This window comes from Vicia villosa, linkage group LG2, assembly GCF_029867415.1.
Source record: "Vicia villosa cultivar HV-30 ecotype Madison, WI linkage group LG2, Vvil1.0, whole genome shotgun sequence".
Taxonomy (NCBI): domain Eukaryota; kingdom Viridiplantae; phylum Streptophyta; class Magnoliopsida; order Fabales; family Fabaceae; genus Vicia; species Vicia villosa.
In genome coordinates, this window is record NC_081181.1 from 120,047,840 (window position 1) to 120,119,928 (window position 72,089).

Genomic DNA, 72,089 nt, shown 5'->3' on the forward strand with positions numbered 1-72,089 from the left:
GAAAACTCCAATCTGAAAATTAAGGGTCTCATATAATCATGGATTTTTATTTCAACAAATATCCTGACATATGAAATACTTAGTTTTTAGAATTTTTCTTATACAGTAATTTGGCTTGCAGTTGAATTTATTCTTACGCAAACACCAAATACTGTTTATTACTTCACACATGCTATTTATTTATTTACAGATAAATAGTACTGACACAATTGGTACAGAGTTAAATCTTTTTGCAGGCGCAGAATCAGGAAACTCAGACTGTACTGGTAACAAGTAGATTATTATTATCTTTTGTTTCCCACTAATTTTTGTACTATATTCCATTATTTTCAAAAATCTTTTCAAATCTCTTTTTCAAAAATCAAATCTCTCTTTTTTCCAACACTATCTCCACTTTCTTTCAAATCTTACTTCCACTCAAATTTCCTTTTGTACGGAATCACATCATTCCCCAACGTCTCTATCATCTTTCCATTCTATAAATACCTCTCATTCTTCCCACAAATCTCACATCAAATTCTAAATCATCTTTCAAATTCCTACCTCATAATCCATCATTTCTTCTTCCCTAGCAAAAATGGCAAAATGGATAGAAACACTGCTTCTTACAGTCGTCACCATTGCTACGGTGATCACAACTTTCTTCTGCCTACACAGTCCTGAGAAGTGTGGACCTGCAATGGTTGCACTCCCACTCCTCTACATGTTATTAATCATAGCATGGTTCGTCAACCGTCATTTTTAAAATTTGTCGTGTTTCTTATTTTCTTAAACGTACCGTTTATTCGTCGTACTTTTCAATATAGTATGTAATATTTATACTGTCAGTATTAAATGTTGTACTAGTTGTCATAATATTGCTTAATTACTAAGATAATATTTTGTGTATTTTCTGCCAGTCAAATATTTCTATTTCTGTGCATTAAATAATTTTCAGGTTATTATCGGTAATTTTGCCCGCATACCGTAAATATCAGTTATTTATTATGTTTCTGTTTTCTAACAAGTCATGTAAATAAATTTTCATGCTTCACACCAAACAAAAACAAAAATAACAACAAAAAAAAAAGAAAATTAACTTTGACGGTTGATTTTTCACTTTAACTGCTGCTTCAGTACACGAACAGTCGGTTGACAGACAAACTGCAGACAGTACAATTCACAGTGATTTGTACAATCAATCAAATCAATCATTCATAATTCAAATTTCCAAAATTTTTGTGTTAGAAGTCTTCTGAATATCACATGATTAGCAGAAACTCAACACTGCACAAAAATCAGGTACGCTTAACTGCCTCCTATACAGACAGTCCCTAATCAGGGTTTTTCTTGTTTTAACAGGAGCAACAAGTTTTGAGAGCTCAAATGGATTTCATATACATCCATACATCTCAAAGTACCATCATACAAATTTTCAAACTTCAATTCACTCAGACGCACCGTCAGCAGCTCAAACAGTCAACAGACGACCCGTTTGACCAAAAAAGTCAACTGACAGTCAAAAATGAAATTTTTTGTCAAAGTCCATATTTTGTCAAAGGATTCAACATTTGATCATTGGATGATCACAATTCATCAAGGAAAGATCAAAAATCAACAAAACCCTAAGATTCAAAATTAGGGTTTTTGCCTGAAAAGTCAACTCAACTTTGACTGATCATAACTCTCTCATCCTTCATCCAAAAAATGTCAACCAAAGCTCATTTTGAAGGAAATTCAATTATCTTTCAAATGCAATTGATCCCATGGTCATAGCATTCACCATTTGAAAAATATGGCCAAAGACATTACAGGTCATTTTCAAAGTCAACAAAAAGACACTTTTTTCAAATGGACACACAAGGAGAACCAAAAATCATTTTGATATGAGACCAAAGACATTGGTTAGAGGACTCTTTGAGGTTTCCAAAAAGTGCAAGATCTCCTTCATATGACAAAAATTGAAGGATTTACACCTTGTTGAAGTTGGCTAAATTTTGGGAAAATGCATGAAATCAACATTGCTCAAAAATGTTTTTTTTCCAAATGAGTCCAAGTTTTTATGGTCCAAACATCTTTGCCATGTTACTATGGGCCTCCCACGACCAAGACAAAGCCCACATCTTTATTGGCCATTTTTTGCATAATTTTATCTTACTTTAAGATTAAAATTAAAAGGAAAATGCATGGATAATGGTTGCTTGGCCTCCAAGTATGACTCACTTCAAGGAATCTTCATTTTTTCTGCAAGAATTGAAGAGCAAGACAAGAGCATTGAATGGAGTCAAGCTTGGTCAACAATTCAAAGATTTTTAATATTTTAAAAATCAAACTTTCAACAAAGACAACAAAGCTTCTTAGCTTGAGTTCCAAGCAACTTTGGGCTATAAAAGAAGCATCATACTTCAGCAAAAGGAGGACACACGAAATAGGGCAAGAGTATAGCAAGAAATATCACAAAAATTCTCAAAATTTGCATATACTTTGTAATTTTCAAATTCAAATTTCCAATCAATATCAATACCAATAAACACTTCTAATCATCTCCTCAAACATTATAGAGTAAGATTGAGCTCTAAATATAGACATATGAGAGTCGTATAAAGCACTTAAAGCTCTTCATGTACATATGAGTTTTATTTTCGTTTTTGTATATGCAACTAATTTCACTGCAAACTAACCACCCTAACATCCTTATGGGGACCTATATGTGTGATCTGGGCCTTAGCATGAGTGTTCCAACGTGAGGATCAGGCTCCACCATTAAAACGAGTCCATGAGTGTTTAAGCTTCATCTTCTTCGTATCCATAGCTAGGAGCTTCAAACCTTAAAACAAATGACATATTTGGATTCAGGACACTCTAATTAGTGGATCTGGGTCACTTGTTTCTATTGCTAACTCGTATTTTTTGCAGGTTCATAGGTTGTTAAAAAACTGGAATTTTAACGTCCAAATAGGGGAGGTTAAAAACCCCCGCTATTTGAAGCTGAAAACCTCACTTCTGGAGGTTGAAGACGACCACGCGTCCAAGCGTGGTTCGTCTGACTTTTCAGCGCGCCAAGGTGGCCCTTCCCTCAAATCTTATTCGCTGGTCAATCCAGCGTGGGCCCCTGCAAAGACTTTGAATCCCCTTGGATTCAGTGTACACCATCATACCATGCACCTACAAATCTGTGCCCTTGGATCAATCTCAAAGCCAATCCAACGCCTCACACATGCAAGCTCACCATGCTCCTTCATTAATTGCCACACCAGATCAGTATCCTTATATTTTTAATTTTATTTTCTATTTTTATTTTAGTTTCTTTGATAAATTAATTAAAAATAGTTAAAAACTTCCAAAAATTCCACAAAAAATATTTTAAATTTCTAAAATAATATATTATTTTATGAAACAAAAATATTTTATTTTTCTTCAAAATTTCAATATTTTTCATAATTAATTAGTATGTATTTGTATATTTGCTTATTAATTATTTTAATTAGTCAAAAAATCATAAAAAAAAAATTGTTCTTTGTGTTAAATATTGTTTATATATCATAAACTAATTTTGTACATATTTAGGATAATTTTCTCTTTAAGTTTTAATTATTTGTGTAATTATTTGCATAATTATGTTTTGATTAACTTAAAATATCCAAAAACAAATTTCAAAAATTCCAAAAAAATTAGTTTTGTTCTAAAATCAATTAACAAACATTTTGTACATATTTTTAAACTTATTTGCTAGGTTTAATCATATTTCCATCTTTTCTTTATTTTAAATTAATTAATAATGCATTAATTATATTTAAAATAAATCACAAAAATACAAAAATATGCCTTTTATTTCTTGCAATTTAAAATTCCTAGATAAATGTATAGGATGTCAAATTCATGTAAATAGGCTAGTTTACATTTCCCGCACAATCGATGTAATAGCGTAGATTTACTTTCTGCACTTTACATTTCCGCATTTTAATTTCCAGCACCCATATAAACTGCGTGTATGTCAAAGATAAAACTGAACCGTCAGATCACTAACTTCAAAGATAAATATCTGAATTCAATCACAATCACATTTGCACCTCCTAGGGTAACCCCTTTTCACTCTTTTCAAAATCAAAGTTACATTTCTACTGTTTCGAGTACAAAATCGAACCTTTTGTTTATATCCGACGAATGGATAGATTTTTAAAGGGAACAAGGATAAAGACCTCCTAACTCAGGGTAGACCTCCTAGTTTGCTTGCTCAAAATCAAAACAAACAAAATTCTCATACACTGTTGTTTTTTTAAAAACGAATTTTCCAAAAGACAATATTTTGTATACATCCAAACACGGATCATTACAAAATTAACGATCTTTTCAAAACATCTTTCGAAAGATAAACAAGCATTTGTATATATCCGCACAAGGATCATTACAAATTCTATTTGCAAAGGTATTTCAAAAACACAGGTAAAGCATTCCGAATCAATTGAAAAGTAAAGCAAATGAGCTAAGCAAACTAAAGAGCCCATGGATAACCATGGATACAAAGGGTGCTAACACCTTCCCTTTGTATAACCTACCCCCTTACCCAGAATCTCTCAAAGGTCTTTTTTCTGTTTCTTTTATAAACCTTTCCTTCATTGGATAAAATAAAAGGTCGGTGGCGACTCTGTAAACTTTTTCAAAAGTGACGCGAAAGCGTCCGATCGACAAAAAAGAGTCAGTTCACGTATCCCACCCACGGAGGGGTATGGCCCGAAAGGACGGTCCACAGTATTCATACTTGTATAAATGCATCGGTAAACAAAATATCCACAACATCCTTCCAAAATACATCGCATGAGAAGGTATCCAAAATACATAATACGAATACATAAAAAGGATCAAATATACATCAAAAGGATCCTATAAGCATTATCTACAAAATAAGTGTTCGATCCCCCCCCCCTTAGGTGTTACGTATCACGAGCGGACGACACCAAAACGGACGACTACAAAGAGAGCACCTACACTTGCGGATCACCTGCACATTACCCACGAGTAGGTAACATTAAGGCAGAAGGGTGAGAATACAATTCATAATGAAAGCATGATCAATATAGTAATTCCAACAATATCATTAAGAGTCATATAACAAGATAATCCAATAAGTCAACCACAATCAATATATAAATAATGCGGTACATGGATGATAACATAAATTATAAAGACCGAAGATGATGAATGAGACTCGACTATGCGTATGCATGTGGTACCAAATCCGGAGTAAAACTCCTCCTTGTCATTATGACAAATACACCTGCCAAGCATTATGCTGGGACTTTATTCCACTCAGGAAGCCCGCAGGCTGTCGTCATCGAGCACGCAGCTCCCACTGATGACCTCTTGCCACTCAGGCTCATTCCATTACCGAGCATTAAGCCCCTACTGGTAACCATGCCCGCAGGCCATCTGTTAACAGCATTCCGCCATTAACGTATTGAAATGTTATGCTGTGCATACAAACGACTCAATTACATAACAACAACAACAACAATATAACTCGGTCACATATCTACATCACACCGGTTATATTATTCTATACGGATACATCATCAAAATTGCCACTCAGGCGTTCATATTCACACAGCACACGTATACCGTCAAAACATACTTGATTAGCAAATATCATTTCACAAAATACATTTATGAAAAATCATTCAACCACCAACACACTCTTCTTTATCATAAAGCATACTCAAGGGTTCTCATAATACTTCAAACGGCGCGTAGAAACGACCTACGGTTCAAAAGATACAACAAAACGAAGTTTGGAAAAATAAAATTTCACACAGTCCGCTTGAGCTCCGCTCAGCGGACCCAGACAGAGAATTCACCAAACGAAAATACAGAACCTCCGCTCAGCGGACCCAGACAGAGATTCCCTGCGAAAGAACCTCCGCTCAGCGGACCCCCCTCCGCTCAGCGGGCCTGCGTAAACCCAGAAAAACCAGTCCTGTAACAGACCGTCTCAGCTCCCTCTAAACCATTCAAAACCCATTTAAACCTTCATCCTAACATCAATACAACACAAACATGCTATATATACACCTAATCCATGATTATCATATGGTTGGATCATCACATATCATCTTTGACCTAAATTTCTTCATAAGCAAGAAAACATGGAGAAATGAAAAACAAACATGATCCATGGGAATATCTATCATCATAGTACACACACACACCACAAAATCAAGTTTATATCTTCAAAACTCACAAAACACACAATTTGCCATTGTTGAACAAGCTTGGAAAAGAGTAAGAACAAGAACAAAACACACAAAACTACAAGAATCATACAATCAAGATAAACTATATTCATCCCCCTTACCTTGGTTGGATTCTTGGCTCTAGCTTGGTTTGGATTATACAACTCTCTTCTTCTCTTTGTTTTTCTCTTCTTTCTCTTCTCTTCCCCAAGTTCTCTTTCTTTCTTACTATCTCAAAATATCTCTTTTTCTCTCTTTATCAAAATATCTCTTTCTATTTCTCTACTTCTCATTTTCCCCCTCTCAACTTTCATAATTTCTAATTTTGGCCCAAATGTCACTAAATATCAATTCTAACCAATTAACACCCAAAACATAATAATTACACACATGGAAAGTAATAAGTAAAATATTAACATAATTAATATTTACCGACTGACTCGACTCGAAAACGGTAAAATTAGGAAAATGTAGCAAACATCACAATTAATCAGAAAAACACATTTACGGGCGTTACAAGATGGGTAGTATAAATGGAAGTGAGGAGTTAGAAAATGGTTGTGAAAGTGATGGTATCGATGGGGGAACATCCAAGAAGAAGTATCCAATATTCAAGTTATTGAAATATATGTCAAACTACAAATGGGAGTTGGGAACTTTTTTTACTTCAAGTTGTGAGTTCAAGGAAGCAATGAAAACATATGTTGTCCAATCAGGTAGAAACCTAAAGTTTAGGAAAAATGACAAACAAAGGGTTAGGGTGGTGTGTAAGGAAGGCTGTCAATGGGAAGCCTATTGTAGCAAGTTTCCAAATGAAGAGACTTGGCAGCTTAGGAAACTAGTTGATATACATAGTTGCAGTAGAGAATACAACGTGAAAATGATGACTACCTGTCATACCCCAATTTTGACCCTAAGATCATACATCATTTGCATCTCAATCATCAATCAAGAGCTTCATCTTAAAGCTTTGTTCTGATGTGATGCTCACTTCATCTCTGAGGGGAACCATTAAGCACCAATGTTTGTTTAGCTTGTATATATGTCATACTAACCAAACTACCAAAATATTGCTTTGTTCCTTTTGTAGGTTTGTGTTTTTGTAGATACTGAGCCAAGGCATCCATTAAACAAGGCATTTTCAACATTTCTGTATGGTGAAATCGATTTCCCTCTTGGGTAAATCGATTTTCCTGCTGCATTTTCCACCAAGATCCCATTTTGAAAAGGGGTAAATCGATTTCCCTCCTGGGTAAATCGATTTCCATACTGCATTTTGCGCCAAATTCTCCTTTTGAACAAGAGGAAATCAATTTCCCTCCTGGGTAAATCGATTTCATGCAGCAAGTTGGCCAAAAATGAACAATGCTTAAGCTTAGTGATCTTTGGTACCATTTTTGGGAGAATAATCTTGATCTCATAGTTTCATGCCTCATCATGATTAAGTCCTATCATACACCCTCATTTGATGACATGTGCACCATTTGATTGTTAGCACCAATTTCATTTACTTGATCCTTTTTTATTTCCACCAATTTCCACCTCATTACTATAATTCCCTTCATTAACCTCACTTTAATCCCATTTTCTTACCAATTAAATTCAAATTAATTTCCAAGGGAAAATTACCAATTTACCACTACACTCACTTCCAATTCTATAAATAGAGGCCTCCTCTTCTTCATTTCACAATCTTGGAAAGCCAAAAGAACTCTTGCAATTTCTCTTCTCATCCTTTCCCAAATCACTCAAAGCTTTTCTTCCATAAAAATTTAGTGAGATTCACATTAAATCTCACTAATCTTTGAGCTAAACCTCTATCCAAACACTTTTTCTTCATCCATTCTTTGTAGATCAAGGCTTGTTGGTGTTTGTTCTTGAAGAAGTTGATTGCAAATTGGTAAATCTCTAGATCCATTTCCATTCTTCAAAATGTGATCCTTTGTTGATTATGTGTGCTACATCTATGGTGTCATTTTGGTGTTATTTGATGGTGATTTGATGGTATTTTCGTGCACAATTGTATCCAAGATCACAAGGTGTTTGGTTTTATGTTTAAACAAGTTTTTCTCCTTTAGAAGCTATTTTTGCTGAAAAATACACAAGGGAAATCGATTTCCCTCTGGCTGAAATTGATTTCCTGCTGTTCGTGCCATGTTTTTTTTAAAACTGCAGTAGTGAAATCAATTTCCCTCCTGATGAAATTGATTTCACGCTGGCAGAATGTTTTTTTTGCGTTTTTAAACTTGTTTTTGGTTCTAACTCTTCTCCTACTCCATCCTTTTGATATTTTTTTGAATTACAAGTTTAGAGGTCTAATTTCTCTTCAAAGTCAATGGACTTAGGGCGTTGATGAGATGAAAATTCTAATCCACATTATTAAGTGATTGAACTTGAAGATGGAAGGAACCTTTAATGTAATTCCATCTTTTTTCTTCTCTTTTATTTTGGTCGATGAAAATCTTCAATATCATTGGAATTCTTTGGATTCTTGATGAAGACGAGACTGGTACCTCTTTTCTTTTCGGAGAACGATCTACATATCGTTTTCTAGCATGCATTAACACTCAAATTATTGATCGACCTCGTTGTAGGGTGACTTCTATATAAGTTACTTGGTGATCTGCTTAACATAGCGCGAAATTGTCCCAAAATCAAAAAAAAGATCAAATATGGTAGAGATTGTATGCGGTTGGTTTAAGACTTATGGAAGTTTATCGTGTAGTTGCTTTGATTCTATCAAGCTTCTAATGAACTTTCATTGAATTTAAACCCAAGATCATCATTCACTCACCATCGATCTTTATTTACTAACTACTAACAATTAATAATTAACTTTAATTTTCGCTCTTTATTATATTTCTCTTTATCTTTCTACGCTTTATGCTTTTATTTTCTCATTTATCATTCATCCTCTTTATGTTTATGCCATTTTTTCCTTTGTCCATTTGGACGTATGTTTATGTTTCTGTCATTTTTCTTTTGTCCATTTGGACCATATTTTATTTTGTGTTTAAAACACCAATGACCAACTTAAAACAATAAAAAAAGACTTAAGGTTCTCTATGGACTATTGGTTACTATCCCGAGCATTTTAGAGATCTGGACCTCTTGGACTTAGCATTAGGATCCTTGTTACTTCGATACCTCTGGACCTTGTTATCTTGCCGTTATTATTTCTAGAAGTCCTTGGAGTTTACTTAAAGGCATTGGGTTGTTTTCTTTTTTGTGTATGTAGGTGTTTTCTTGAAAGTCCTTGATGGTTAATTCCAAGGCATTGTGATAAGGAATTCACTAAAATAATGAGTCAAGTCAGTCAATGATTTTGATCTTAGATTTTCCCCGCTACACTACCAAATGGCTTAGTAAGAGAATAAAAAATTCACTGAAAAATAATCCAAAGATGAAGATAAGGGATATCAAAGATAAGGCTCAAAGGAAATGGAATGTTGGAGTTAATAAGACAAAGGCAATTAGAGCAAGATCTGTAGCAAGGGACATGGTGGATGGTTGATTTTTAGGAGATTACACTAGGATTTATGATTATTGTCATGAAATTCTAAGGTCCAATCCTGGATCAACTGTAAAGTTAAATGTCACACCTGTGGAAGAGAGTGTTGATGATATTAGGCCTTATTTCAAGAGGCTGTATGTGTGTAATGTTAGCTGCAAAGAAAGTTTCAAGTTGTCTAGGCATATGATTGGTTTGGATGGGTGCTTCTTAAAGGGTATTTGTGGAGGTCTAATTCTGGCAGCAATTGGTGTAGATCCTAATGACCAGATGCTTCCAATTGCCTTTGCGGTTGTAGAGGGGGAAACAAAGGATAACTAGTCATGGTTTCTAGAGCTTCTCATTGCTGATTTGGGAGGAAGAGATGAATGCCTAGCCTATACATTCATATCAGATCAGCAGAAGGTATCAACGTACTTATGTTTTCACATTTATTACCTCATTTTGTGTTAATTCTTTGTACATATTTTGGGGTATTTTTTACAGCATCTTCTTCCTGCAATGGATGAACTACTTCTTAATGTTGAACAAAGGTTTTATGTGAGGCACTTATATAATAATTTTAGAAAATGATTTCCTGGAAAGTTATTGAAGGAGATTATCTAGAAAGCTGCTAAATCAACTTATCCACAAGCATGGGAAAGGGAGATGCTAAAAATGAAAGAGATCAATCAGGATGCTTTCAAGCACATGATGCAAACACCACCCAGATTCTGGAGTAAATCTTTCTTCAAGACACAATCCAAATGTGACTCTGTCCATTTCTGCCTTGAATAGTAGAAATATGAACATTGATGACTACATCCCGAAATTCTATAAGAAATCAAGGTACCAAGCTGTATATCAACCAATAATCTATCATGTTAATGGAACAAACTTATGGATCAAAACAGAGTATCCAGATGTGCAGCCACCAAAATTCAAAAAAATGCCAGGTAGATCCAAGAAGAGGAGGAACCTTGAGCAGGGTGAAATTGATGGGACAGATCCAAAGATGAGAAAAACTGGAATGGTACTTAGATGTAGCAGGTGCAGGAAAATTGGACACAATAAGTCAACATGTAAGAGTACACTAACTACAGACTCATCTCAGCCAACTCAGACAAGGGCTACACCACCAACTTTGCCACCAAGTCAATCCACTCAGACAAGGGCTACACCACCAACTCAGCCACCAAGTCAACCCTCTCAGTCAAGGGCTACACGGTTAACTCAGCAAGGAGGGAAGCCAAAAAAGTTACCTATTAGGAAGTCATCTATCATGCATGGTACAACAACCAAGCTAAGTGCATCACAAAATGCACTTGGCCCTACCACTAGGAGGACCACTCCAACAAAAAGACTCAATCCAAAGAAGACCAATTAGTCATGTCCATTTATGTTTTGTTCTGTTTCATGTCTGTTTTGTAACATCTTATGTGATGTCTTTTTTAAGAACATGGCACTTTATGTCTGTTTTGTAACAACTTATGTAATACATGTTTTGAGAATCTTGGGTGTGTAATGTTTGTTTTAAGAACATGGTTTTTAAGGTAACCACTGTTGTTTTGAACAAGGTTTATGAATCAAGTAATGCAAGTTGGTTATGATTCAAGTTTCTTATCACTTGTTTGATTCAAGTTATCACAAGGTTTATTTACGATTAATGCCAAAATTATATTGTAACATTACTGAACTGGTACAACAAATTCATGCCAAAATTTATACTGCATAATTGGTATATAGTGAAATAGGGATTGTCAATTGATACATCAAACTGTTACATAAACCTGGTACATAATTATAGCATCTTGAATACTACAACAAAAAACACAACATAGAACATTAACTTCCAAAACTTTTTCCACTTGATTATGTTCTTCAAAGCAACTTCTAATTCCATATTAGTGCGATGGAATTGCTCAACCTCTTTTTTTGGCTTCATCGATCTCTTTAGTTAACACATCTATCTTGCTTTGTTGCTTCAACTTGAATTCCTCCTTCTCATCTCTAGCTTCATCATAGAACCATTCAAAGAATCCACAACCAGCATTACTATATCCCTATACAAGTTAACAATAACATAGTTCAATAATATTTAAACATATAATCCAGCAACAATACTTCAACAATGTAACAACAATATTTTAACATTATTACCTTAAAATGTTGACAACCCCAAAAAAGCTTTCCATAATTGCTGGTGGTTCTTGCTCTTCGAAGAACAGCAGTGTCTCCACAACGACAAAAAGGGTTCCATGGAAGGTTCTTGCTACTATTCATCTGCGAATCACTTCTATTTTTTGCTGATGATGATGAACTGCGGTCAGAACTCATGATTACAACCACCAATATACTCGATTTAGGTTTCAATTTGTTTTTTTTTTTTCAATTTTCGAATAAGGGTTAGATTTGGGGGAAACACAGAATCTGCAAGGAAGGAAGAAGAAGGTTAACATGAAAATTCACTTCAGCTGCCACATATTATAAGTCTAACGCCATTTGCCCTTATTTGACAGAAAGGACTGGTTTAACCCTGTTTGAAATCGTAAGGGACTAAATTGGTCATTTTAAAAAGAATAGGACAAAAATGGACCCAGAGGGTGACATACGGGACTAAAAAGGGTATTTAGCCTATCAATTAATTTTGAATTAATTGATTTTAGAGAATTGATTTAGAATAAAGTGAATTGAATGTTAAGTTATTTATGTTTGAAATATTTCATGTAAAAGTGAATTAAATAGTAAATTTTATTGTTAAAATCACTCAAAAGATACAAATCGTAACTTCAAGAAAAATTAATTTTTAGGCAAAATAAATTCTACTTTTACAAAAATCAAACATTTTAAAATCAATTCTACACTCCTGGAATCAAACATACACTAAGCAAAGTTGAATGAACATGAACTTTAAACCAAATGTTTTCAAAAGTGGAATCAAAGATACATTAAGCCGAGTTGAATGAACATGAACTTTAAATCAAATGTTCATAATTCAAAACACCAAGTCAGGTAGGAGATTAGGGGCAAAATTAATCGTCGCCCATAGTGGGTCTAAAACCTGACTCCATTAGATCGGTTGATATTTGTAAATATATAATATTTGTATATAGAATAGTCCCACATCGACTATATCATGTAATTAGTTGTAATCTCTCTATATATAATAAAGTCTCCGTAGTGATTTACAAAATACACGGTTTATTTAAATGTCTCTTAGTCTCTCTTATTTCAATATGGTATCTAGAGCCTATTGAAAGACAACCATTTATCGTGCTTTGCCCGGTTGACCCATTGTCTTCCGGTGAGAAATTTTTGACAAACCGTGTCATAACTCCGGTTTGCCTTCCATACATTGCTGTGACTCATTCCGACATCCGCTTTCGAATTTCTCCGATCACCACCGGATTGCCGCCGCCATCCGTTATTGCTGTTATTGTTTCTAGCGACCTTCTGACAAACTAACCCTACCGGAAGAAACGCCTCATCCGATCCAACCGATCCCAGTGATTTTTCCATCACCCCACTCGCCACCGTGCAATTGTTTCAGATATGATACTCATGGATACTCCTTAGAACTTTACGCCAAACTGCGACGATTTTCTCAGGTGGTATCAAAATTATCAGAACTCAGATTCTACTGCTTCGGTTACACACACTGATAATTCATCCGCTTGTCTCTCTCAATTATCTTATCTTAGACCTTGTGTCCTTGATTCTGGTGCGTCTAATCATGTTACTGATAATAAAATTCTTTTCACTTTCCTCTCTACCTCAAGTTTCTTACCTACTATAACTTCTGCCAATGGTTCTCAAACGCGACATGAAGGGATTGGTACTGTTCAAATTCTACATTCTCTCTCTGTTACCCTTTTTCGTCCCTTAACTTTACCTCGGGGTCCATTTTAGTCCTTTAATTTTTAAAATGTTCAGATAGATGCCTTATCTATTAAAAAGGTTGCACGTTAGTCCTTTCCGTCAATTTGTTGGAAACAAACGTTAAACAGTGTACGCATGGCATCTGACGGGGCAATGTTTTGTACACGGGGCAGGTTATAGTGTATGCGTGGCATCTGACTGGGCAATTTTTGCAGGCGTGGCAGGTCCAAAAATTTCTAAAAATTATTCTTCCAAAATTTTGCACTCACCAAGGATTGAACTCAAGACTCATTAGTAATACTACAAATGTATGTACCATTGGGCTATGATAAGTTACTTGATATCTTTTCCTTCTGAAGCTAGTTATTAATTACTCCATTAGTTAATTTCTTTTGCTTTTACAACTACTTATTAAACACATTAATAATAATAATAATAATAATAATAATAATTGTAATAATAATACCATTATTATTATTATTAGTATTATTATTATTATTATTATTTTGCTTCATTATTTAATTTCTCCATTAGTTAAATTCTTTTGCTTCTATTAACTACTTCATTAGTTAGCTTCTTTTGCTTCTATTAGTATTATTTTTATTAGTATTATTAGTATTATAATTATTATTATTATTATTATTATTAATATTATTATTAATATTATTATTATTACTATTATAATTATTACTATTACTATTATTATTATTACTATTATTATTATAAGTATTACTATTATTTCCTATTCTATATTACTTTTAACCAAAGATTATCCTCATTTTATTAACTACAATTTTTGAATAGTGAAATGAAAAAAAGAATGCAATAAAGAAAATAATATGAAAAAGAAAAATACACTGGGTGCATTCAAATTGTTTCATAAAGAGAGATGATTCTGAAAAGAAATAAAAATTAAAATATTGCTATTTTGGATGGTGTTCATTTTGTATGGCATCCTTTTTTCTTTTTTTCATTTTAGAGAGCTTACAAATATAATGCATGTCTTTAATGTATTATATGAATCTATGAGTAGCAAGTGTGAAGTTCAATTCAACACTGAACGTGAACATGGAGAGGCAGTTTTAATTCCACATATACATATAGCAGTTACGGTATGCAGTGGTTTGCAAGTTTTTGATTGAGTTATATATGGGTGGTTTTGAAATAAAGTGAGTTACATAAGGGTAAGTTTGGAAAAAAAATAGGCCAGCCTAAAATAATCTATCCTCTTTATATATAGGTACTCTTTATATATAGGTATAAATTATTATTATTTTTATTATAATTATTATTATTATTATTATTATTATTAATGTGTTTAATAAGTAGTTTTAGAAGCAAAAGAAATTAACTAATGCATTAGTTAATAAGTAGCTACAAAAGGAAAAGACATCAACTAAAATTTCATAGCCTAAAGGCACACCCATTTGTATTAGTACTAATGTGTCTTGAGTTCAATCCTTGGTGGTTGCAAAATTTTGAAATAATTTTTAGAATTTTCTCGACCTTGGTGTATCATATGCCACGTAACCTGCCATGCGTGCAAAACATTGTCTCGTCAGATGCCACACATACAGCCTTTAACGTCTGTTTCCAACAAATTGACGGAAAGGACTAACGTGCCACTTTTTTAATAGATAAAGGATCTATCTGAACATTTTAAAAATTAAGGGACAAAAATGGACCCCGAGATAAAGTTAAGGGACGAAAAAGGGTATTTTGCCTTTAATTTACTTTCAGTCAGTTTTTTAACTCGTTCTCTTTATCGTATTGTCACCTTCACTAATAGTAATGTTACCCTATAGGATTGTATTTCAGGTGGACGATTGGGGTCGGATATGAGTCTCAAGTCCTATATTACCTCTCAGTGTCATCTCGGGCATGCTCAACCAAAGATTCTCCACTAACTATCCATGCTTAGTTAGGTCATCCCAATCTTCCTAAACTACAGAATTTGGTGTCAAGTTTATCTAAGGTGTCTAATTTACATTATGAGTCGTGTCACTTGGGGAAATACACTCGTAGTCAATTTACCAATCGAGTCAATAAACGAGCTTCATCCCTTTTTGCTTTAGTTCACTATGATGTTTAGGGCCCCTCGTGTACTGTCTCTACACTTGAGTCTAGGTATTTGTCACTTTTATTGAAGATTTTTCTAGTTTCACGTGGTTATTTTTAATGAAAAATAGATCTGAATTATTCTCTATTTTGAACAATTTTATAAAGAAATAAAAACTCAGTTTGATGTGTCTATTCGTACCTTAAGAAGTGATAATGCTCGTGAATACTTATCCCAACAATTTCAAACTTTTATGTCCAACAATGGTATTCTCCACCAAACATCTTGTCCTCATACACCTCAACAAAATAGGGTAGCCGAATGCAAAAATCGGCATCTCGTAGAAACCACTCAGATCCTACTTCTCCATGGTAATGTTCCACTTCGATTTTGGGGGGATATTGTGCTAACGGTATATTACCTTATAAATCGCATGCCCTCATCTGTCCTTAATAATATAGTTAATCATTCAATCCTTTTTCCCAATTCTCCACCTCACCCAATTCCTCCCCGAGTCTTCGGGTCCACATGTTTTGTACACAATTTCTCTCATGGTCTTGATAAACGATCAGCTCGATCACTAAAGTTTGTCTTCTTTGGTTATCATCGATCTCAAAAGGTTATCCTTGCTACTCACATACTCTATAATGATACCTCGTATCGGTCGATGTTATCTTCTTCGAGTCTGTTCCATATTTCGAGTCCAGCCAAAGAAAATGAGGAATCTTGAATAAGGAGAGATTGATGAGACTGACAAAAAAATTAGGAGAACATGGTTAATTATCAATTGTAGTAGGTGCAAGCAGTCAGGGAACAACAAATCAACTTGAAAGGTGACACCAACAACTCAAGTTTCTCAACATCCATCTCAAGCTTCTCAACAACCAATTCAAGCTTCTCAACAATCTTCTCTAAGAACTCAAGGAACACAAACACCAAGAACTAAAGGAACTTAAGGAACACAAACACCAAGAACTAGAGGAACTAACAGAACTCCAGGAACACAACAAACTCAAGGAACACAAACACCAAGAACTCAAGGAAGACAAGCTTCACATGTTAGGCAACAACCAACACTAGGAAAGTCAAAGAAGCTAGGAAATTAATGGTTTTACTTGTATTTTGAACCACTTTTGGAATGCTTTCTTTTTGTGTTAAGGTTATGCCTTTCACTTTGGAATGTTTCCAATTATGTAATATTTATTGAACATGTGTATGGAACATGTTAATGTTTTCTAGAATTTTTGTAATGTGTTGTGAACATATTTATTGAACATATTTATTTATTAATGTCAATTATGTGTTATTTTCAACTATGTATTACTGTCAATTCAAGTTATTTGGAGAACTATAAATCACTTCAGTATGAATCAACAAACTACTATAATGCCAAAATTTAAAAATTGGTATATAAACAATTCAGTAGGAATCATATTAAACTAATATATAGCAAAACATTGAGTACATCACAATGATGTCATACCGATAAATTTAACTGATACATGCCAAAACATTGAACTGATACAGACATGAAATTCAACTGATACATCTCAATACAGTACATAATCTTAATACATGAAGAAAAAAAACAGTACAGAGAAAATTATAAATATATCATATTCCAAAAAAAATTTCCACTTCAAGATCTTTTTCATCTGACTTTGAAGTTCAATAAACTCTTTCTTTAACTCTTCATTTGTCAACCTAACTTTTTCAAACTCTATTTATGCATTATCCATTTCCTTTTCTAACTTCCCAACCTAGTCATCATAAATTTCCCTTTCTCATCTTCGAAATCCTCATAGAACCATTATGAATACCCACACACAGGTTGTAAAGATCTCTGAAATTTACATAGATTGAAGTTCAAACAATAGAAGCTCAAACCGAAATTAGCGCATGATCGATTTGTACATAAAACATGCATACTTTAAAATGTGGACAACCCAAAAAATGTTTTCCTTAATTCTTGATCGTCGTTGCCATACGAAGAATACATTTTCTCCACAATGGCAAAAGAGTTTCCATGACAAAGTCGAGCTCGTGTATACATTGGAGTTCAAACTTTCATAGCTTTTCTGTTTCAAGGAGGATGAACAACAGTCAGATTTCATGACTGCTCCAACGCTAACCTTCAATTTTTGGAAATCGATGAACAATTTGAGAGAAAAACCCGAAGCCCTAATTCGATTTTGAGATGGAGACCTTGTAGAACTCAGTAAAAAACGAAGATGAAGTTCAACTGCCAAGTCATCTGCTAAGCATACACTCATAAGCAGACGTTTGCATGAAATAGACGAAAAGGAATCATCATCTACCACTATTTTAATAGTTAAGGGATCAATTTGAACATTTTAAAAATTAAGAGACTAAAATGGACCTCAAGGTAAAGTTAAAAGACGAAAAAAAATATTTTGCCATATTTGATAGAGGCAAGTTTGATGGATGCAAATTTCAACCTTGGGGACAAGGTTGTTTTTGAAGGGGTGGGTATTGGTTGAGACCCGCGTATAAGAGACATAGGAAAAGACTTATCATTGTAATAAAGAGTGTGGTGAGGTTATATGATAAATAATGAATGAGATAGGCTGTTTAGTTGGCAAATTTGTTATGCCTCTTAGTAGTAATAGAGTGAGGTGAGGGAGTTTGAGATTATTATAAAAGATTATAGTTTGTTAAGGACAAATGACTTTGTACCTCTGTAGGAGCTTTGTTACGTGGACATCAGGATATTCATTCTCTTGCATTTACTTTTTTATTTTCTGAAATAATACACTGTTTTTTCATATTAATGCATTTTAATCCATTTCTTCTATATTTTGGAAGTTGCGGAATTTCAATTTCGCAACAGTCACCGTCATGTCAAAATGTAGAAACTATCTAATCATAAATAGAGGGTTCAAGGAAGAATCCAAATCATCTCATTCTCACTCTATACTTATAATAGTCAAAAGAAATCATACACCTTATGCACTCGTCTCTTGCCCATTGCTAGCACGTTACTTGTCTCCTCTCTATTCCATCATATTCGGTCAATTCAAACATAGCCAAAACTTTGCTATATGTTTGGGTTTTCTAAATTTTCTAGCTCAAATTGGCTACTGTAAATAAAATGATCCTCGAGTTGAGGTAATGTATTCGGTCTTAAAAATAGTCATATCAACTTCTCTAATACTCAAGTCAAGTCATCAATACACTCAGATTGTACATAAGTAGATGTCACAGAAAACATAATATTACTTGAGTTAACAGCAATAACCTTAACTAATGAAGATATTGGTTAGTTTTGTACCTATAACAAATTAACAATGAGCAAAATATTCATAAATGTGATGACATTTGAATTTGTGTAGATAATTTATCTGATGACATTCTGAGTTATCATCATTTACATGCCAGTAAACATATTGATCTCACTGCCAAAACCAATTTTTACAAGGCATTTACATTTTGAGCTAGAGGGCGAGTATTTGCACAGCGATAAAGTTGGTGTCTTGTGATCTGGAAGTCACACATTCAAATCCTGAAAACAATTTCTCCTCTGAGGTAAGGCCGAGTATATTTACTCTTTCCATACTTTACTTGGTGGAAGCCTCGTGCACTAGGCCGTTCTTTATTGACATTCCATGATTTACATTTTAATCATATGATTTTGGTTTTATGATGCGCTGGAGGACGCTGAAAATATATGATCTCTTTGGTGTGCAGTTTTTTCATGAATAAGTGGTTTGGAGACCCAAGATTCATGAGAAGTAATTTCAACAATTGCCTGTTTTTCTTTATAAGATGCCCATGTAACAGTATAAAGACCAGCAATGATGAAAGACCCCCCTATGATACTGTTGTCACATGGATTACAAAAATGAGATGAATGAATCAATAAGTGGAAAGTAAAAGAAGGTATATATAGATACTATACCTTCCCAAGTAAATTGGACTTCCAAGGAATATCTGAGACAGTAGAGCAGAAAATCCAGGTTGAAGTGGATTGTATAGGGAAACCAAAGCTGGCCCTAATATCTTGTTGCACCAACTAATGACTGCATAGTTAAAGGCAGATGCAATAGTTCCCTGAACAAATAAGCAAAATCTGTCAAAATCAGACGAAAATAATCTATTATTACCTTGGTGCCTAATATAAATCGACCAAAATTACAGTGACTTACAGCATAAACAATAGCTAGTATTTCTGATTGTGTCAAAATCCAGTCACTTGATAGATCGGTCATGAATAACGAGACTATGGCCATAAGAACAACTCCAAAGAAGAATGAATACGATGTTACAGATAGATTTGCAGGATACTTTTTTAATACCGGTGCCTGAAAATCATTAATGGAAATAAATTAAACTTGATGATGATTTCACAAATAAAAAGACCAAGGAGATGACAAAGGAAGATAGATACCAGAATGGTTAGAAAAGCAGCCATGCACATGCAGTTCCCTATCAAGAATACAACTCCAAGTTCAAAATTATCTGATCCAAGATCCTTTAAACCACTTATCAACCATCCAGAGGGCTCTAGCTGACCGTTAACACTTATTTCATTCCGTGGTATAGTGACCGGTTCTGTATTTCCTATCAACGATGGACCGCGATACAAAACCATCAACACCGCGCCCGAAACACAGATAAGAGTTCCTCCAACTTTTGCCAGACCTTCAAAGCTCTTCAAATTCACTCTTTCTATACTGCCATCATAAGAACACTTCTATCAGTGTACAGATCTAAATCTCTGCACTACAATTACGAGTGAGCATTTGTATGATTGTATATGTGTTCTACCAAAGATGAACTAGTAATAATAAAAACTAAGTTTGGTACATTTATAACAAATACATAAAGAGAAATGATTTTGTAGAATCAAATTTAGACAACTTTCGCAACAACTTTTTTAGTGGTTACAGTTTAAATAAGTGGTTAATGATATTCGGTAGATAATTAATAGATATATTTAGCTGAGATGATAAGAGTCAGGACCCTCTCAAGATTTTGGAGGTCCTATGTAAATTAGTTACAGTTCAATTGTGACAAAACAACTAGGATCCCTATTTAGTCATGGTTTAACTCCGACAAATCTATTATTAAGCCTTATTTAGCCACAATTTAACCGTTACAAATTTGAGACTCTGTACTATAGTCCATCTTGCAGACTTAAAAAAAGACGGTTCTGGTAAGAGTGAAACTCACCTCATTATGACAGCAAATAGAAAGGTGAAGACAGGAATAGCTGGTTGTAAGGCAGCAGCATAAGTTGGATTAGTATAACTTAATCCAATAAGAAACAAGAGCTGGTTACCAAATATCCTGATCAGAAATCAACAACAAGAAAAAGAAAAAAAAAATCAATAAAACACTAGCAATAGCATATTTATATGAGAAAAATAGTAACAAAGATTGTACTGCAACATGCAAAGGAGCTTACCCAGTCAATCCAAGAAAGAAGAATGACATTAATAGCTTCTTAGTAATGGGTGGCCTTGTCTGTCTAAAATCAAATTGTATAATTAGAATACTTGCATCATAAATAATCTCGATAGTAATTCAGACATCAGACACAACACCGACACCACCAAACACATTAAAGATAAGGATGACTTACCTTTCTTTGAAAAAAGCAACTGGAGAAAGGATGATGAGAGCAAGGAGATCTCTATAGAAGCAGAAGACAAGTTGGTTGACTCCAACATTAAGGGCCACTTTGGTGATGACATGGTAGCCACCATATAGTAGCTGCACAAGCGCCATGCCGAAATGGGCCTTCCATGTGTCACCCCCCATTGAACAACTATCTATGTGTATTTTTCTCTGCAACTCAACCAAACAATATGGTTGGTTTGTTGAAACAGTAGTGGTTTTTTGAGGTTTGATTTAGACTCAGGTGTTTGATTTTGATCAACTTTCTGGGTTTAGAAAACAAAAACGATAACTATAAATCTTATCTGTGGCCTTTGCATAGTCACAGATGATCTGTACTACTGCATTATTTATTGCTGATATCTAAAAAATATAGTAAACTTTTTGGTATTAATTGAGGGAGAAAAACTTACATGGATACGCACATAAATCATGAGTGTTAGGAACAACCAATAAGAAAAGAGACAATTTTAAATTTATTTAAAATTTAATTTTTTTTTTAATTAGATTCATGGGGTGGTTGTGATTGAGTAGGAGAGAGAAAAAAAAATATTTTTATTTTTTAATTAATAAAAATATGTGATTGGTTGTTTGTAAAGCCACTTGTTAAGTTTGTTTTCATGCAAGTTTTTTCCTAATTGAGGAGTGGAATGGTACCTTTGATAAAAAATAATTTTAAATTATTTAAAAATAAAATAATATAAAAAAAGACTTGGATGTAACTTCTACCTACCAAATTAAATTTAAAGGTTGTTCACAAAAAAATAAAATAATAAATTAGTGTAGGTTGATAAATAAACATTAGAGCATTTGAAAATTCAAAGAATGTTTTAGATAAAAAAAGTTAATGTAAGAAATCAAACAAGGAAACACAATAATTCTTACATCATGTTTAAAATAGAAATTTTAAATTAAAAAAAAAAAAAAGAGAAATGTCAACTTTTTCTGAAATGGTCAAAATTTGTAATTAGTTGCTAATTTTGTGTCGCTGACTTTTTTTTAGATCTTTAACTACTTTAATTTTTGATACAACTAATTCAAACAAAAAGAACTACTTAGTGAGTTTGGACGGAGGAGTTAATGTAATATTTTGAGGGAATTTATAATAATTTGTACAAAATTTATTGTTTGAATATAAAAATGAAGAATTTTTAAAATGATAGTAATTTATGGAGTATTTTATCTAAGTTAAATTTAATCATTTTAAAATGACACAAAAAATCACAGATTAAAAAAAAATTACTATATGAAAATGAAAAACACATTTAAAAAAACTCAATACATAAAAGGTTAGAATGATCTTTTTCAACACGACAGCCCACACAACAATTTGCTTCTATAAGACACTAGTCATTTAAATTATTCTTTTAAGTAGATTTAATTTATATATAATTCAAATTATGAATTAGTATACATGCTTTTACACGTTAATTGATATCAATAGTTGACTTGAAGTGGCTGGACTCAAATTACAAATTCACCAAATCATTTTTAAATAATTCCAAATATTAATTTAATTACGGATGAGATTTTCAACGTACTTTTTTTTTTTTAGAAATTCTATTAAATTTCATTTTGCCTTTTTTGTTTAAGAAAAGTTTCTGGTCGCACTCTACGACTTTATCTCTGAATTTTATAATTCTAATAGTTGAAGAAAAGTAAATTCACAGTTAAGAAAGTAAAATTTCATAATAAACTCACTGATAAAATTAACTAACCCTTTAGAAATGAGCTTCGTGTTAAATTCACATGTAAAATTACAAAATCTGCATAACAATTGGCAAGTAAAAACGTAAAATTTGATATTAAAAAGGCAAAAACAGCAGAAAAACGGCATAAAGAATCACTGAAAAAGTCATAATTATTCGGAAGAGTATTTGAGTCATTGAGAACTACATGGAAGTATTAAGAATCTCAGTTAATTATTTCGTCTACAAAATCCAAACATGCTTACTTGGATATAACTATTTCGTCTAAAAAAATCCAAATCATACAATAAAAAAAAGCAAGATGAGTAAATGGGTAAGTCTGACACATGGCAAGCTCACATCAATTCTCATCAATTTACAACTTTCTAAAAATAGAAATATTTCATTTAAATTATTATTAACTTTAATTATTTTATTATTATTTAATGAATTATTTCACTAATTTCTAACCAATGATACGTTGGTTCATATTCTCTTGAAAGATGCATAGTTGCTCCGAAAATAAAAAGACAACAAATTTATTTAGTTTCTCAATGCAAACCCTTCAATTTTAATTTCTCTCCTCCCAATCTAATTTTTCTTTTCCCAATCTCTTCTCAGCAATGTTACTTCTTCTCTCAATTTAAATTAAAACAAAAACAAAAATAAATAGCAAGCAAAGCAAGGAATATAAATTAGAGAATGGAAAAAATCGATCCCCCTCCTCACTCATCTCACATTCATCTTCTCAAAATTTCTTCTTCTTCATTTTTTTTCAAACTCATCACAATATTTTGCAGCAACAAACACAGAGAGGAAAGAGATTCAATATTTTGTAGCAACTCAATATTTTGTGAGCAAAGTGAAGTTACGCAATAGAGGTTATGATGGCCAGATCTTGGTGCGATGGACGAAGTCTCCGCGTTCTCGAACATGGTGGTCGCACGAATGAGATCTGAGGCTCGCTAAAAGTGTTGGTGATTTAGTATGGTCTGATTCGTTTTTTGTTCACTTTGATTCCTCTTCTTTTGTGATATTTCAATTTTTATGTTTCTTTGGACTTTGTTGGGTTGTCAACAGAATTGTGTTGTTATATTTTTTTGTTATTGTGTTATTTTTTAGGTTGTTGTTATGTAGTGATGAAAATGATGATGACTGAAGTTAGGATGTGGATGTGGTAATGGTGTTGATGTTAGAAATGTGATGAAGACTGATATTCACGGTGATGTAGGGTGGTTGATGTTGAATTTGTTGGTTTTGTTTCTTTAAGTTTGTTGTTTTGGTGATGCATGAAGGGATTGTTAATGATGTCAATGTGAAAAAGGCTGTTATGAAGATAGATGAAGTTGGGCGGTGATTGAATGGTATTAAGGTGATTGATCATAAAAAATGAAAGGATGAAGGATATTTTGATTATTAAGGGTCTGTTTGAAATAGTTTTTGTTTTTAGTCTTTAAAAACTGAAAAGTAAAAATCAAAACACAATTTAGCCATTTCAGTTTTTTGCTTTTAAAAACTGAAAAATTGTGAAGAGTTTTTAAAAACACATTTGTAAAATATTATATTCAAACAAGTTTTTAATTTTTAAATTTTCAAAAACTAAAATAGAGTTTTAAAAAACTAAAATAGAGTTTTTAAAATAGAGTTTTTAAGTTTGTTATAATAGAATTTCAAAAATTATTAATGTTATTCAAATTGTTATGATTTTTTTAACAAAAATGTTTATCTTCTTTATGTTGTAGGTAATTGGCTTGCGAGAGAATTTGACATATTGTATAGAAAATTCAATATTTAGTGTCAATTTAATAGTAGTTGAAAATTGTAAAATAGATATATAATATATTGTATGAGTTGAGTTGTTTTATTATTTACAAGTTCGTAAATATTCTTTGGAATATAATGAATTGAAATGCACTACAATCATTTTATTAGTGGAAATATATTCAATGTATTTGTTATATTGCATATTTTTCATGATTCTTATTTTGCCTTTTAGAATATTTCATTTAAGTAAATGGATCTAAAAATTATTAATGAAAACAAAATATTCTTTTAAATTATATTTAAAAAAATTTACAAACATACAACAAAAGAACAAGTTGTTCATTATATACATTATATCCTAGGAAAAACAAAAGTTTAAAACGAGAATAAATTTATAATTTATTTAATATTTTATAAATAATACTAAAAATTTTATAAAATATTTTTTTACTTGAATAAATTTTAACCCATGTCTCGCATGGGTATAAAAATTACAATATTTTAAAATAAGCTTTTTAACAATATTTGCAAGAAGATATGACGTAATTGCAGTATGTAAGTTTCATCTTAATTTTTTAGGGTTTATTTGCTTTCTAAATGTATTTTGTTTCTAATTTTCTATTTTTACTATTGGTTACAAAATATTCACTTTACTGTAAATTTATTTTCTCAAACCAAACTAACCTTAAGTATTCGTAATGTCTTTATTTGCAGCACTACTTGCCAATATTGCCACTCTGAGATCATTTTCATTGGATTGATAGAAATAATTACGTCAAGTCTTATTAAAACTTAACACATATCACCTGATCTCACATCATAAATACTATAAATATATATATTTTTACTATAATTTATATCATGTTATAATGTAGCAATCAATTAATAAGTTTAAATAAAAAATCAAAAAAATCAATTTAAAAATAATTGTACATTAAATAAAAATACAAAATAAGTAAAAAAAAAAAAAACCTTTAAGAGAAACAGAATTATTTAGTGTCATTTAAACCATATAATCATTATTATAATATTCATAAAATATTTTATTCCTTATGACATTAATTATTTTTTTAATACCATTCATTATTTATAATATAATCACATTCATTTTATTCTCTCCAATAAATAATTAATAGTGATATTTATAAAATAATTATTGTTGTATTAAAATCTAAGATTGATGATTATAAAAAAAAATTGTTTGTCAGGAAAAATAAATGGAAAAAATATATATATTACAATAGCTTACTACTTATATTGATATTAAAACATATATAATGAAATTTTAATTTTAATTTATAATAAGTTTAAGAATTTATTTCATACTTTTTATTTTTTTTTACAGTAGTTTTAATTAATTTATCATCTCATTGATAGCTTTTAAAAAATTTAATTTGTTTACTTATGACCACTATAACAATTTATTTTTAATAAAAACAGAAACTTTATAAATTCAAACACGGGAAATAAAGTACTTTGTTTTTTTAATTACGTATGTTTTGAATAAGAAATTTTAAAATTACTACTAAATTAATAATAAATAATTATTAAATGATTTTTGATTTCAAAACTATTAAATTAGTAAATTATTTTTTATTAAAAAAATTATTTTCTATAATTAATAACATAATAAAACATAAGTTTATAATATATAGAATATATTTCATTTTTTATTTTTAAAATTATGACATGTATTACTTATATTGATTATAGAACATAATTAACCAAATTTAAATTTTTAATAAATTTTAGAATTTATTTTGTATTTTTTATTTATTTATATTAGTTTTAATTAATCTATCATTTAATTTCTCTTTTATTGCTTTTTAAAATTTTAATTTGTTTACTCATAACCATTATTACAATTTATTTTTAATAAAAATAGAAACTTTATTATAATAATTGTTATAAATATATGTTTTTAATTTGAATGTCATCTTGACTGATTCTCTTTTTATTTAACGAGTTAATTTTTTTTAAAACTTACATAGATTATAAATGTCCAAATTATTTTATAATTTACAAACAAAATTAATTAAATTAAATTTTTTATGCATATTATTAATAAGAATGACATTTTATCTATACAATAATAATCTTACTATAAGTAAAATTTCTAAATTATAAATATTTTTAAAATATTTTGTTTACTTAGAAATTATTTAACCCGTGCCTTGCACGGGTCTAAGTACTAGTATAATTTACTTGGATATAATTATTTTGTCAAAGAAATCCCGAGACATTGTCCTTTCTTCATTTATTATAAGGGGTCCCTCTACAAAATCCCAACCTAATCCTTCTACCTGTCATTGTCCTTTCTTCATTTATTTCATTTCGATCATATGTTATTATCATAACTGTGGGATCCATCTCAGTAGAAAGTTATGAAAGTTGCATAAATTCATAGTTACCCAATCTTGGTCCCAAAACTAGACTTTCTGAAACTTGCCAGAGGCAAGGAGAAATCTATTACTGAAGATTATTTAATTTTTAGGGAAAATATAAACAAAACAAAAAATACTTATGATATTTTTTAAAGCATTACCTCCAATCAAATAATGAAAATCTATTATCATTTCGTACCAATAAAAATAATAGAATCCAATAACGTAACTGAAGTATTCAAAATAGACACAAAAATTGGTATAGCAAATACAATTTAAAATGTGAGAATAAAGATTATCTACGTAATTAACAAACATAATGAACAGGATTAGAGTAAAACATATCACTACAAATAGAATTCATATCCCTAATATAGTTCTTATCTGATTAGGAGGATGCCTTGCCAACGACCTGGGATCTGGATAGCCATTTTTGGGATCCATTATAGCATTATAAATAAGCTCATAAGCTTCACCTAGTGATCTGGCCACTCTTATAGAGGCTTCAGAACGCAACTTTGGAACCTGTATCTGCTCAAACTCAGGCAGGGAGCTTTCGCTCCCAAAATAAGACCAAATAGAGCTTTCTAACACTCTGAAAGAACGGCTGGACTTGTATCTTCCCATTGAGCCAATGGGGTACCAACTTCATCGTCCCCATCCTTATGGATTGAATTATGCAAGTGAGGCATCTTTTCTGACAAATTACATCTACTTAAGATTGCATCAGCTTCTTTCTCCACAAGAACGCGCAAGTGGTTATCTATCATTGCTCCAAGTCTTTTCACATACTCAGCAACCACCTCATATCCAGATAAAGGTTGTTGAATTGCACACAAGCAGTTAATGAGAAAGATCTTTGAGGGTGTCTCACTAGTCTGCAAAAAGAAGATGTAGGTTAAGACAAATGTCCTACAGAAGCCAAAACTAGTTTATTGGATTAAAGTTATTAGAGGAACTAATCAGAAAACTCTAGGAAATTGATCAAGTTATGTTTCTATATATCATAAGTTCCACCATTAATGTTGTTCCGCGTTACTGTTTGGTCTAATTGCACATTTGATATTGATAACTTTATTTGTTAATTAACATGACTTTACATCTACAACACAACATAGTATTTCTTTAAAAAAGTTCCAGTAAAATTATAGATTATTTCAAAACCATCCTACTTTTTCTTGATGAGTTGCCAGATCCCTTTGACTTGTGTGCTTCTGCTGCTTGTTCACACATCTGCAACAAATAGGAAGCTAAATCTATGATATCCTTTGATTTCATTGAAAATACAGCCAATTAACTTCTAACAAGAATAGCCAGTATTGTAGAACTGTCTTTAAATTGGATGATTCAGAGACCCTTGAGTTCAGCACTAAAGCATCAAGTTCAAAGATTATGCAAGCACAGGTTATTAAATCAGCAGGCTAGAAAGGGGAATATTAACCAAAAATAATTTAAGGAATTAAAACAATAGCAATATGTTGTTACCAAAGGGAAGTTGTCCTTTCCTTTGCAATATATTTCGTGTCATTTGGATGGATACAAAGTTGAGTACAGAGATTTTCAAAACCACCATTATGGAAGTAACTATAAGATATTATAGGCCAATTTCAGAATAATATTCATTACTCTCACATCATTTTACTTTCATGACTACCCTGAATGGTGCATTGTGCATGATAACAGATAATAATATGCTTCAGAATATGAAATCTCTCACGACTGAAACATGGAAGCAAAACTAGAATGGGCAGTTTTTCAATAAATTGATTAAATACCTCTTCTGCACAATACTTGAAAAGAACAGATCTTTCCCTGAGGTAGCGCACAGCTGTTTTCAGAAGGTCACCAACTTCTGGATTGTCAGTGTCACCTGGTTTCCTACATTCAGCCTGAACCCACCTGGATGTAAAGACTATATGTAGTTATATATATCATCAATCTAGTTGATCCCAATCTAAATTGAATGACACAACTTGTAAGAACTTTAAGAATGCCAAATGAATATTAAACACATAAAATTCACACTTCACACAAACACACAAATTATATGTATGTGTGTGTCATATGGATGAAAAATAAAGTCTACTATACTCTAGCCATAAGATGCTCAAATAGATGATTCTTCACCTGCATAGGCGCTCATAAGCTCCTTCTTGATACACTGCCATCATATCCATTAGCTCTAAACCAGCACGCTGCAAATGAAATTCCCCAATTCAGTAAACGTTGCAATTTTATTTTAAGCTGATAAAGTAGCAGGTAAGTATGGGAAAAAACCTCTGCTTGAACAAGATCAATACTGAGCGAAAATTGTAGTGTGAATGCAACATACAAGCAGAAGAAACAGACAAGGCTGCTTCAATAATTTATACAAGAGTAGCAATAACCAAACCTTATCCCGCTAGATAAGATTGGCTATGTAGACCACAAATTAGGATAATTTGGTGTTACAGAACTACAGCAATAGCACGGTCCAAGGAATGGTCGGACCCTTGCAAATCTAATGTAATTATCCTAACCTTGTATATTTCCAAGAGGCTGATTCCATAACTTAAACCCATGATCTCGAGTCACATGGCAAAAATAATGGGCCAGTTGCAGAAACTAGATGTGGAATCAGTCTCTTGCAAATGTAGGGTAAAAATGCCATAATGCTTTAACATGTATTTAGTTCAAAGGTAAACTATTAAATGCTAAATATATCTTAATGATTTGTCTCCACGAGTTTTTCTTGATCTCCCACTACCTCTAACTATTAGACTATCTACTATCTGGTCAACTTTACGGGTCTTCTCCATGCACGCCCAAAGCATATAATAAGACAAGATTCTACCATCTTTTCTACAATGGGGCCTATGTGAATAGGAATTAGTTTAAATGTAATTATTTAGTGTAATTACCGATATAGCCCTGTAACCTTTATATATACGAGAAATAATAATGAGAAAAGTATCAAGCCAAGAATTATTGACATGGTATCAGTAGGTTTTCGATCAAACCTGTGAGTTTTAGGTTAATCTTGGCTTTATTCAGCGTCACCCCACTAGGTCGCTCTTGAAATCGTCTCGGTAGATCTCGTTTCTCGGTAATTGAAATCATTTCGGTTCTCGGTAATCTCTTCCAAGATTGCGATTCTAATCTCGAGTGCTTACAAGTCGTGTTTGCTTTGATCGTGTTATCGTATCGGTGTCGGCAAGTATTCTGAATTAGGGTTTTGACTCGGTGTCGGCAAGTATTCTGAATTAGGGTTTTGACTTGGTGTCGGCGAGTATCCTGAATTGGGGTGTTGATTTGGTGTCGGCAAGTATTTTCTCCAGTGTTCCGTTGGTGTTTCTTGTTTCACGTTAACAAAATTGTTACGTTAACAAAATTGTTCTTAAGTCATCTCTGATAATATGGCTTCCGAAGAAGAGATAGATCATATTTGTGTTCGTTTTACCGGAAAGAATTATCTTGTTTGGGAATTTCAGTTTCGGATGTATGTCAAAGGGAAAGGATTATGGAGTCACTTGGACGATGTCTCTTTGGCACCGTTAGAGACAACTGACTTAGATGCATGGGAAATAGAAGATGCTCAGATTATCACTTGGATTCTCGGTACTATTGATCCTCACATGATTAATAATTTGCGATCTTTTTCCACTGCCCAAGAAATGTGGAACTACTTGAAGCGTATCTATAACCTAGACAATGCGGTCAAACGTTTTCAGTTGGAGCTAGACATTGCCAATTACAAACAAGGCAATCTGTCTGTTCAAGAATATTATTCTGGTTTTTTGAATTTGTGGACAGAACACTCTGCGATTATACATGTTGATGTTCCCAAGAGTTCTCTCGCGGATGTCCAAGAGGTCTACAATACTAGTAGGCGAGATCAATTTCTCATGAAGCTTCGTGCAAAATTTGAGGTTGTCAGAGGTGCTTTGCTGAATAGGAATCCTGTTCCTTATTTAGATACATGTGTTGGTGAACTTCTCAGAGAGGAACAACGTCTTGCTACTCAAGGATCTATGTCTCACGATGTTGTCATTTCCGAGTCTGCTATGTTTGCATATGCTCCTCAGAGTAGAGGTAAAGGTCGTGATATTCGACATGTCCAATGTTTCTCTTGCAAACAATTTGGACATTTTGCTCAGAGTTGCAGTAAGAAGTTTTGTAATTATTGCAAGCAGCGGGGCCATATTATCTCTGATTGTCCCACCCGTCCTCCACGATCAGCACAACGTTCGGTGCAAGCATTTCCTGCTAGTACAAGCTGTGCAGTTGGTCCTTCCATCACCAATCCATCTAATGGTGGTGCTCTCCAACCTGAAATAATCCAACAGATGGTACTTTCCGCTCTTTCAACCTTGGGAATTCAGGGTAAGTCTTCGAATGTTTCCTGCCCGTGGTTTCTTGATTCTGGTGCATCCAATCACATGACAGCCTCTTCTGAATACTTGCACAATTTACATTCTTACCATGGTAATCAGAAAATTCAAACTGCGGATGGTAATGCTCTCTCTATCACGAATGTTGGTGACCTCAACTCTGATTTTCGGGATGTGTTTGTAGCACCTGGACTTGCTTCCAATTTATTATCTGTTGGTCAATTGATTGATAATAATTGTAATGTAAATTTTTCTCGTGATGGTTGCCTTGTGCAGGAACAGGTGTCGGGGAAGGTGGTTGCGAAGGGGCCTAAAGTGGGAAGACTGTTTCCACTTCAGTTTATTTCTAGTCATTTATCTCTTGTTTGTAATAATGTCTTGAATTCTTATGAGGATTGGCATAGAAAATTGGGTCATCCTAACTCTGCTGTTTTATCTCATTTATTTAAAAATGGTTTATTGGGAAATAAAAATGTTGTTTCTAATGCCTCTCTTTCATGTTCTGTTTGCAAATTAGCTAAAAGTAAAACACTTCCTTTTCCGTCTGGTGCTTATCGGGCTTCCTCTTGTTTTGAAATGATTCATAGTGATGTATGGGGTATGTCTCCTGTAGTTTCTCATGCTCGCTATAAATATTTTGTCACATTTATTGATGATTATAGTCGTTTTAATTGGATATATTTTCTTCGGTCTAAATCTGAAGTGTTTTCTATGTTTAAGAAATTTCTGACATATGTTGAAACTCAATTTCATGAAAATGTTAAAAATTTTCGCTCTGATTCTGGTGGTGAGTACATGTCTCGTGAGTTTCAAGAATTTCTTCAACAAAAAGGCATTTTGTCTCAACGATCTTGTCCCAATACCCCCCCAACAAAATGGGATGGCAGAACGCAAGAATCGTCATTTGCTTGATGTGACCCGCACTTTACTTCTTCAAGCTTCTGTACCACCCCGATTTTGGGTGGAGGCTCTTTCCACAGCTGTCTTCTTGATCAATCGTCTTCCTTCTACGGTTATTGATCTCGATTCTCCTTTTTTTCGTCTTTTTAAAATTCAGCCTAATTATAATGATTTACATACTTTTGGATGTGTTTGTTTTGTTCACTTACCTCCATTTGAAAGGCATAAGCTTGGAGCGCAGTCTGTTCAATGTGCGTTTATGGGGTATAGTCGCTCTCATAAGGGATTTGTGTGTTATGATGTCACTAACCATCGTTTTCGCATTTCTAGGAATGTGACATTTTTTGATAATCAGTTTATGTTTCCATGTGTTTCTCCTGTCATGAATGATATTGTTACTCTTCCTAAGTTTTCTATTATGCCTCAATCTATAGAACGCTATAAACCAGGTCATGTATATGTCAGAAAACACAAACAGCAGGTTCCCACACCCCTTCCCGATGCTGAACCGCCACCTGATCCTGTAACGGTTGAACCACGACGTTCTGGTCGAATATCTCGAGCACCAGATAGATATTCACCAGACAGGTATGATTCCTCACATACTTCTCTGACTGTCACACTCTCTAGCATATCTATTCCTACTTGCTATTCACAGGCTGTTAAAGATGTACGTTGGATAAAAGCAATGAATGAGGAACTTCAAGCTCTTCAAGAGAATTTCACATGGGATATTGTCTCTTGTCCTCCTGATGTTAAACCCATTGGCTGCAAATGGGTTTATTCTGTGAAATTGAATTCTGATGGGTCCCTCAACCGTTTCAAGGCTCGCTTGGTTGCCTTAGGAAACAAGCAGGAATATGGAATTGATTATGATGAGACATTTGCACCGGTTGCCAAAATGACATCTGTTCGTACGGTACTCTCTATAGCTGCTTCTAACGGGTGGGCTCTTCATCAATTAGATGTGAAAAATGCTTTTCTTCATGGTGACCTGGCGGAAGATATTTATATGACTCCTCCTCAAGGTTTATTTACGTCATCTAAGGGTGTGTGCAAGCTCAAACGCTCCTTATACGGTTTGAAACAAGCGCCTAGAGCATGGTATGAAAAATTTCGCTCCACTCTACTTGGGTTTTCCTTTACTCAGAGTCAGTACGATTCTTCTCTATTTATTCATATAACATCTACTGGAATTGTCCTACTTCTTCTGTATGTTGATGATATGATTATTACTGGTTCTGATCATGCTTCCATTCAAAACCTTAAACAGCAGTTACAAGCAGCGTTTCATATGAAAGATCTTGATAATTTGCATTATTTTCTTGGTCTTGAGGTTCATTCTACATCCAAGGGCATATTCCTCCATCAACACAAGTATGCCACAGATTTAATTTCTATGGCTGGTCTGCAATCGGCTAATCCAGTGGATACTCCTCTTGAGGTTAATGTTAAATATCATCGTGATGACGGTGATCTGTTGCATGATCCCTTATTGTATCGTCAACTCGTGGGTAGCCTTAATTACCTGACTATTACTCGCCCTGACATATCATTTGCTGTTCAACAAGTAAGTCAATTCATGCACTCTCCTCGCCACCTTCACTTGGCAGCAGTTCGTCGTATAATTCGTTACTTGAAGGGAAGCTCTCATCGTGGTTTATTCTTTCCTATTGGAGTTCCTCCTAAATTGAGTGCTTATAGTGATGCCGATTGGGCAGGGTGCCCTGATACTCGACGATCTGTCACTGGTTGGTGCATGTTTCTTGGCTCTTCATTGATCTCATGGAAAAGTAAGAAACAAGCGAGAGTCTCTAAATCTTGTACTGAATCTGAGTATCGTGCCATGTCTGCTGCTTGTTCTGAAATAATTTGGCTTCGTGGTCTTTTGGCTGAACTTGGATTTCCTCAAATAGAGCCAACTTCACTTTATGCTGACAATACAAGTGCCATCCAAATTGTTGCGAATCCTGTTTTTCATGAACGCACCAAACATATTGAAGTTGATTGTCACTCAATCCGTGACGCTTATGATGACAGAATAATATCACTTCCTCATGTCAGTACTCAGTTGCAGATTGCAGATATTCTTACCAAGGCTGTTCCGCGTCCACGTCATCAGTTTCTTGTTAGCAAATTGATGCTCATTGACAAGCAGCATCAATTTGAGGGGGGATGTGAATAGGAATTAGTTTAAATGTAATTATTTAGTGTAATTACCGATATAGCCCTGTAACCTTTATATATACGAAAAATAATAATGAGAAAAGTATCATTATTGACAGCCTATTTTAATATTCTCTCTAACAGTTGTATTCCTAATCTTTTTAGTATGACCACTCCATTTGAACTTTCTCATTTCTGCAAGACTGAATTTTCCATTTTGTTGGCTCATTACCATCTTAACATTCAATCTCATACAACATTAGAGGTCTTAAAGTCATACAGTAAAGTAGTTTTTAACCTTGAGTGGCGCGTTTTCCATCAATAATTTATGCCTATTGACTTACATAAGTTTAAATATCTGTATCACCCACCTACTCAATTTATGCATATATTCTAGAAATCAATAGCATCTGAATGAATAATATTAGTCTAATGCAATATAGTCACATTCAATCAGAACTAGCCTTGCATGAATAGCTCTAGACATCTAGCACAAATTACGGGTACAGAAATTTTTTCATCAGTGACAAACCTTGATCCGGCATGTTTGGGCCCATGAAACATAGGATTATAATAATGCCAGAAGAAGCTAAGCCATCTTATAATTAAAAAAGGGAAAACAAAAAAAAAAAGCTAATGGTCAATGGTCATCTTTGAAAAACAATACAAATTGTTAAAAATTTATTACTACTACCAATTTTTTTAATTTAGTCAACAGGGCCTTATATTTATGGATGAAGTAGTATCAAATAACAGAAGTATGTTATCCTCAAGAAAAGATAAGTTGATTTTTTTTCCAAAAAAAAAGTTTCCTGAAAACTAATCATTCAGATTCTTGTCTATTAGATTACTTGTTATAGTATATTGGTGTTGCACCCCAAAATTTGCCCATTCTAATTTACTTCTAACTGGCTTATGTCTTCGCATTCATACGCGTACATCCATTAGGTCATGCAACATATCATGCATTCATCCAACAATAAAATCTGGCATTGGATCATTGGTCATGGAAATTAGGGTTCTAGCCCTTATGATGGAGTTTAACAAGGTTTTTCAAAATAAGATCAAGAGTCGTGGTTTATTTCCGTATGATTGCATTCAACAAAGTTTCTATTGAGGTCAACTGGATTAAGTTTTATTTTACTATCCATAAGTAATAAAGAGAATCTTTCTTATGAAGTTGGGATACAATTATGTGGTGCACTGCTTGAATTATGTTATGTTGCAACATTCGGTGAATTCATTTGACTGTTGATGCACATTGGTGAGAAAAGGCCCTGGTTCGTACAGAGGATTTGATGTGATGCGTGTGGGTCGGTTCTATTATGAACCATTGATCAAAGTTTTTAGCACAAGCTTTTGGTTCATATTATTACTACAATTCTCAATTACAAAATTGGTGGGTTTGAATTCAAACAATGGAACACTTTGTCCCCAATCAGAAGGAAAAAAAAAGGAAGATATTTGAATATAGAAGACTTTGTTATTTGAATTCAAAAGGTTGCAAAAAGTTCCATCATGTGTTATTACACTCAGTAATATACATTTCACCAAAAATTACAAATCCAGTGACTGTATTCTCAGTTTAATCATCTAAGCTACTTATGTGAATTTACAATTATTGAAAAGTTACTTCTGGATCCTCTTGTTTATCCGAATACATCACTACTGCCAACTAATATCAACACTGAATTTCCTTTGCATAGTCGAATTTGGTTCAAATAAGGTGCAGCCAATACAACTTGCAAATCATTAAGTCAAAACCTGTTCACACCTATATAACAACATACAATCAGCAGCAACCATAAACCAGTTTCAACCTATGACTAATTCTCACTAACTCTAACCTATTTAACTGACTTTTTTGTAACTAACTGTCAGTTATAACCTCATAACAGAATATTAACAAACCCCAAACAGTTTGTAACTACCCTAACAACCTCCAAAAAACAGTTACACAACTCCTAACAGATTAACAGAATCAGAGAGGGAACTCACCTCTATAAATCAGAATTTGGCTTCAGTTCTTGAGATCTATCTTCTTCAACCACTCTTCACACACTTCATCTCAGAACATTCATCATCTTCACCATTACTTCTCAATCCTCATCTCTTCACTCTCAATCTCTCTGCAACCTTGAGACAACCTCCATCACCATTTTCTTCCTCTCTTCACTTCCATTCATCACACTTCCTGAGCCATTCATCACATCACCTTCAGCAACTACACAATTCACTTCACCTTCTACTCTTGCACCCGTGACCTTCACTCCACCATCTTCATCATTCATCGTCCTCTCTTCCATTTGGTATCATCACCTTCAATCAGAAACAACTCAGAAAATGTAACAGAAAGAACAACAAAAGAATGGGAATTGCAGTCAAAGATTGAAACTCACCTAAGGATCTTCATCGCTTTCTCTTTGATTCGATCTTCAATAGCAGCACACAATTTCGTCATCATCATCAAATCCACAACCGATTCATCGCCTTCAAGTTTCAATAATCTACATGGTTCAATTGCTCCTTCTCCTTCAAGCAACATCATCATCTTCGCACTCATTATCACGATACAAAAACGCAAGACAGAGAGGAAGAGATCGGGACTGAAGACGAAAGGAGGAGAAGAAGACTCCATAATAATACTTCGTACCTGGTTTTGTTCTTCTTCTTTGGATTTCACGTCGTATACGAATCGGATAAGCATCGTCCGTTTTAAATGTGATATGAAGGCGAGCTTCTCCACCGCATCGCACCACCGGTCGCTGGATTGAGAGAGGAATGGTTTGAATCGGAGAAAAGAAGAAGAACATCACGCCGCCGCCGTTCACGTGACAAGAGACGGAGAGACTCGTCGGAGAAGGAAATCTTGAGGGCGCTGTTCGCGAGTTACTGAGGGAAGAAAGGTACGAACGTGATTCGTCACAAAACGCAACCCTAATTCCCAAATTTCTGTCTTTTAATTTTTATTTGTTTTTATTTTATTTGTTATTGAAAGTCATAATAAAAATTCTGAAAATGTAACTTGGATCAAGAACAATACCCTGGGCCCGTTGTTGATTCGCACCCCTGAAAGCCCACATCTACTTTTTTGTGCTGATAATTTTGAATAAACACCCTTTGGGCTGGGCTCTGTGCCCTGTTACTGATTACACCATAACTCAGATTCACACCCCTCTGTTTCCTTTTATTTTTCATTAATAGATTTAGGTTTTAATTAGATTTTTTTCCTATTTCTTTTAGATAATGAAAGTGCTTACTTTTTAGACCATTTAATACAACTTTTGACACATAAATAATAATCATAAAAATATTAGTTTAGGCTTGTATTTTAATTCTTTTGCTTGATTGGAATTCTTGTCTTTGTCATATAAAAATCAATATAAAAAATAGTAGTATTTTAATTCATTTTGTACTATATTTTTGACTTGTTACTATATGCTTGCATGCCAATTTTTGCATCATTGTGTTACTCACTATTGACTTCTAATTGTGACTTTAATCTTCATGTTTCTTTTATTCCTAACCTTTAGGTAGAAACCATGATAACATTAGGTAGAAATCCCCTTCATTTTAGGCTAGTTCTTTTCCTTTTTCTTTTCAACTTTAAAACATTAATAAAGGACGACGCGAATCATGCTAAATGCCTTTTTTTAGTGTGAAAGAAATGATTGGGGCGTAGGCCCCGATGTATGTTCTTTCCCACTTAGCGGAAGAGAAATGATTGAGGCGTAGGCCTCGGTGTATTTCTTAACCGTTATTTAGAGAAACGATTGTGGCGTAGGCCTCGATGTGCATTCTCTAAATATTCAAAAATTATATTTCATTTAGAGAAACGATTGTGGTGTAGGCCTCGATGTGCATTCTCTAATTATTCAAAAAACTGTATTTCATTTAGAGAAACGATTGCGGCGTAGGCCTCGATGTGCATTCTCTAAATATTCAAAAAAACTCCTTTTTAAGGCATGATTCAAGTCACAAATTAATTTCCCTTAAAAGACACCCAACCAAAAACATTTCAAAATATCTAATAAAGGCTCAGACCTAAACAAAGTAAGGAAGTGATGTGAAGCCTTGTAGTGGGTTTTCGTCCATCATGGAATTACACCTAAAAGACACAAACCAATTTTCTCTCTTCTCTCTCTTGCCTCCGAGGCATCCTTTCTCTTGCCTTCAGGGCATTCTTCCTCCTAATCGGACACGTTATTTCCGCTCCATTCCCAGCTTAAGACTCCAGAGGTCGAGCAGCGGAGTGCGAATGTAACTGTTCAACTAAAAAACACAAAAACAAACAAAAACTAAGGAGCCGAACTACGGCGCTCTGATTCCTGAACAGGATACGTAGGCATTAGGTCGCGGGGCCTAAGCGAGCACAATTATTTATAAACCTTATTTTCCCCGTGTTTCTTCTTTTTTCATTTGCATGCATTCCCTTAGTGATTAAGCTTTAGATTTATACACCCTTAGATAGAAACAAACATAGGTGGATACCATCGAGTACGATGGGCGCGAGGGGTGCTAATACCTTCCCCTTGCGTAACCGACTCCCGTACCTAGATTCTCTGGTCGCAAGACCCTGCTCCTTCCTTTGTTAGGTTTTCTGATATTCCTTTCCCTCTTTGGGATAAATATATTGGTGGCGACTCTGTTCATCATTTTCGCGAGCGCACGACAGCTGGCGACTCTGCTGGGGATGTGATAGACCTTTGCTGGTCCATTCTTAGCAAGTCGATCCTAGCCTTTGTTTGTTTCTTTTATTGGGTGTTTATTTATTTGTTTATGTGTTTACATTTTGTATATATGTTTGTATATCATGTCTATTTCCTGTTTGCATATCATGTTTACTTCCCGCATGCATCTGGACTATATTATGGGTCCCCGTGGGGGCCACATATTTTCTCTCTGTTTGCAGGTTGGGTGGGATGTTCTATGAGGTAAAAGGCCCAATACCCAGGCCATGAGTGATACCTTAGGAACTAGGAATAGAGTGGCCATGACGGACAGAAGACGTATGTCTGATTGATCCGATCATGTATCCACGGGCAGAGCTTGGTTGAACGAGGCAATATCGTATGATTGCGCCTACTTTCAATCCTCTGTTGGCTTTTTGACCTACCATATACTAGATCCTACCTGTGAGAGGGGTTGGGAATTTTGTTTTGCAGGAAAACATGCCTCCATCCTACCTTAAACCATTCAGACTATCTATCATAATCGACGTCGAACCTCTGAATCTGGAGGTTTGACCTTATGTGACTTTTGCAAAGGTTATCTATCAGAATCAACGTCGAACCTCTGAATCTAGAGGGTTTGACCATCTTTGACTTATGCACAAGCTATTTATTCAGAAAGCAACGTCGAACCTCTGAATCTGGAGGATTCGACCATATCTTATTGACCATGAGAAGTTGTTATCCAAGAGGCCTTGATCCTTGATCCTGATTTATGTTGCATTTGCATCATCATTAACATTTTGCATTCATGCCTGTGCATTCATGGTTACCAATACTCTTACCTATTTCTCTCCATCAGATCAGTCAAGACGATTCCTCCACACCGATATCTGACAAGAGCTCACAGAAGAAGAATCATGGAGAATTACGAACAAGATCAAGCTGCCATTAGAGAAGAGATGGATCAAATGAAAACTAAGGTCGATGCTATCCTGGAAGCTATCCAAGCCTTGCGAACTGAAAGGGTTCCTGCTACACAAGAGATTCCCGTTGTTGGTAACCAAGCTGCTGCTAGCCAACTTGAGGTCGTTCCACCTTCTTCTACTCCATTTGAGTTCCAAGCAAGGACTAATGCTACTCTTGGGATGCCATTCAACTTCATGACTGTTGATACCCTTGGAGCTCCAAACCAAGGTGGGACTATACCCGTGACTTCTGGAGCGATGACTATGGCTGATCCCGTCTTCCCACTCCCTGTGCCACCTTCTCAAACAGAGATTCCTATTCCTGCTTTCTGTGGTACTCGTTCTGCTAACCCAGAAATGCAAACAATACCAACTGTTGAAAGAGCTCGACCCGTTGAGAAATCCGCTGAGAAGTACAAAATCCTTGAGGAAAGAATTCGAGCCATTGAAGGATTTAGTGCCTATGGGATGGATGCTGAGGATATGTGTCTAGTTCCTAATCTGGTTGTCCCTCCTAAGTTCAAGACTCCCGACTTCCAGAAGTACAAGGGTTTGAGCTGTCCGAAGAGCCATATCATCATGTATTGTCGTAAGATGGCTTCTCACATCCACAACGACTCATTGCTCATTCACTGCTTCCAAGATAGCTTATCTGGGGCATCTTTGAACTGGTATATGAATCTGGAGCGTAATAGAATCCGATCTTGGAAGGATTTGTCTGATGCTTTCCTCAAGCAATATCAGTATAACATTGACATGGCACCGACTAGGTTGCAACTTCAAAATCAAGTGCAAAGGACCAATGAGACATTCAAAGAGTATGCTCAGAGGTGGAGAGAAATGGCTGCTCAAGTGAATCCACCACTTTCTGAATCCGAACTGGTTGACATGTTCATGAACACTCTTCAAGGACATTACTATGAGAGAATGGTTGGTAGTGTTTCTTCTGGTTTCTCCGATCTAGTCAGGGTTGGTGAAAGAATTGAGAATGGTTTGAAAATTGGTAAGATCCAGAATCCCGCCAATGCTGCTGCAAACCAATATGGGTACAAGAAACCTCAGGGTAACTTTGTCAAGAAGAAAGAAGGCGAGACCAGTGCCACCTATGCTCAAGATCAAGCTCCTTGCTATCGAGTGGCCGCCACCGCCCCTCAAGCTTATGTGGCACCTGTTGGTCAACAACCTTGGGTCCCTTATCAACAATATGTCCAACAACAACAACAAGGTTTCCAACAACAAGGTTATCAGCAGAGACAAAGTCAACAGAGGCAGAATAGGCCTAAAAGGGTGTATGATCGTGTACCAATGACCTATAGCCAACTTCTCGCCGCCTTGCTTGATCAAAAATTGATTCAATTAGCTGAAGCGAGGCCTCCTCCTGATCCTCTCCCTCCAAATTACAAGATTAATGCCAAGTGTGAATTCCACTCTGGAGGATCTGGTCACACCACTGAAGAGTGCAGAGTTCTCAAAGACAAGGTTCAGGATCTGCTTGATGCAAAGGAGATTACATTCACACCTGCGGCACCTAATGTGGTCAACAATCCCATGCCACCTCACAATGGAGCTTCCACCAGTGGAACATGAAGACTTTTATGTTTGTCAGAAAACATTTCACTTGCATCAGAATAAGGCCAAGCTTGCCATTGTACAGATTTCTTTAGTATTTTCAATTGTATTACTTTCGTTGTTATCAAGTATTTCTCATTGTAAGAAATTCATTTCCGTTTGAATAAATAAAAATAATGCAATATACATGTTTTTCTCAAATCATTCCATATTTGTCATTATGTTCATTGATATTCAACTCATTTGTCTTAAGCAACTAAAAAAGGAGAATGATGAAAAATCAAAAACACATGAACTACTAACTGTATGCTTTTGGAACAAAGATCCTGCTGACGATGTACAAGCATTGTTTCAATTCCTAAACACCGGACTTATAAGGAAGTGAAACCTTCGTCAACCCCTTTGAGCCTAAGGAGTAGTAGTTTCTTTTCAAAAAATACAAAAACCCTCAATCTTAACCAGGGGCAGGGTAGTCTTCAGTTAGTGCGACCGAGCGCTCAACTTTCAGGTATTCCATCAGAGGATCAATCATATTCCATCTCTCACAACAAAAGAAGAAGGGCATAATCCCCAATGGATGTCTCTTAGTCACCAAGAAGAAGGTAGTCACAACCTTTTCATCAAGTCAATCAACAAAGTCATACAACTTGTTCCCGAACGAGACAAAAAGAAAATGAAAAGAAAGTTATGAATCATGATCAAAAAAAGAAAGAAACAATAGTCCGCTAAGTCAAAAAGAAAAGCTTTGAAGCAAATGACTTAGGCAAAAATTAGGGCATATCCCGCTGGACAACGAAAACCAAAATCAAAAGAAATTTTGTCCAGGCAAAAGTTAGGGAAAGCAAAAAGCAAAAGAAGAATCCTCCGAGGGACAAGTTGTTGTGACCATCAACAAAAGAATCAAAGGGTGGCTACCACCTCCGCCAAAGCCATAAAGGATCCTCATCCATCACAATCCTTCCTGAAAAGTGAATACTCGTGTCGAACTAGCTGAACGTAGGACTGGAGAACATCACGAAGAAGGGGTGGGTTAAGTAGAACTTGAGCCTTTATCCTTTGTTTCTCAAACCGTGAACCCGGCCACGTTACAACCCTCAAAAGTCCTAATTGAAGCAGGGTTCGTTCTGAAAGCATACAAACTGTGAAATCATGTCAAACTGACTCCTAATGTTGCTGTGTCACTTGTGTTAGTATCAGTATAACATTTTGACAAATAAAACTTTTTCTTTGAGATTAACATGTGCATTGCATTCTCATTATCTTTTTCAAAACAGAATTGTCTCTAATTTGAAAGCAAGTACTTGATACCAAGGAAAGTTCAACATTGAAATCCCATCGAGTAATCTTACAAAGGTAAAGGTTGGTCATCCACTAAGCAAATATGTGAAGAATCCATTTGGTGGAAGAGTTCCTTTCAATATGGGGCATTCATCCATGATCTACACTAGGGCAGACCATCACAAATCTCCATGATCCAAGCATATCAGAGTCCTACATCAAAAGATCATACAAGCTGGGGCAAGCTAGTAACAATTCATCTCTTCATCTTCAATCAAGCGTCAGATATCGAGATAGGTGTCGAGGAGTCAAGCCCAACACCTTCAGAAGTTCTATCCTTCAAACAATAATCTTTCCTGCAAGGAACCCTCCATCATTCCTAGTATTATGGAAACAATCATTCCATTCATAATCGTACATACATCATGCATATCATTGCATTTTCATTATCGTTTCTCCCGCATGATCCAATCATCAACAAATCTGGGGCACCCACCCCACCTCGATTCTCAAACGGAGTTTCAGAACTCCACCTAATCTATTCCACATCAAAGCAGAAACCCTAATCAATTAGTACATTGCATATAGAATCCATAGCATTGCATCTCCAGAAGTGCACAAATAAATCAAACATTGCATATGAAGCATAAGCCAAGTTACTCATCAAATGAGGTCCCTACAAAGCATTCAATTGATATTCCACTGGATCACTCAGAGTTACCATTGTGGTGTCATCTCCCAAAGTCAATCATGTTCATTTTTCTTCAACCCAGAGTTGATGTTTTGGTGTTCAACCCAGAGTTGATTTTCCTTTCATCTTTTAACCCCGAGTTAATTATCTCTTCCCACTCAACCCAGAGTTGACGATTATCCTTTATTCAATCCAGAATTGATTTCTTCTTTTCCCACTCAACCCAGAGTTGACGGTTATCCATTATTCAATCCAGAATTGATTTTATTCTTTCCCACTCAACCCAGAGTTGACGGTTGTCTTTTCTCTTTTCCCACTCAACCCAGAGTTGACGGTTATCCTTTATTCAATCCAGAATTGATTTCATCTTTTCCCTCTCAACCCAGAGTTGACGATTACCTTCTTTCTTTCCCACTCAACCCAGAGTTGACGGTCATCTTCTATTTTCCCACTCATCCCAGAGTTGACGGTTCTCTTTTGTCTTCTCCCACTCAACCCAGAGTTGACGGTTATCTTCTTTCTTTTCCACTCAACCTAGAGTTGATGGTTATCCATTGATAATTTCTCTTTCCCACTCAACCCAGAGTTGACGGTTATCCTCTCCTTTTCCCACTCAACCCAGAGTTGACGGTTATCTGTTGTCTTTTCCCACTCAACCCAGAGTTGACGGCTATCCTTTATCCTTTTCCCACTCAACCCAGAGTTGACGATTATTTCTAATAGTTCATCTTTCCTCTTTCAACCCATAATTATTATCCAATTCCTTGTTCAACCCAGAGTTGATTTCCTTGCTTTCTTTCTCAACCCAGAGTTGATGCCTATATCTTGTCCCACTAATACTGATTTCCCTTTCCGTTCTCAGCCTAGAGTTGATATTTAACTCTTATCCAACCCAGAGTTGACTTCCCTTTATTCTTCGACCTAGAGTTGATCTACTTTTCTTTTTCAACCCAGAGTTGAGGTTTATTTCATTTTTAACCCAGAGTTAATTTATTCAATCCAGAGTTGATATTCCTCAGTGGAGTCGGCATCTTTTTTCCAGTGGATCATATCTCTCATTCAGGCAAATTTTTAGGTTCTTCTGATATTTAATCTTCTTCTACCTTGAATAATCGAAAGGCTAGCGCCAATCTCACCTTCAGGTTAAAGCCGATTAAATAGGGGCAACTGTTGCACCCCAAAATTTGCCCATTCTAATTTACTTCTAACTGGCTTATGTCTTCGCATTCATACGCGTACATCCATTAGGTCATGCAACATATCATGCATTCATCCAACAATAAAATCTGGCATTGGATCATTGGTCATGGAAATTAGGGTTCTAGCCCTTATGATGGAGTTTAACAAGGTTTTTCAAAATAAGATCAAGAGTCGTGGTTTATTTCCGTATGATTGCATTCAACAAAGTTTCTATTGAGGTCAACTGGATTAAGTTTTATTTTACTATCCATAAGTAATAAAGAGAATCTTTCTTATGAAGTTGGGATACAATTATGTGGTGCACTGCTTGAATTATGTTATGTTGCAACATTCGGTGAATTCATTTGACTGTTGATGCACATTGGTGAGAAAAGGCCCTGGTTCGTACAGAGGATTTGATGTGATGCGTGTGGGTCGGTTCTATTATGAACCATTGATCAAAGTTTTTAGCACAAGCTTTTGGTTCATATTATTACTACAATTCTCAATTACAAAATTGGTGGGTTTGAATTCAAACAATGGAACACTTTGTCCCCAATCAGAAGGAAAAAAAAAGGAAGATATTTGAATATAGAAGACTTTGTTATTTGAATTCAAAAGGTTGCAAAAAGTTCCATTATGTGTTATTACACTCAGTAATATACATTTCACCAAAAATTACAAATCCAGTGACTGTATTCTCAGTTTAATCATCTAAGCTACTTATGTGAATTTACAATTATTGAAAAGTTACTTCTGGATCCTCTTGTTTATCCGAATACATCACTACTGCCAACTAATATCAACACTGAATTTCCTTTGCATAGTCGAATTTGGTTCAAATAAGGTGCAGCCAATACAACTTGCAAATCATTAAGTCAAAACCTGTTCACACCTATATAACAACATACAATCAGCAGCAACCATAAACCAGTTTCAACCTATGACTAATTCTCACTAACTCTAACCTATTTAACTGACTTTTTTGTAACTAACTAACTGTCAGTTATAACCTCATAACAGAATATTAACAAACCCCAAACAGTTTGTAACTACCCTAACAACCTCCAAAAAACAGTTACACAACTCCTAACAGATTAACAAAATCAGAGAGGGAACTCACCTCTATAAATCAGAATTTGGCTTCAGTTCTTGAGATCTATCTTCTTCAACCACTCTTCACACACTTCATCTCAGAACATTCATCATCTTCACCATTACTTCTCAATCCTCATCTCTTCACTCTCAATCTCTCTGCAACCTTGAGACAACCTCCATCACCATTTTCTTCCTCTCTTCACTTCCATTCATCACACTTCCTGAGCCATTCATCACATCACCTTCAGCAACTACACAATTCACTTCACCTTCTACTCTTGCACCCGTGACCTTCACTCCACCATCTTCATCATTCATCGTCCTCTCTTCCATTTGGTATCATCACCTTCAATCAGAAACAACTCAGAAAATGTAACAGAAAGAACAACAAAAGAATGGGAATTGCAGTCAAAGATTGAAACTCACCTAAGGATCTTCATCGCTTTCTCTTTGATTCGATCTTCAATAGCAGCACACAATTTCGTCATCATCATCAAATCCACAACCGATTCATCGCCTTCAAGTTTCAATAATCTACATGGTTCAATTGCTCCTTCTCCTTCAAGCAACATCATCATCTTCGCACTCATTATCACGATACAAAAACGCAAGACAGAGAGGAAGAGATCGGGACTGAAGACGAAAGGAGGAGAAGAAGACTCCATAATAATACTTCGTACCTGGTTTTGTTCTTCTTCTTTGGATTTCACGTCGTATACGAATCGGATAAGCATCGTCCGTTTTAAATGTGATATGAAGGCGAGCTTCTCCACCGCATCGCACCGCCGGTCGCTGGATTGAGAGAGGAATGGTTTGAATCGGAGAAAAGAAGAAGAACATCACGCCGCCGCCGTTCACGTGACAAGAGACGGAGAGACTCGTCGGAGAAGGAAAGCTTGAGGGCGCCGTTCGCGAGTTACTGAGGGAAGAAAGGTACGAACGTGATTCGTCACAAAACGCAACCCTAATTCCCAAATTTCTGTCTTTTAATTTTTATTTGTTTTTATTTTATTTGTTATTGAAAGTCATAATAAAAATTCTGAAAATGTAACTTGGATCAAGAACAATACCCTGGGCCCGTTGTTGATTCGCACCCCTGAAAGCCCACATCTACTTTTTTGTGCTGATAATTTTGAATAAACACCCTTTGGGCTGGGCTCTGTGCCCTGTTACTGATTACACCATAACTCAGATTCACACCCCTCTGTTTCCTTTTATTTTTCATTAATAGATTTAGGTTTTAATTAGATTTTTTTCCTATTTCTTTTAGATAATGAAAGTGCTTACTTTTTAGACCATTTAATACAACTTTTGACACATAAATAATAATCATAAAAATATTAGTTTAGGCTTGTATTTTAATTCTTTTTCTTGATTGGAATTCTTGTCTTTGTCATATAAAAATCAATATAAAAAATAGTAGTATTTTAATTCATTTTGTACTATATTTTTGACTTGTTACTATATGCTTGCATGCCAATTTTTGCATCATTGTGTTACTCACTATTGACTTCTAATTGTGACTTTAATCTTCATGTTTCTTTTATTCCTAACCTTTAGGTAGAAACCATGATAACATTAGGTAGAAATCCCCTTCATTTTAGGCTAGTTCTTTTCCTTTTTCTTTTCAACTTTAAAACATTAATAAAGGACGACGCGAATCATGCTAAATGCCTTTTTTTAGTGTGAAAGAAATGATTGGGGCGTAGGCCCCGATGTATGTTCTTTCCCACTTAGCGGAAGAGAAATGATTGAGGCGTAGGCCTCGGTGTATTTCTTAACCGTTATTTAGAGAAACGATTGTGGCGTAGGCCTCGATGTGCATTCTCTAAATATTCAAAAATTGTATTTCATTTAGAGAAACGATTGTGGTGTAGGCCTCGATGTGCATTCTCTAATTATTCAAAAAACTGTATTTCATTTAGAGAAACGATTGCGGCGTAGGCCTCGATGTGCATTCTCTAAATATTCAAAAAAACTCCTTTTTAAGGCATGATTCAAGTCACAAATTAATTTCCCTTAAAAGACACCCAACCAAAAACATTTCAAAATATCTAATAAAGGCTCAGACCTAAACAAAGTAAGGAAGTGATGTGAAGCCTTGTAGTGGGTTTTCGTCCATCATGGAATTACACCTAAAAGACACAAACCAATTTTCTCTCTTCTCTCTCTTGCCTCCGAGGCATCCTTTCTCTTGCCTTCAGGGCATTCTTCCTCCTAATCGGACACGTTATTTCCGCTCCATTCCCAGCTTAAGACTCCAGAGGTCGAGCAGCGGAGTGCGAATGTAACTGTTCAACTAAAAAACACAAAAACAAACAAAAACTAAGGAGCCGAACTACGGCGCTCTGATTCCTGAACAGGATACGTAGGCATTAGGTCGCGGGGCCTAAGCGAGCACAATTATTTATAAACCTTATTTTCCCCGTGTTTCTTCTTTTTTCATTTGCATGCATTCCCTTAGTGATTAAGCTTTAGATTTATACACCCTTAGATAGAAACAAACATAGGTGGATACCATCGAGTACGATGGGCGCGAGGGGTGCTAATACCTTCCCCTTGCGTAACCGACTCCCGTACCTAGATTCTCTGGTCGCAAGACCCTGCTCCTTCCTTTGTTAGGTTTTCTGATATTCCTTTCCCTCTTTGGGATAAATATATTGGTGGCGACTCTGTTCATCATTTTCGCGAGCGCGCGACAATTGGCTTACAGATACATGTATTCTAATTTGATTTGAAGATTGTAGGTTCTGATTATTTATATTTCTATTAGCCACACTAATTTAGTATAGCTCTTGCTATAGATTTAGTACACTGTCAATATAAATGTAGCACCTACCAAACCAAAAAATGGTTGGTAATACTGAAAGTGGTCTGTGACTCAAGTAAACTTGAGACTTAGACTCTCTTTGCGAGTTAGGAGGGAAGGGGGAGGGAGGGCTTCGACGTCGAGAGAAGGAGATTTGAAGAAAAATAAGAAAAATCTTTTAACAATTTTTGAAAGAACAATTTTGTATAGAATGATAAATAAATGTTTATCATTAATATATTTTTAATTTTCAAAATATTATAACAACTTAAATTATAATTGAAGAACTTACCTAAGCCCTCCAAACCCCTCCTCCAATACAACTTTTTGTATTATGAAAAAAATTAAACCCCCCAAAATCCTCTCCACCTAAATCCCTCAATTATTTTCACTCCATCCTTCCTTCATTTTCAAAATCCTCCCCTCCTTTTCCCTCCAAACACTCAAACAAAGCCTTAGGGTTTCAAGTCCTATATTTGTTGTTAGTGGAGGGTTTACCTAACCAGTACTACCATCTTAGGCATAAGGGTTAGTTTCACAATTATGCTAATTGGATTATGCGGTCAGAAAGTAAGATCCTCCAACTAGGCATCGGACTGAGTCATACATACAGGAAATCTTAGGCACTCATGCAACCGTGATAATGGTTAGTTAAGGTTTAGTTACTTGAAAGTCGTGAATACTTTATGCAGCCAGGAGACTTTTGTTTTTCTCCCAGACACCTGCACCTCCCTCTTCCTCAATTCCATAAGAATATCTATGGATAATCTTAATTTTAGATATTACACAAGTCTTTTCAACAATAAACTCTAATGATGTTTCAAATTCTGTGGAAACTTCTAGCTAGCAGAATGACCAATTATGTAAAGGATAGAAAAATTGCCCGAGAGTATAATTTTCATATGTAAGCTCATAACCATATAGGCAATTTGGGTTCAGAGTCCATACTTCAAATAACAGGTTTAGAATTGCGCATATAATACAAGGGATAGGGAAGACAAGAATACTACCTAATGATGTGTCCTAAGCAACACTTTACAATTGGCATGAATCTCTTGGACATGAGATAGTGCTTTGAAAAAAATTTCATTCAGATCTTCATCTCTAAATGCATTAATCTACAAATGACCAACAATTAATTTTAAGCAAGAACATAATACACTTATTTGATTCACAAACACATGGCTCGATAATAGGTCAAACATTAAACAATAATCCAAATCTCTTCAGGGGAGAGCTGATAATCGCGTAAGAAACATGTTACAATTTCTTGTCTTTGTGTAGTAGTTTCAAGTTCTTGTTTGAGCCTCTCTGTGGTACTTATAATGTCACCGGTGCTAGCACTACAACTGTTTAAAGCCTTTGCTATCCTGTAAAATTATAGAACCTAAAGTTTTATTTAAGGATCCGTAGGCTAGAAAAATAGAGAATCCATTCTTATTGAAAGAACAATAAGAAAATTTTAATTTTTAAAAGGAAACTTGATATGCTTATTCTATAAAGCAAAACTTAAAATTCTAACCCCAACTAAGCGCTAAACAGAACAAGATTCACAAACTAATATTTCTGGAGTCGCACTACGAAACCAAAATTGAGAAATGATATGCCAACACCTCACACTAAATACAGAAATTAAATACTTTATTGACCACAAACCAAACTCAGCTCTAACATGCTAGCTACTATGGAATTGTCTTTTACATGATTTAAAATGCTACTCATAATAATGTCAACCAGATCACCCACTATAATCCAGAGAATTTCGGTTAAGTATGTGTTTCATTCCGTGTTCAATTGCCATATCACTGCGTGTCTAGTTGATTCTACAATTCCTAGCTTCATAAAAATGGCAATTACTTTTGATTGGGATGCAAGAATAAGCTTTCCACCGTCAAACCAAACATACCATAAGTAATTTAACATCACTCTAAATATAAACATCTGTTGGGTGGGGCACGTCCCACATTAATTGAACAACTTTTTAATCCATCAGCTGTTTAACTTCAAACAAAAAAGAACTCCATCTACGCGTACACACAGACTAGGTACTGGCTATCCTATTTTTTTCCTAACTAGAGTAACTTTTATAACGTAAATCCTGCAAATCAAACTTTTTTTCATCTGGGGAAGGCATCTACGTAGAAGGCATCTGCTAGAAACAGGCATATAATGAAGAAGACATAAACAAGAAACTGATAATCCTAGTTGTGATTAGTTAGTATATGCATACCCCCTAAATTTTTGAATGATACAACACAGAAATTATCTATTACTGCATTGGTTTTATTTACCTTCATTTTACAATCCCAAAGTATAACCAGTGAAAATACTTACCGAATAGTTTCTCAATTAAGTCATGGACACGATTATACAAATCAAATACTTACATGGTTCTACAAATCAAACACAACAGCCATTTCCAAAACAAATCTCATCCGCCAACAAATCAGTGACATTGATTCTAAGATATCATAATCAGATCAGCCAAAATATAATGTGTTAGGAGTATTCTAAGTCCCACATTAGTTAGACATAGAGCTTGAAAATAGTTTATATAGAGTGACACTCCTCAACTTACCAACCGGTTTAATTAATCATGACTTCTTTTTCTTTACTATATAGAGGTTGGTTATGAATTTTTAGAATCAGTCACTGGTTTGAAATCATACTTCTACCATATGCTTCGTTGTCTCTATTTTTTTAAAAGTCTTCCTCTGGTGACACAGACGGAAATTCAAACATATGTTTCTCTTCATATGTGGAAAATTATACAGGATCTTCATACGAACCTCATAAAGAATAAGCATTTCCTGTTCAACACACTTTTTCCTATTTCATAACCAATTACAAGGACATGGTGATTAACATCCATGTAAGCATTTCCAGGGGAAGGAAGCATAATCGAATGCAACTCAATATCACTACTAAGCACAGAAACTGAGTTTCAGTTAACAACATTCAGATTCAAAGTACCATATCTCCTTATACACATTTACTTTTAATGATAAACATGCAAACAAACAACGAATTACAGTTACAACTAAAGAACCTTCAGAAATGGAAAGCCGCACCTGTCGCAACATTCAGCAAGCGAATCGACTTCATTCTCCATGCTATCCAAAGCCTACTGAAGCAAACACGTAGAATTAGTGTTTTAACTTGATTTAGTGTTTTAACTTGATTTGAATCAGGCAGCTATGTGATTTGAATCACAAGTTGCACCTGATTCGAATCAGACAGATCAAGGTCATCTCTGCTTCATTTGATTTGAATTAAACTTTACACCTGGCTCCAATCAGTCCAATTTTCACATTTCTCTATTTAGATTTGTCAAAATTGATTTGAATCAGACTTCATAAAGGTGGGAAAACAATTAAAAATTGTATTTGTTGAATAGAAAACATACGACATCTGTTCTAAAAAACTCCGTAAAATCTGTACAGGAATCAGTAGAAGAAGTTGCCGCCTTTGGACCACACAAGTAAAGAATTTTATCTGCAGACATACCGAAATTTCAAGCTTATGCAAAATTTTCGGTATATCAGAAATTATGAAATTTTCGGCATACCTGAAATTCCAAAATTTTTGATAGATTTTGTTACTATCCAAAAATTTTCGATAATGTTCCTTCAGATTTTTATAACAACACTGGAAATTTCCGATATGCCACCAGAAATTTTGAAAAATGCGCACAATTTCCAATCAAAATGTCAAAATGAGTACCAAAAATTTCGCCGAGGGTATAGGAAATTTTGGATGTACTGCAGTGAATTTTTTTTAGAAAATATAAATTTTTATGAGATAAATATTATAAGGAATTAAGGACGTTTTTATCAAACGAAAATATGAAGATGTTAGAAAATTATTTTAGGGGTGGCAGGTGGAATTGTCACGGAAAAACCATGGATCCTGAACCGGTTATGAGAACCGCCCGGTCCATAAATAAAACTCGCGAATTGTTTTTTTCTGACATTTTCCCCCCGAAAAATATCAAACTCAAATTTGCTTGTTCACACTTGTTGTCACCGCTTCTGCCCGTGAGAACCCTCCGGTACCGCCGTTCACGCTCTTTGTTTCGCATTCGCCGCCTTTCAGTTTCTCTGTTTCCGCACATCATTTCAGGTTTAATCACTGATTCTTCTACTTCCGTTTTTCATTTGTTATCTTCATTTTTGGATAAGTTGCTTTGAATAATTTTATTTGTTAGTTCAACATCTGGTCCAATTTTCAAAACATTGCTTCTAATAAATTCAAATTCTCAAATAACAATCCATTTTTCAGAATACCTTAGTCTTTGAATTGCGGTAAAACAAATTCTGAACCTTTCTGCCAAGCAATGGATCCAAATCTACAACGGGAATGGTCCTTCAATGACTTCGAGATCGGAAAGCCACTCGGGAAAGGGAAGTTCGGCCGAGTCTACGTCGCCAGAGAAGTCAAGGTACCCGATTTCTCCCTTGTTCTTATTTTCTTCAAGTACGAGAAAAATTCAATTGTTCAGAGGGATTCAATACATTTTTGTACTAATTTTGAGCCTTTTTTTTTTCAGACTAAATTTGTGGTTGCATTGAAGGTTATATATAAGGAGCAACTTGAAAAATATAAACTTCACCATCAATTGAGGAGAGAAGTGGAGATACAGATAAGTCTTAAACATCCGAACATCTTGCGTCTCTATGGTTGGTTTCATGATTCCGAGCGTGTTGTGTTGATTCTTGAATATGCTTATAATGGTGAGCTATACAAGGAGCTTAGCAAAAGACATCATTTCTCCGAGAAGGAAGCTGCAACGGTAATCCTTTATTAACTTGATCAGTGTATGGGTATTTTGAAGAATTACCATAATGAGGCTGGTTTTTGAACTTGGTTTTAACTAGAGTCGTGAAATGAAATGAGAATATGAAGTTTGTCTTTCCTTCTTAACCTTTTCTTTGTTACTGGATCGTCTCGTGCTATTCATTGCTTATTCCTTAGATGTGTCTAAGTTATGGAAAAGGATCAATATAATGTTAGATGTGTCCGATACCAATATGCTTCTGAGTTCTGATACATTTTTACATGTACCCAAAAAGCATTCAATAACTGTTTTTTTATTCTTTTTAACTATATTTTCCCCAATACTTCTCATATCTGGATATGATACATCTTTGATACACAAGCATACTGATATGAATGGGTGAGAGATATGTAATTATGCTTGTAAGATATGTGTTAATTTTAGCAATGAAGCTAATTATACATGCAGTGAAATATGGACTACAGAAAAAGTTAGTGAAAATTGGATTTGAAACTATGATTTTAATAATGTATAAGTAGGGATTTTTATATTCTATGATTGAGGTATTTGGGTTTTTTACAAAGACTGTATAAGTAGGGATATTTATATTCTATGATTTTAATTGTACTTCCTTTTGAAGCAATTCTTACTTTTGTATTGATTCTTACTTTTTGTTCATTTCAAATTTGAAAATTTCAGTACATTTTAAGCCTGACAGAGGCATTGGCATATTGTCATGAGAAGCATGTTATTCATAGGGATATCAAGCCTGAAAATTTGTTGCTCGACCACGAGGTATTTTTTTATTACTTTACCTATTTTTGTTGCCCTTTTTTCAATGCTGAGAATTTTGTTCAATGTTAATATGGCAGCACAGTTTGAAGAATTCAGTTACCTTCATAATATTAAATATCAAACATTTCATTTCAATCCTTTTTGATAATCTTTACTGTGGATATATAACAAAAACAGTTGGGAATTAGTTTTAGTCAGGGGAAGTTGTTGTAGCAACTAGTTTGATTGATAATGGTTTTGTTACAGGGTCGTCTTAAGATTGCAGACTTTGGTTGGTCTGTGCAATCTAAAATGAAAAGACAAACCATGTGTGGGACATTGGATTATTTAGCTCCTGAAATGGTTGAAAACAAAGGTCATGATTATGCTGTTGATAACTGGACTCTGGGTATCCTTTGCTATGAGTTCCTTTATGGTGCTCCTCCATTTGAGGCTGAGAGTCAAATTGATACCTTCCAAAGGTATCCAAGGGCTTGGAACTTTTACATATATTTGTGCAGGTTTTTTAAGTTTTCGCTTTGAGTTCCTTTATGTGTGTGATAATAAATTTAAATTTGTGCAGGATAAAAAATGTTGATTTGATCTTTCCTCCTAGCCCTATTGTTTCTTCAGATGCCAAAAACCTTATAAAACGGGTATAGTGGTTGTCTTATATGATACCTATCTGCGTTATCATATCTGTGATTAGGTTGTTCTTACTGCTAACTGTAAATTCATGCAGCTCCTGGTAAAAGATTCCTCAAGAAGGCTCTCACTCCAGAAGATAATGGAGCATCCTTGGATAATCAAGAATGCAAATTGTATCGGTGACTGCACGTAGTATCAAGTTTAGTCACTCGTGTATAAATATTGTTTCGAAGGATTAAGTTGGGTTCTGCATCTAGAATTGTAATAATACGATGTAAGCAAATTTATGTGTTTTCAGAATTCAAATCATGATTGAAAAGCTAGAGACCTGATGAGCAACCGAGGCCTAGTTTCCTGTCACACATTTTTACAAACAAATTCATTGACATTTTGAATAATGGAACCCAAAAATAGCATGAATGCAATAACTTGGATGATCATTTGTCTAAGGGGTAATCTACAACTCGTCTAAGGGAGAACTTGGGCAATATATTTTGACTTCATACGATAATATGAATTTTTTTTACTCGACCCTATAAAACTCTAAGCTTGTCAAGGTTGGCTCATCTAGGACCAAATAACCTTTGACAATTTCTCATTACATCCTTACATAGTGGGATGCACATCTGAAAATTTCAAAATATTCTTGGTTTATTCGGAGATATATTTTCGAATGCATCAAATATTATTTTTTGTCTAAATTTAGTTCGGAGATGCATCTCCGAATAAATCCAAGGTTAATTCGCATACATCTTCGAAGCACCTTTCGTCCTTAGTAAATCAAGCAAGCACCATATTTCTTAAGAAAATAGTTCGGAGATGTATTTGCGAACTATGTGTGGAGTAAATTCGGAAATACATATATGAAATATTGTCTGCATGTTTTTTGTCTAGAAATAGTACACTGAGATTGTATTTTTTTAATGTCTTTCAAAAGATGAGGCATGGTGAGAAAAATGGTTCTATTGGTTCTAGTGACTAGTGCTTATTTGTTAATCACTTTATTTTGGCTAATTTGAAAATATGTGATGTCTGAGGAAGCTTGCACAAAACCATGTCAAATGATAACTTTTTATATGAATTTAGACTACCGAAGGACCTATGGTTTGGGAGAACCGGAATTTGAATCCTTGATAGAACAATTCTTGGTTAAATGTTACTTAATTTCTAACTAAATTTTGGTTAAATATTTCTTAAGTTTATGGAAATGAGATTGTTTTCGGCTGCATAACTTGATTCTCAATGTTGTGATACACATTATGTAAAGACGGCTTTTTTGATACATCCATTTCAGACAGTAGTTGTAAGTTCAAGCTCAGGCTATGAATTCATTCGTACTAAGTTAATTAGTATTGTGTCATAGCTTTAATATTAATACTTGTTTTGTTCATTTATGGTTTCTTTATGATGATTTCGATTTTTAATAATAAAGGAATGGAGGATTAGTGCTCCGTTCCATCAGAGAGTCCGGTGCTATTAAATCCTACATTCTGCGAGTTCTTACCAAACTCCAATATCAATGTAAAACATTCTAACTTTTCTTTCAATATTCTCCTATTCCAAATATTATTAATTTTTCAAGGAATGATATTTTTGCTGGTTTGTTTTTGAAGGCCAATGTCAACAGAAATTCCATTGCTAGAAGTAGTTTTCTGCATATACAAAAGCTAAAGCTTGCACCGGAAAATGTCAAAAAATCGAGAGTATGAAAACCTGATAGCCACTAGAAGATACTACATTAGTCTATTGAATAATAATGTCAATTATAATAAGGTATGTTTTTTTTTTTATCTGTACCTTTTTGACTTAGCTGAACACAAATAACATAATATTGATGATTATATTTAATGTGTTACAATATTTAAAAGGATGTTAAAATAGAGAAAATAAGGGCAGGAGCTTTTATAGTGAAGGTCACATGTGAGAAAGGAGGTGACAAGTTGGTTGCTAGTTTAGAGGCTTTTGAAAAGATGTATGTGAATGTTGAGCAAGCAAGTGTTTCTTGTGAAAAATGGGTTTTCTTTGGAAGGGATTATTGTGGCTGAGTATCAAAATCTTGATGTTAGAGATGTTAATGAAGTGCTTCTAAAAGCTATAGGAAAGGAGAGTGGTGAAAAAGAGTCAGAAGAGCTTGACAATCATAGTAATTTTTGAATTTTATAAGGACGTTAATTTGTTTAACATTTTGTATTAGCTCAACAAGTTTTTACCTATTTTATGTTCTATATATAAATATGTAAAAGTATTCTTGAATGATGACATGAGAATGATAAATATTGTTTTGAAAACTTGAATTCTTGTTGTTGGTTGCAATAAAATATTTTTAAAATATGATGTATGAGTAAAATGAAATTAAATATAATATAATTTATTTATTTATATAGGGTAAAAATTATATTTAAAAAAGGTGTAAATAAGAATATATTTACACCCGATTTTTATTAAAATAGGGTGTAATTAATAATGTATTTACACCCGTTTTTTTATTAAAATAAGGTGTAACTAAGAACATATTTACACCTGATTTTTATTAAAATAGAGTGTAACTAAGAACGTATTTACAGTCAATTTTTATTAAAATATAATGTAATGTAGAACGTATTTACATTCGATTTTTATTAAAAAAGATGTAACATAGAATGTATTTACATCCATTTTTTATTTAAAAAGGGTGTAACATAACATGTATTTACACCTGTTTTTAAATAGGTGTAAATTTGTTTGACATTTCTCACTCGGAGAATATACACACATTAAAATACGGGTGTAAATTTAATAAAAAACGTGTGTAAGTTAATTTTTTTTACTATTGTTACTATCTTATTCGTTCAAGTCGGTTCCTATACATATTTCAACTATAATAGTTCAAATACCTAGCAGTTGATATTGGGTCCGACATTGTTAGTTATATGTGAATGCGGCTGAGTGATTAATTACGTAAAAGTGACTGAATATGTATGATATTATACCCTACACCTATTAAACAATGTGCCATTTATCTTATATGCGCGCATGCTATATAATATAATATCAGCAACTACCATAACAGAAGCTGCATTAGTGGATTCATATTTATACGTATATAATAAAATATCACATTCATATTCAAGCCAATTATCATGTGCCTCTCCACTTACAACAATTTTAACTTTTCTAGATCTTTTTACTCACTCAATATATGTTGAATCCTACATCCCATCAACAGGATCTTAACACGATCCTTGAATATTATACATCATTTCATCAATTATTATGGCAGTAGAACATTTTATTCTCTTACCTAATTGAGTTTGATGTGAGTTTAGTTGGGGTGGGGGTGTTGGAATTGAAATCACCTAATACTTACAACTCAGCATATGAGATTTTTTAATGAAAAAATAGAAATGATATTTTATGTAGAAAAGGAAAATATTAAAATTAGAGATAAAAAGTGAAGAAACAAAGAGATGCGGTCGCGTGGGTTGTGGTGTCTGGAAATCTTGCAGTGGCACCTGGGATTTGCCGGTTGTTCTTTTTTATGTCATTACCATATTCCACATCATTCCCACTTTCTTTCTTTCTTTCTATTTGGGTGGAATATTTATCACTGGTTCTGATTTGGAATCTAACACATGGCCAAAGTTTTGTGTCTTGTAGCTATTTACATGTGTGGTACAAAACATAATATCACCCTATTAAGAATAGGACCAAGTACAATTTTGTCTGTTTTAGGTTTTTAATAAGTTTTCTCCATGAAAGCAATTCTATTTAGTAAAAAAATATATGACCATGTCGATATTTTAAATTTGGTTTATTATATTATGAAAATCTAATTAACCTCTTTTAACTTGTTATAGATTCATCTAACTCTTACATATGAAAACAAATAGACAAAATGAATTTTGAAGATAATAATAATAATAATAATAATAATAATAATAATAATAATAATAATAATAATAATAATAATAATAATAGATAAAATAAAAAGGTTTAATTGTAATTTTGGTTCCTCTATTATCATTTTTTTGAGTTTTGGTTCCCCTATTTTAAAATTCAGAATTTTAGTCCATTTATTTTAGTTTTTTAAGGATTTTGGTTCCTTTGCGAATCCTAAGACAATTTTTAATGAAATGGAACTCACATTGATGACATGTTCAACACAAATCTTAAATAAAATTAGTTTTTTTTAACATTTCACTGCTGAACTGGCACTGACATATCATCAATGTGAGTGTCATTTCATTTAAAATTATCTTCGGATTTGTTGGGGACCAAAATCCTCAAAAAATAAAAATATAGGGACTAAAATTCTGGATTTTAAAATAGAGGGACCAAAACCCAAAAAAATAAATAATAGGAGGACCAAAATTGCAATTAAATCAAATAAAAAATTATAGGGTCTTGCTAACCAGTGCCCTCAGGGAAATGGTTAAGCATTCAAAAAAAATATTTTATAGAAAATTTAATATTTTAATTTTCGAGACATTAAATGCGCAGATTATCGAAATAAATTTGCTATTTTAGAATGCTTAACCATTGCCCTAAGAACACTAGTTAGCATTTCCCAAAATAATATTATTTGTTGGATATACATTAAGTATCTCCTACACTCAGATTAATTTTTTAAATTGTAAAGAGCCATAATAAACGTTAAAATTTTCATTAAATTTTTTTAATAAAATTTAATTTAATCATCCAACAATAATAAAAATAATTCAATCTATTAACCTTAGAGGACAACACTTTGAGAGAGATAGAGAAAGAAAGAGAAAATTGAGAGAAAAGAATAGAAAATTAAATGAGTAAAAAAATTGTAGTATTATTGATCCACATAGAGCTATATATAACAATTATTTTTAGACCAAGTAACTATTTTATACGAATAGAAAATTAAATGAGTAAAAAATTTGGAATAGTATTATTGATCCACATAGAGCTATATATAACAATTAATTTCAGACCAAGTAACTACTTTATACAAAGTTTCTAAAACTAGAAATAACTAACAAACCGAGTTAGTTATGAATCACTAACTACTAACCAAAATCTAAACTACTAAAGACTTGGGGTGTGTTTATTTAAAAAATTAAATTTATAATCCTGAGAATATTGTTCTTTAAAATATTACTACTAAGAATTGTATTGATGTCTATATGTTTGGTAAATAATTGAAGTTTTTTAAAATATTATAAAATATGTTTAATTTTGATTAAAAAAAAATATAAAAGAGATACATTAATTTAGAGTAAGAAGTTATGAGTGGTTACCTCCTATTCTCATGTGAATATAAGATTTCCACTCTTTTAAAAAAAAAATTAAATTCATGTGTAAATCATATTCTCAAAAATAAAAGATACTCAAAGTATAATTTGATAAAACTTGAAACAAATGTGGAAATATGGTTTCCAACCTCAGACATTCCTGAAAATAAAATTTAAATCCATGAAACAAACACACCCTTAAATTAATCTCAACACCCTTTCTTAATTTAAGGTATCAAAATCCATAGCTCAAAGTTCCCTTCTCAACTTCATAAACTGCATTCTTTTGATTGCTATAGGAAACTTATTCTTCTCTAGGACAATACACAACATTGAACTTGCCTTTTTTGGTTTGATCTCTTAAAAAAATGGAATCTTATCTCTATATATTTTCTCTTCTCATGTGTAATGAAATTTTTAGTAAGATTGATGGTTGATTTGTTGTCTATCAATAAATTGATTGGATGTTCAAGCTTGATAATCAAATCAAGCAACAAGGATTAAAGCCAATTTATTTGACAAACTACAACAACACCTATAACATTCTCATCTTCGCAACTAGATAAAACCACCACCTAATAGTTTTTTGGACACCATGACATATGAGCTTATAGAAACTTAAATAAGTATTCAATTGTGCTTTTCCTTTAATCTTATCACCACATCAGTCAACATCAAAGTAACTAATGAGCCCAAGCCTTTTAGGCCCTTTGCAAAATGGAAGCAAGATATCATAATGTAGTGTACCACTAATGTATCTCATGATTATTTTTACAACAATGTAATGTATGTATCTCATGATTATTTTTACAACAATGTAATGTTGTCTAAGAGGATTTCTAACTTCCTCACCAATCCTACTAAAAAGCTTATGTCAAGTTTACTTTTGCATAAGTATCTCAGTGATCCTATCAATTTTATATATATATATATATATATATATATATATATATATATTAGTCGGTGTGATTGCACAATTTAATTCCAACATATTAATTTTTTTTCAATATTTCATTTGCATACTTCTTAATGCAAGATATTTTCATTGAGGTGTCTAAGAATTCCATGCCAAGAAAATAAGCTATCATGCCTATGTCACTCATTAAAAAAAAAGCTTCATCTTAGATTTGAGTCGATCAATTTCTTTGTCATAACTTTCTGTTACCAATAGGTCATCTACATGAAGGCAAATGATCAGTAAATTCTCCTATCATTTGCCTTAAACATAGACTTAACATTTCGAGTTGCATTTTTGAATCTTTGTTCCATGAAGAACTTATCTATCAATTTGTTCTAGACCCTTGGTGTTTGTTTCAGACCATACAAGGCCTTGTTCAAATTCAAAGATCATATTGTGTTAAGGTTCGTGGGCATAACCAATAAAAATCTCTCAAGTCTATAGTGAAAAATCTCAAGAAGACCTTTTGGGGATAGAACTAGGCCAACGTTCGGCCAAACCTGGATAACACTTTGGTGCAATATTTCTATCCCTACTCTTTTAATTTTTTGTAATTTACTTTACTCCTGTTACGCTTTATTACTCAAAAAACATTACTAAGGGCGATCTTAATCGAGAAAGGGAAAATTAATCACATATTTCAAAAAACAAAATTCACCCCTCTTGTGCTTGAGGTCACTTGTTCAACAGAGATCCCCATGTAAATTTTTTGTATTGACATCAAGTTGAAACAAGGGTCATTGTTGAGTTGCTGCAATGGCCACGAAAACCCTGATGGTTGTCATCTTAACAACTAGAATTAAGGTATCTAGGTAGTCAAGTACTTCAGTTTGAGTGTAGCCCTTGGAAACTAACCTTGCCATTATCATGTAGCTTGAGCTTAAACACCCATCTTCATCCAATAGCTTTCTTATGATCAAGCAAGGTAATAAGTTTCCATGTGTTGGTTTTCATCAGTGCAGTCAGTTCAGATTGAATAGCATGACTCTAATTTTCATCACAAATGGCCTCTTCATATTAATGAGGCTCGGAAATAGATGAAAAATTGAGAATATATTTAGTATCACTAGTAGGGACATTATGGTAAGAGATGAAAGAGGATAGTGGATACTTACTTGGATAAGAGGTTAATGCATTAACTGAGTGAGTAGATTGAGTTGTATTCTCGATCAAATTACAATGATAATCTTGTAAAAATGAAGGAGGTTTAATGAGTCTTGTGAGTTGAAGATTATTATTTATTGAATGGATATTAACAGGTGAAGGATTTGATGAAGTAATAATAGGTGGAGGTGAAGGTTCAATATGAGGAATGTTAAGTGTAAGTGCATTAGAACGTTTTTGTATAAAATCATATTGGAATCTGAACCTATTCTAGAACAGTTAGATACTACGGGCTGTATATACTCTTTTTAGTTACCTCTCATGCTAAGAATTGATGCCATAGCTAGCTACTATGGGCTGGAAAAAAGAGAAGCTGTCAAGATCTCTCATAGTTTCATCCATGGGCTGGAATAGTTCTATTACATTATGCTGCCATAGATGAAACTGTCACAAGTTTAATTTTATTGTTTTAGAAACCTAACATACTGTGGATTGATGTTGGAAATTTATGATAGTGGAAACATCACTTCTTATTAAGAAGCTTCATTATTCAATACCCTACACAAGGTTGTCAGAATCGAGTTTTTACCTTGACTCGTTTTACCTAGGTAAAATCGAAACGTAAAATCAAAACGTAAAATCATAGAGTTTACCTCATATTAAATTTATATATACCACACACACACACACACACTTACACACTCACACACACACACATATAATATTCTAAATGCATTAATTATTTCAAATTGTAACTTAATTATAAAGCAAAAATATATTATATCATCATAATAAAGTGTAATATTCACAAACTTGTATCAAATCATAAAAATTAACATCCAAAAGATTATAAAAAAACAATTGTTTCATAAGTTTTTCAAGTTCAAAAAAACAAATCTTTTCATCTTCAACTTAATCAAAAGTTTAATCCTTCTACAACATCATATTTATTAAAGCATTCATATTCGACTTGATTAAATCCATCTCTACAATTAAAGATTATTTAATATTGTAACCAAGATATGAATGTGAATAAAATTAAAAGGGTTAAATATGTTTTTAGTCCCTATAAAATTACCCAAAATGGCTTTTAGTCCCTATTAAAAAAATGTTGATTTTTAGTCCTTATAAAATTACTTTTGCACTCAGTTTTAGTCCCTGTAGAGGGACCAAAAGTGAGTGCAAAAGTAATTTTATAGGGACTAAAAGTCAATATATTTTTTACAGGGACTAAAAGCCAAAATTGAGATATTTATAGGGACCAAAAACATATTTAACCCAAATTAAAAATCCATAGAGAAAATTTATGGACAAAATATAAAATGTGATTTATAAATTTTGATAAAATGAAAGGAAAATCAGGTCAAAGAGTAAAATCCCACGATTTTACACAATTTTACACAATTTTAAATGATTTTACACGGTTTCATCGATTTTAGAATAATTTAAATCACTTAGAGTATGTTTGGATGAGGTATTTAGAAATTTTAAAGCAATTTAAAATTCAAAGCAATTCAAATGATTCAATTCAAATCAATTCATCTTTAAATTATTTTGTTTGGATGGAGTATTAAGATAATTCATTGTTAGATTTTTGGTGTCATTTTTTTTTAAAATTTAAAATTTTTGGACCAAATTAAAAAATGAAAAAGTAGGGACTAATTTACAATTTTTAAAAATTTGAAGGACCAAATTGTAAATTTTAAAAATTATTAAGGACCAATTAGCAATTTTTTGAAATTTTTTGGGGTCAATTTTTATAATTTTGGAAAATATGAGGACCAATTTGTAAAATTTGAATAAATAATAATAAGAAATACATTCTATGGAATATGAGAGGAATTTCAAATTCTTTGGTTTTTGGTGTCATTTCAAAATGATTAAATTTGACTTAGATGAAATACTCCATAAATTTCCATCATTTTAACAATTCTTCATTTTTGTATCCAAACAATGGATTTTGGTCAAATCATTTTAAATTCCCTCAAAAAATTACTTTCTCTCATTAAAATGCTCCATCCAAACACACTCTTAAAATCATTTCAAAATACGATTTTACGTAAAAAGGTTTTTACATGCGATTTAACACAAAATGCTGACATAGAAACGTGAAATCTATAGAGTTTAGGTTTTAAATCGAGATTTTAACAACCTTGCTCCCACATTTTGCGAAATTTGAAAAATATATTATAATACTAGTTATAAAGAGTGATTCATATAATTTTAGGAGATGAAGTCTTCATGTATGTTTTTGAACAATGTAATATTATATAATATGTTTTAGGAGATGAAGTCTTCATGTACGTCATATAATATGTTTTTAAAAGATTAATCTCTTATTCAAATCTAGTATAATTGTTGTTACATGTAGTACTCTTATTCAAAGCTAGTAGTCATGTTATGTGTATATGATACAATTTTGAACAATGCATCCTTAACAACATACCACAATATAAATTTCACATTCTTTGCTGAAATAATCTATCCTTAACAATATATTAGTTAAACCAAACATTTTTATGCATTTCATTATATGATACAATTCCATTTTACTTTATTGTGTATATTTGAAGGATGTATAACATGATTTCTTAATACATGAAAAGTTTACATGGCCACCATAACACAAGGTTACGGTGCGACGTAACTTTAAAATAAGAGGTGCCGCTAAGATGTCTCAGCTACTACAAGATGTTCGCAAAAACTTGGAGTACAGATCGGGTTGGATGGGAGATGATGTGTGGCAGCAATTATTTGTAGATTGGAAATCGTTAAAGTTCAAAAAAGCATATGAAACAAATAAAAGAAATCGGTCTTCTATGGATGACGCATCTCTTCACATTGGAGGGTCTATTCCTCATCGTTTGCATTGGAAAAGAATGATTGATATTATATGTTTTTCATTATATTTCTTAACTATAATAAATGACACTATTTCTTTTGTAATTTGTAGAGAAAGGAAAATGGTGCATATCCATCATTGACCGGGTTCTATTTTCGCACACATCGGAAAAAGGATCAAAGTTGGGTAGGGGTTCGTGCTGAATCTGCATATGTAAATATTTCAGAAACTGTTAATTTGATTGAATTTCAAATCTGCACACAAGTCTTTTGGAAAGTATCACTTTTATTGAATTTAATTCCTTACGATTTTTTTAATTTTCTTTTAGGATAAATTTGAACAGAAAAAGTTGGAGATTTCTTCTCAGAATCCAACAATTCCAGGAGAGGACGAAGCAGATAGTCAACAAACTATTGAAATGCCACCTGATTTGGATATATGGGTAGAGTCGATTGGAAAGGAGAAATGGAGGGTATTTGATCTTGGAACCGCTAAACCTAAAGTCTTTCAAGTGACTCTCAAGAGGTTGATGTTTTGAGAAGTCAAGTCCATGCTTTACATGCATCATTACAAAGACAAGAAGAAGAGAAGTTGGTGATGAGGCAACAATTGCATCGACAAGAAAAAGAGATGGCCGAAGCGAATAATAAAATTTCATTTTTAATAAATCATTTAGGATTTGTTGGGTCTTCTTCTCATCCACCAGAACCCACTAATCAAAGTGATCACACTAATGAAGATGACGTTGATGAATCAGATGAAGAAGACCTTAGTAATGAATTTTGATTTGTACTTTTTTCTTTTTGACTTGGTTGTAATTTGGATTGTTTTATCTTTTCAACTTGGTTGACAAATGATTAGTAATAGCTTGGTTTTTCAAGTCAATGTGACTATGTAAGTACTTGTTACAAACTTTGTAGTAGATTTTATGGTAACTTTGTTGTTCTATGAATTTGAATGTCTTATTTAAATTGAAAACATTTTAAATTGTAATTTTATTTTTATATTATAGTTATTTTAATATATAATTTATAATGATTTAAAAGTTAATTAAAATAAAAAATTATTTAATTTGAGATAGAAAGTACCTGCGGAATTTTCCTGCGGATTTAGCTGCGGAACTTCCAACCGAAAATATTACCAACGAAAATTTTAGCCGGAAAAAAAACCGCAGAAAAATATGCAAGTAACGTGTTTCCTGCAAAACTTAACTAAAATCCGCAGGAAATTCAAGTATTTCATGCTGGCAAAAGAAAATTCTAAATTATCAAAATTTTAGGTGTTGAGTTGAATTTCAAAAATTACAAAAATAAGAGGATTAAAATCATATAAAATTAAAATGTGGGATCAAATTTTATAAAAACTGACATTAATTAATGAGTTTTTCTTTATCCACCTCTCTATGGGGGTTACCCCCAGCGAAAACCCCACATTACTCCTGCTTCAGAAATGCATTTCCGAAGTAGTTTTTTTTTTTTAAATTTCTCAGACTTCGGAAGTGCATCTCCGAAAACACCTCATGGGGGGTGTTTTCGGAGATGCATTTCCGAAAACACCTTTTTTCAGATTTCAGTGTAATTCGGAAGTGCATTTCGAATTATGCAGAAGTATTTATTTTTTATGCTTTTTCTAATAGTCTCGTATGAAAGATATACAAAACGTATAATATATACAAAACGGAAAAACCGAACAAAACAAACGACATATCAACGTAAAATACTAATATAATAAATAAAATTCAAATAATATATACAGACCGAGTCATAATGTGCAAAATATATAATCCGAATACAAAAAAAATAAACCTGGACCCCTACTGGGTATGCCTAACCCTCTCTCCCTGGGACCTCCTCTGCCGCCTGTATGCCGTCGCACGGCCCGCATCAGTGACGATCCTCTCCATCACGGCGAATGCCTCTGGACCGCCCTGATCAACGATACCTCGATCCAACGCGTCCCGCCCAAGCATCTCTATCTGCTGGCAGATCGGCAGGAGATCAATGGCGTGGTCATCCTCGGCCTGCTGGTTCTCCAGGATCTCCTCGTGTGCTGGCCTAGGAGCGCCGGGAGCGTCGGGTCTCATCAGAGGATGTGACACCCGATAGAACCATGTGACATAGCCCTCCACACTGTGCCAGTTCTGGGTGACCCGAATGCGACGATACTCCTCCGGGACCACATGACGCTCCCAATCCTCAAATATGCCAGTAAGCTGCACTCGGGTCACTGTGTCGGGAGCAGCCTCAAAAGGTGACCTGGGTATCATCTGCACATATCCAAACTGCCGCATGCACCGCTCAGGGAGATACCGCATCATGGTGTTGGTCCCGCATGCCAACCAGCCAGAATATAACGATATGCCGTCAAAGGGGACAACATGAGTGTAGTCGCTGAATGGCCTCCAAGTGACGTCATCGTGCATCGTGCGATCGAGGTACCCACGGTATGGTTCCCCCTCTGGAGAACGTATCTGGCGGCCCTGGCATGGCGTCCTCGTACTCAGGATCAACGCGGAAGCCGTGGATGCGGGAGAAGTAGGAGATGATCCAGCTCTGAAACACAAACACGATAATGTATTAAAAATAAAAACGAAACATAAATAAATGTGAAACAATTAAAATGAAACGTACCGTAAGTAGTGTGCAGGATCCGGTCAACTGCCTGGTCCTCCAGTTGGAGGCCTCATTCAGCTTCTGGTATAGGTATGCCAGAACAGCTGACCCCCAGTTCCACTGGTGAACGGTAGTCAAGTCCATGAAATAGCGGAGGTAGGTCACGTCGACGTACCTTGCACTCTTGTCCACAAAGAGTGCAGCGCCTACCACAAACATGTACCAGCACCGGAGAGCGCAGCCACGGTGATACTGCACAAATAGGGCGTTATCCGCCTCCTCAGATTCGGCCGCCGCCACCAGGTGGTGCTCGAAATAAGCGCTCAGTATGGTGAACCGGATATGAGGCCCATTTGTCGTCATGCACTCAAAGTCAGCAACTTCGGGCTCCATACCCAAATAGAGCGCCATCCACTCACTGGCTTCGATCCTCTGAATCCGGGAGTGGTCCAAAAGCGTCCCCCTGATCGGCAAGTGGAGAAGACACTGCACATCATGCAAGGTGATCGTCATCTCCCTAACCGGTAAGTGGAAAGAAGACGTCTCCCTGTGCCACCTCTCCACAAAGGCACCCTGCATGCCGTGGCTGATGGTGGTATACCCCGTCATGCACAACCCACTAAGCCCCGAAGCTCTCACCGCGTTGTTAAACCACTCAGCATTCAGTTTAAACAGACTGAAAACCTTCCGAGAGTGGTTCACCATTTTCAAAGTCTCTCTCTCTCTCTCTCTCTCTCTCTCTCTCTCTCTCGTTACAACAAAAACAAATAAAAAAGTATATTAATTAGACCGTTAAGAAAATATTGAATAAACGGCTAAATTATAAACGGTTAAATAATATAGTCGGGCAAATTATAAAAAATACCTCTCCTCCCAGATACGCCGAGCGATGTGCTCGTGGTAGGTAATCAGCAAGGTAGTGTCACTGGGCCCTCCCGGGTAGCCCTCTTCCTGCTCCTCCTCCTCTTCGTGTGGAGGGTCAACATCCGGTACCTCCTCCGCCTCGTGGTATGTCACTGCCTCCTCCTCCTCCTCCTCCTCTCTCTGGCGGGAAGAAGATACCCGAGCCATACGACTCCTCGATCCAGATGTAGAGGTACCCTCGTCCATCTGCACGGGAACTCGCACACGTCCCCGGCCCTGCCCCCGTCCCTGCGTCGACGCCAGTTGCGGCGCCCGCTCGCGTCTAGCCGACGCAGTATGGGTCTCTCTACCCTGTCTGATGCGTGCTTGATTGCCTGCCATGTTCCTGAAAACAATTGAAAACAATAAATATGCGAGACAATAGAAAAAACTAAAAAAAAATTCATTTCTGATACACTTCGGAAGTTCATTTCCGAAACTGGGAATGGAGGTGTTTTCGGAAATGAACTTCCGAAACACCCCTACGAAGAAGTTTTCTGCAACTTCCATGGCAAACACCAAAAACAAACTTCAAAACTACATTTAATCATTCTAAACAACCTAAATAGCAGTACCAACCTACCCCAATATAATTTTTGCAATTTCTAAACACCCTAATAGAGATTTGAATCATAGATCTAAAAATCGAAAAACTTACCGATTGAAGAGATTGGAGGGCTTTTGAATGTAGTATAGCAAGGTGATTGGAGCCTTTGATGTAGCCTTGGAAGTGGTTTGCAAAAAAATCTCCTTGGGGTTGAGTTTGAAGTTGATTAGGGTAAATGAATTGGGGGAGGGGGCTGTTTTACTAAATCTGCAAAACGGGCAGTATTTCGGAAATGCACTTCCGAAATGCTGTTTTCGGAAATGCATTTCCGAAATAAGACAAATTTTGAAAGAAAAAAAAGGCGCTTTCGGAGATGCATTTCCGAAAACAGCATTTTCTTGCTTTTCGGAAATGCATTGCCGAAGTCAGGGGTATATATGGTTTTTCACCATAGGTGACCTAAAATGTTGGGAGGTGGGTAAAAAAATTCTCTTAATTAATTGGATCAAAACTAATATATTAAGCTAAATAGTAGGAGAAAAAGCTGTAAAAAAAGTAAAAAGAAGAGTAACTTAAAAGTCAATAAAAATTTATGAGTATCACTCATTAATCACTATCACTTGTTTTGGCCAATTCTTGTAATGCATGGTATCTCACCCTTTAACCACATTGTCCCAAACTCTATGTACAATATTCACCAAGTTAGCAAGACCGTAAATTTTGCACCCCCCTCGTCCTTTTCGTATATGCCAATAATTACTCTTGGATTGTGCTATCAATTATATAAGTACAACTCATAGCAAAATTCCCATCACAACAAAACAAAACTCATTCTCTTTTCTCCCTTTCGGTAATGTCTACTTTAGAAACAACTAGTTAACTTTCTTCTCGTCTTTTCCCATCTTACAACACAACATGCAAATTGTAACAAAGCATTAACTAAGCTCAGTTACAGTTAGTGGTCTCAAAAGTCCTCAAAAGTTGTCAGTCTAACATGATCATCATTGTTAAATAATGATAATAATTCCCATCATCATCATCATGATCATCTTTTCTGACAACAAATGAATTATAAAGCAGTTAAGTATGATAGATAATATAATTAATGTCAGTTAAAAAGAGAGTAGAAAATCATGTAGTGCAGGTGCCGCAATCTGTTTCAGTTGGCCCATTATTAAATAAATTATGGTCTAAATATGTAATGTGTGTGTATGACACTGCAATCTCCACAATCATGTAGATGTAAAATAAGAATTATTTCTAGTTCAATCAAACAAATCCCTTCTTTTATGGAACGAGTCTTGAATCTAACCATACCTTAAAAAAAAACTATAAAACTATAGGTTAATTTGAATTTTATGTGATGTGTAGAAATCTAATACTATACATTTATTTATAGAGAAGTTACAATATGATGAATTTGAACAAGCTAGCAGATTCTATGGAATTATGTCCAAAAAAGAGGATTCTGTAGAATTAAGACAAAAAGGCACCAGCCGACTCCAATTTGACACAAATATATTACGGGATACCTTTTGAACTATATACCACTTGAAAATTGAAAATTAATTATTGCCAAACTAATTTATCATCTTCCTTTTTGATAAAAAAACTAATATTTTTGATATCAATAAAAAATTAATTTACCATCTATTAAAGCAAGGTTTAATTAATTTTAATGTAAGTACCATTCCGGCCACTCGCAAGGCCTAGTAATAACTCTTAAAGAAGAAGGCGCATGAAACGGGTGGATCGTTCTTTTGTCAAGAACAGACAATCACATCCGTCATCATATCTCGCATCATTGAATTTAATTGAATAGTAACACGCATAAGACGTTGAATCACGCACGGATGATTTTAACTGCTCATTATATATAAAGTTAATTCACACCATTTCATGTATTCAATCTATTTCCACTCTAAAACTGTTTTTCATTCATTCAATGACTTGAACGTTATAATGCTAACCTTGCAGGTCTACCCCCTTTCCACCGCACCGAAAAACGATCCACTGCACCAGAAGACCTATCCTTCGCATCCGAGCTCTATTCCATCACTTCATCACCTATCTCTAGTTCTTGAATGGCACACTGGAGCCTTCTATGAGAATCAATTGTTGATTCTTGCCATTTCTTCGTGAAAAACACTATCTATTCATCGACGATTCACATCACTGATCTTCTTCTCACGAAGTACTGACCTCTTTATCGAACATATTAAATATCGAACTCGCAAAGCCATGGTGATATTGAAGATTACTAGATCTGTCACTCAACGTCACACCATTGTTGCGACAACAGAAGTTAATAAGGCTCCAACTTACCATCGGTAGAAGATGATCAAGCTTTAGTGTCCTCTCCGTCTGTTCATGCGCAATAAGATTTTGTTCCTTCGAGAGTTGATCAGGGAACGTTCCAAGCCCTTCCATTTTATCAACCTTTACAATATCTTTGCCAAGGCCAACCTTCGAAGAAACCTCCTTCTCAGTCGTTAATACCCAGACAAGAGATGCTTCCAATATTCAACAACTGCAAGCTATCTTAGGCATGCAAAGAGCTACATATATACTAAACAATATCTATATCTTAGTACAACACAAAACTCTCAAGCCCTGGCTTACATGATACTCAGGATTGAAGAGAACTTATAATGCACTCCTCCAAGAACCAATACTATGTGTGAGGCAGCTTCGTGTAACAACCAAGGAGTCATATCACATTAGATTATAATAGACGCGACTTCATCGCATATTGCAATCTTGAGATCACCAGGTCATAACTGAAATAGGGGACATTAGAATCCTTCACCCGATTCTTGAGGAAGAAATGAAAGTCATACTCCACAAAAGGATCGTCGTCCTCTTAGCTCCCC

The 72,089-nt window shown here is 34.3% G+C and overlaps 4 protein-coding genes and 1 pseudogene across 5 annotated transcripts; 2 read left to right on the plus strand and 3 right to left on the minus strand.

Moving 5' to 3' along the window:
* Positions 1-18,778: 18,778 nt before the first annotated feature.
* On the minus strand, positions 18,779-21,623 carry LOC131651913 (WAT1-related protein At4g19185-like). The gene is made up of 7 exons (XM_058921637.1): positions 21,240-21,623; positions 21,063-21,125; positions 20,828-20,944; positions 20,043-20,328; positions 19,801-19,956; positions 19,554-19,705; positions 18,779-19,473 (listed from the first exon to the last, which is right to left on the minus strand). Exons 1-7 carry the CDS (start codon positions 21,416-21,418, stop codon positions 19,293-19,295), a joined length of 1,134 nt encoding a protein of 377 aa, XP_058777620.1. The 5' UTR covers positions 21,419-21,623; the 3' UTR covers positions 18,779-19,292.
* Positions 21,624-27,379: 5,756 nt separating this feature from the next.
* Positions 27,380-29,961, minus strand: LOC131651917 (conserved oligomeric Golgi complex subunit 6-like). The gene is made up of 5 exons (XM_058921643.1): positions 29,388-29,961; positions 29,238-29,305; positions 28,886-29,009; positions 28,283-28,343; positions 27,380-27,988 (listed from the first exon to the last, which is right to left on the minus strand). The coding sequence occupies exons 2-5, from the start codon at positions 29,285-29,287 to the stop codon at positions 27,984-27,986; spliced, it is 240 nt and encodes a 79-aa protein (XP_058777626.1). The 5' UTR covers positions 29,288-29,305; positions 29,388-29,961; the 3' UTR covers positions 27,380-27,983.
* A 19,997-nt stretch (positions 29,962-49,958) lies between these two features.
* On the minus strand, positions 49,959-52,634 carry LOC131651916 (conserved oligomeric Golgi complex subunit 6-like). Its single transcript, XM_058921642.1, has 3 exons — positions 52,215-52,634; positions 51,880-51,932; positions 49,959-50,178 (listed from the first exon to the last, which is right to left on the minus strand). The coding sequence occupies exons 1-3, from the start codon at positions 52,311-52,313 to the stop codon at positions 50,013-50,015; spliced, it is 318 nt and encodes a 105-aa protein (XP_058777625.1). The 5' UTR covers positions 52,314-52,634; the 3' UTR covers positions 49,959-50,012.
* A 61-nt stretch (positions 52,635-52,695) lies between these two features.
* Positions 52,696-55,465, plus strand: LOC131651914 (serine/threonine-protein kinase Aurora-3-like). 2 transcript variants are annotated; one of them, XM_058921639.1, is made up of 7 exons: positions 52,696-52,930; positions 53,090-53,249; positions 53,382-53,600; positions 54,285-54,380; positions 54,627-54,841; positions 54,943-55,015; positions 55,102-55,465. In XM_058921639.1, the coding sequence occupies exons 2-7, from the start codon at positions 53,145-53,147 to the stop codon at positions 55,198-55,200; spliced, it is 807 nt and encodes a 268-aa protein (XP_058777622.1). In that variant the 5' UTR covers positions 52,696-52,930; positions 53,090-53,144; the 3' UTR covers positions 55,201-55,465. The 2 variants fall into 2 exon arrangements, with proteins under 2 accessions (XP_058777622.1, XP_058777621.1); XM_058921638.1 differs by having other exon boundaries at positions 52,699-52,930; positions 53,358-53,600; positions 55,102-55,459.
* Positions 55,466-55,963: 498 nt separating this feature from the next.
* LOC131649892 (uncharacterized) lies at positions 55,964-57,161 on the plus strand (annotated as a pseudogene).
* Positions 57,162-72,089: the final 14,928 nt, after the last annotated feature.

Bases quoted from the DNA above. Each gene is read 5' to 3' on its own strand.
- LOC131651916 (XM_058921642.1), bottom strand. From the start codon at position 52,313: ATGTCTGCAGATAAAATTCTTTACTTGTGTGGTCCAAAGGCGGCAACT. The intron at 51,933-52,214 runs GTATGTTTTCTA...TTGCTTCAGTAG, and splicing joins AGTTTTTTAGAACAGATGTC to GCTTTGGATAGCATGGAGAA. The intron at 50,179-51,879 runs GTGCGGCTTTCC...ATAATTTTACAG, and splicing joins CTTGCTGAATGTTGCGACAG to GATAGCAAAGGCTTTAAACA.
- LOC131651913 (XM_058921637.1), bottom strand. From the start codon at position 21,418: ATGGGGGGTGACACATGGAAGGCCCATTTCGGCATGGCGCTTGTGCAG. The intron at 21,126-21,239 runs GTAAGTCATCCT...ATTTGATTTTAG, and splicing joins GTTGCTTTTTTCAAAGAAAG to ACAGACAAGGCCACCCATTA. The intron at 20,329-20,827 runs GTGAGTTTCACT...TTATGATGGCAG, and splicing joins CTATTTGCTGTCATAATGAG to TATAGAAAGAGTGAATTTGA.
- LOC131651914 (XM_058921638.1), top strand. From the start codon at position 53,145: ATGGATCCAAATCTACAACGGGAATGGTCCTTCAATGACTTCGAGATC. The intron at 54,381-54,626 runs GTATTTTTTTAT...GTTTTGTTACAG, and splicing joins ATTTGTTGCTCGACCACGAG to GGTCGTCTTAAGATTGCAGA. The intron at 55,016-55,101 runs GTATAGTGGTTG...AAATTCATGCAG, and splicing joins CCAAAAACCTTATAAAACGG to CTCCTGGTAAAAGATTCCTC.
- LOC131651917 (XM_058921643.1), bottom strand. From the start codon at position 29,287: ATGGATATGATGGCAGTGTATCAAGAAGGAGCTTATGAGCGCCTATGC. The intron at 29,010-29,237 runs GTGAAGAATCAT...CTTTACATCCAG, and splicing joins GCTTATGAGCGCCTATGCAG to GTGGGTTCAGGCTGAATGTA. The intron at 28,344-28,885 runs GTATTTAATCAA...TATTTGTTGCAG, and splicing joins TCAAGTATTGTGCAGAAGAG to ATGTGTGAACAAGCAGCAGA.